We start from the raw sequence: 72,089 nt of genomic DNA on the forward strand, positions 1-72,089 counted from the left end.
AGACTCGTAGGCATTGGATCGGTGATGGATGATTATGCCGGATGGTATTCATCATGCAACAGTTATAACACGGAGAGATAAGTAACTAGCTCCAGTTCGTCAATGTAATGTAGGCATGTATTTCGTATGCAGTCATACGTGCTTAGGGAAAAGAACTTGCATGACATCTATTGTCCATCCCTCCCGTGGCAGCGGGGTCCTAATGGAAACTACGGGATATTAAGGTTCTCCTTTTAATAGAGAACCGGACCAACGCATTAACACTTGGTGAATACATGAACTCCTCATACTATGGTCATCTCCGGGAGTGGTTCCGGCTATTGTCACTCCCGGGTTGCCGGGTCATAACACATAGTAGGTGACTACAACTTGCAAGATAGGATCAAGAACACACATATATTGGCGACAACATAATAGGTTCAGATCTGAAATCATGGCACTCGGGCCCTAGTGACAAGCATTAAGCATGGCAAAGTAATAGCAACATCAATCTCAGAACATAGTGGATACTAGGGATCAATCCCCGTCAAAACTAACTCGATTACATGATAGATCTCATCCAACCCATCACCGTCCAGCAAGCCTAAGATGAGATTACTCACAAACGGTGAAGAGCATCATGGAATTGGCGATGAAGGAAGGTTGGCGATGACGATGGCGATGATCTCCCCTCTCTGAAGCCCAGAACGGACTCCAGATCTGCCCTCCAGAGGAAGAACAGGAGGTGGCGGAGCCTCCGTATGGTAAAACCCGATGAACTCTTCTCCTTGATTTTTTTCCGGACGAAAGGGACTAAATAGAGCTGGAATTGGAGGCGGTGGAGCTTCGTGGGCCCCACAAGCCTGTCAGGCGTGGCCAGGGGGGCCGCGCCTGGTCGGCTTGTGGGCTCCATGCTCCACTTCTTCGGTTGATTCTTGCGCTAGTATTTTTTATATATTCTACAAAAAATCCCCGTCAATTTCCAGGTCATTCCGAGAACTTTTATTTATGCGCAAAAACAACACCATGGCAATTTTGATGAAAACAGTGTTAGTCCGGGTTAGTTCCATTCAAATCATGCAAATTAGAGTCCAAAACAAGGGCAAAAGATTTGGAAAAGTAGATACGACGGAGACGTATGAACTCCCCCAAGCTTAAAACCTTGCTTGTCCTCAAGCAATTCAGTTGATAAACTGAAAGAGACAAAAGAAAAAATTTTACGAACTCTGTTTGATCTTGTTGTTGCAACTATGTCTAACTCATATCCAAAATTTTCAACAAGATCATAAGCAAACCACAAAAGCAAATGACATCTACATCTCACGGTAATCTCATATCAATGGCATAATCAACTAGCGAGCAATAATGATAAGTTTCAAACGTCAACACTTCAATCAAAACAATCATGAAGCAGTACGAACATATGGTATCTTGCTAGCTCTTCCTGAGACCGCAATACATAAATGCAGAGCACCTTCAAAGACCAAGGGCTGACTAAACATTGTAATTCATGGCAAAGAAGATCCAGTCACAGTCATACTCAACACAGTCAAAAGCAAAGCTTAAAAATGACGGAGGTGCTCTCTAATTGGTGCTTTTATAAGAAGAGGATGACTCAACAAAAACATAAATAGACAGGCCCTTCATAGAGGGAAGCATTGATTTGCAGAGGTGCCAGAGCTCAAGCTTTTAAAACAGAGATAATAATTTTGGGTGGCATGCTTTCATTGTCAACGCAATGACCAAGAGTTTTCATCATCTTCCATGCTACACATCCTATAGGCGGTTCCCAAACAGAAAAGTAAAGTTTTGACTCCCCCACCACCGATCAATCACACTCCACGACTAGCCGAATACTCGAGTGACGTCCATACCAACAACAATCCAGGGGGAGTTTTGTTTGCAATTATCATTTCGATTTGAGCATGGAACTGGGCATTCCAATTACCGGCCCCTTTCTCGTGAGTTATAGTGAATAAACACATATCGAGGATAACACACCTAGCATGGAAGATACTGATCGCCCCTCATCACCACATGAGCAGTTTGGGCATGCAAAACAGATTATTTCTTGAAGATTTAGAGAGTGGCACATGCAAATTTACTTGGAACGGCAGGTAGATACCGCATATAGGTGGGTATGGTGGACTCATATGGAACAACTTTGGGTTTATGGAAGTGGATGCACAAGCAGTATTCCCGCTTAGTACAAGTGAAGGCTAGCAAAAGACTCGGAAGCGACCAACTAGAGAGCGACAACAGTCATAAAAATGCATTGAGATTAACCAACATTGAGTGCAAGCATGACTAGGACATAAATCACCATGAACATGAATATCATAGAGTCTATGTTGATTTTGTTTCAACTACATGCGTGAACATGTGCCAAGTCAAGCCGCTTGAATCATTCAAAGCAGGATACCATCCTATCATACTACATCATAGTCATCTCAAGATTCGTGTTCGCATCCAAGACAAACCATTATAAGCTCCTAGCTAATTAAGCATGGCATCAGAAACTATGATCTCTAAGTTGTCATTGCAATCATGTTTCTCTCACAACAAAGCTGAATCAGGAACGATGAGCTAGTCATATTTACAAAAACAAAATAGATCGAGTTCATACCAGCTTTTCCAGGCTCGGTCACTTCATCTTATATCGTCATTATTGCCTTTCACTTGCACGACCGAATGATGTGAACAATAATAAGAGTGCTCGTGCATTGGACTAAGCTGGAATCTGCAGGCAAACACAAAGGGGAAGACAAAGTAATATGGCTCTTTGACAGATAAACAGATATGCATGTGAGAGCCACTAAACATTGTAACCATGGTCTTCTACCTTGACCCAAAGAAAAAGAAAACTATTTACACGGGAAAGCTCCCAACAAGCAAAAGAAGAAAAGGAAATCTTTTTTGGTTTTCTCAAACTAGACAAACACACGAGAAGAAAGCGAGAAAAAGAAATAAACTAGCATGGATGGTAAAGTGGCAAAGTGTGAACACCGACTAACAAAGTGAAAGCGTGAGCAAGAATATAATTCGGTGAGAAACATGTACTCCCCCAAGCTTAGGCTTTTGGCCTAAGTTAGTCTACTCCCAAGGAGGGAAATAACCAGCTCCGGGGTACTTCGGAGTGTACTGAGGGTGCCACTGCTGTGTGAGCTCCTCTGGCTCCCACTGATAAACTGGCGTCTCATACTCGACTGGTAGCTCGGGCACGGGCGCCTGTGGTTGGGCTATGCCCCAATATGCGTAGATGTCCGAGGGCATGATAATGTACCTGCCTATATTAAGATTGAACAAAGAAGGAGCAGCCAAGGTAATAGTCTCACGAGTACCCTGACTAAATACCAGGTTATAAATCATCCTCCTATTTATATCTTTATCAAGAAACTCATGGCGAACCATGTTATCATAATCTAGATATCTCTCAGGAACAAGAATCTCTTTTTCCTTGTCCAATCTAATAGGTATCTCAAAGTGTCTCGCAAGACGGGTAGCATAGATACCTCCATAAACAACGCCTTTAGAACGGTTCGTGTTCAACCGTTGAGCTACTATAGCGCCCAAGCTATAAGTTTTGTCATTATAACGGGCTTCACGCAAAACCGCAAGATCTGGGGAGCTAAGGGCCCCAACTTTCCCACGGCCAATCAAACATTTTCCCACGAATAATGAGAAGTACCGAAGCACCGGAAAATGTATGCAAGCAGCTCTAGCGCAAGACACTCCTCTCTCCTCTCCTACAGCAATAGTATCTATGAAAGCCTCCAAGTCCCGTGGACGAGGTTCATGAATATCCCCAACATAAGGTAATTTGCAAACATTGCAAAAATCCTGAAGTGACATGCGATGGGGGATATCATATAATTTGAACTCAACCATAGGAGGACTCTTCCTTGGATAGAAATTAAAGCTTTGCACGAAAATATTAGTGAGGAGGAGGTATTGCGGACACTTATCTTCAACGAAGGCGGTAAGGCATGCGTTCTCCACCAAGTAGTAAAAGTCCTCATAAAGTCCGGCGGCGCGTAAGAACACATCGCTTGGCCACTCGCACGCTCAAACTTTTGCAACTCGGGGGACCGGATACTTGGGTTTCTTCTTCTCATTCTCATCATCCTTGGGGTCACGGCTTGAAGAGCCTCTTAAGAACCTCCTCCTCTTTTCCTTTTTCTAACTCTGAAATTTTTAGTGACTCAAAGGAAAAGTGAACAAGGCTCAACGAAACTCATAGCAACTACTCCAACAAGTGCCTAGGGACCATATCACGCATCAAAACTACTTGGGACCACCTAAAATTAGCATGCAAAGCTCAAGAACAGGGTCACCAAGGCAGCAAAAATACGCGACGTATAGGGCACTAGAGCAAAAACTAATTGGACCAATGGAGGAGTCACATACCAAGGAGCAATTTCCCCAAAACAGTTTGGTGAATGGGGCTTTGCACAAGGAGATCTAAAATCGCAGCAAGAAGAGCAAGAACACGGGTTTGAGCTACGAAACAATTTTTTCTGGAGGTAGGAGAAGCAGATGGGAGCTAGAATCAGTGGAGGGGGTACACGTGGGCCCCACAAGCCTGGTAGGCACAGCCAGGGGGTGCCCACGCCTCCAGGGCTTGTGGCCCACTGGTGCATCCCCCTAACTAGCTCTCCGTCTTAGAATTTTTCAAAAATTCCAGAAAAAATCATAATTGATTTTCACGGCATTCGAAGAACTTTTATTTTCGGGGTACTTTTCTACGGGACGCAAAAAACAGAAAACAGGGAAAACTAAAGCTAAATCTATCATTTTTCTTCTAAGCAACCGAAGGTGAAAGCTTGGAACAGAGGTTTGTGACTCCTCGATTCATCCATCTCATGGTCATCGAAAGAAATCCGTCAATGAGGTTGATCAAGTCTCCTTGACAAACTTTTTCGAATCGCAAAAGGAAACGGAGAATTTTCGAATAGTCACTAGGTTACCTCAATGGGGATGTGCATATCCCCAACAAGCAAATCATACTCCATCTTAACAATAGGTATAGGGCATTCAAAGCTCCCAATAAGAATCGATGAAGTTTTTTCGATAGCATTGATGCAATGTACTCGATATTGTTTCTTTGGAAAGTGCACCGTATGCTCATTACCGTTGACATGGAAGGTTACATTGCCTTTGTTGCAATCAATAACAGCCCCTGCAGTGTTTAAAAGGGGTCTTCCAAGGATGACCGCCATGGCATCATCCTCGGGAATATCCAGAATAACAAAGTCTATTAAGATAGTGACGTTAGCAACCACAACAGGCACATCCTCGCAAATGCCGATAAGGAAAGTAGTTGATTTGTCGGCCATTTACAGAGAGATTTCAGTGGGTGTCAACTTACCCAGTTCAAGCTTACGATAAAGAGAGAGAGCCATAACACTAACACCAGATCCAAGGTCACATAAAGCAGTTCTAACGTAGTTACCTTTAATGGAGCAAGGTATAGTGGGCACTCCGGGATCACCTAGTTTCTTAGGAGTTCCACCCTTGAAGGTATAATTAGCGAGCATGGTGGAAATCTCAACCTCAGGTATCCTCATCTTATTAGTCACAATATCCTTCATGTACTTAGCATACGCAGACATTTTGAGCATATCTGTCAAACACATTTGCACAAAGACAGGTCTAATCATTTCAACGAACCTCTCAAAATCCTCGTCATCCTTTTTCTTGGATGGTTTGGGAGGAAAGGGCATGGGTTTCTGAACCCATGGTTCCCTTTCTTTACCATGCTTCCTAGCAGCGAAGTCGTTCTTATCGTATCTCTTATTCTTAGGCTGTGCGTTATCAAGATCAACAGGTTCAATCTCCACATCCTTATTGTTGCTAGGTTGAGCATCAACATGAACATCACTATCGATAGTATCATTAGGCTCATGTTCATCACCAGATTGTGTTTCGGCATCAGAAGCAGAGACATCGTTTGGACTCTCAGGTGTAACAGCAACAGGGTTGCTAGCATGCAAGTTCCTATCATCCTTCTTATTCTTCCTAGGATGACTAGGTGCATCAGTGCTAACTCCTTGAGAATCTTGTTCAATTCTCTTAGGATGACCCTCGGGATATAAAGGTTCCTGGGTCATTCTACCGCCTCTAGTGACGACTCTGACAGAATTATCATTCAACTCATTGAGCAAGTCATTTTGAGCCTTAAGTACTTGTTCTACTTGAGTAGTAACCATAGAGGCATGTTTACTCAAAAGCTTAAGATCATTGACGTTTCTCTCCACACAAGCACTTAAATGACTAAGCATACGAGCATTTTGTTCCAATTGTCTGCTAACATAATCATTGAAACTTTGTTGTTTGGCAACAAAGTTATCAAATTCATCCACGCATAAGCTAGCAAGTTTATCAAAAGGAATATCACTCTCATTAAATCTACGAAGAGAATTTACCTCTACTACTTGTATCGGGTTATCAAGACTATGGATCTCTTTGATAGGTGGTAGATTTTTGACATCTTCAGATTTAATGCCTTTCTCTTTCATAGATTTCTTAGCTTCTTGCATATCTTCGGGACTGAGGAATAGAATACCTCTTTTATTCGGAGTTGGCTTTGGAGGTGGTTCGGGAATAGTCCAAGCAATCTCATTGCACAAGATGTAATTCAATAGGATCTCAGCTTGTTCTACGGTTCGTTCCCTAGAAACACAACCAGCACAACTATCTAGGTGGTCTTTAGAAGCATCGGTTAGTCCATTATAGAAGATATCAAGTATTTCATTCTTCCCAAGAGGGTGATCAGGCAAAGCGTTCAGTAGCTGGACAAGCCTCCCCCAAGCTTGTGGGAGACTCTCTTCTTCAACTTGCGCAAAGTTGTATATTTCTTGCAAGGCAACTTGCTTTTTATGGGAAGGGAAATATTTCTCAGAGAAGTAGTAGATCATATCTTGGGGGCTACGCACACAACTAGGAGCAAGAGAAGTGAACCAAATCTTAGCATCATCCTTTAGCGAGAAAGGAAACAGCTTAAGAATATAGTAGTGGCGGATCTTTTCCTCACTCGTGAATAGGGTGGCTATATCGTGCAGTTTGGTAAGATGTGCTACAACCGTTTCAGACTCATAACCGTGAAAAGGATCAGATTCGACCAGAGTGATTAGCTCAGGGTCGACAGAGAATTCATAATCCTTATCGGTCACAAAGATAGGCGAAGTAGCAAACTTCGGGTCGTATTTCATCCTAGCGTTCAAAGATTTTTCTTTCCACTTGTGCAGTAAATTCTCAACATCATAGCTATCCTTACACGCAAGAAAGTCCTCAGCTACATCTCCCTCCATAACATAACCCTCAGGCATATCAGGCAATTCATATCTAGGAGAGCTAGTTCTAACATGCAAAATAGCAGGTTCTACTTCAATAATTTCAGCAGTTTCAGAAGTATCATCACATCTAGCAGCAACTCTAGCAATTTGTGCATCAAGGAATGCACCTAGTGGCAAAGCAGTATCAAGCATAGCATCATCACAAGCATCATGGATAGCAGAAGTAGCATCATCAAGCATAGGCGACACATCAAAATTTCTAGCACGAGGTGGTGTCGTAAACTTACTCATAACTGATGGTGAATCAAGTGCAGAGCTAGATGGCAGTTCCTTACCTGTCCTCGTAGTTGAGGGCAAGACTTTAGTTTTTGGATCTTTCGGATTCCTCATAGTGATCAGCATACGTAAATCCCAAGTGACTTAGAGAATATATCTATGCTTCCCCGGCAACGGCACTAGAAAAAGGTCTTGATAACCCACAAGTATAGGGGATCGCAACAGTTTTCGAGGGTAGAGTATTCAACCCAAATTTGTTGATTCGACACAAGGGGAAGCCAAAGAATATTCTCAAGTATTAGCAGTTGAGTTGTCAATTCAACCACACCTGAAAGACTTAGTATCTGCAGCAAAGTATCAGTAGCAGAGTAGTGTGATAGCAACAGTAGCAACGGTAACCAGTAGCAACAACAACAGCAGTAGAGGCAGAGTAACAGTAGAAGCAGTGACAGCAGTAGCGACAGAGTAACAGTAGCAGCAGTGACAGCATTAGCGGCAAAGTAACATAGCAAGGAACAACAGTAAAAGACTCGTAGGCATTGGATCGGTGATGGATGATTATGTCGGATGGTATTCATCATGCAACAGTTATAACACGGAGAGATAAGTAACTAGCTCCAGTTCATCAATGTAATGTAGGCATGTATTCCGTATGTAGTCATACGTGCTTAGGGAAAAGAACTTGCATGCGATCTATTATCCATCCCTCCCATGGCAGCGGGCTCCTAATGGAAACTACGGGATATTAAGGTTCTCCTTTTAATAGAGAATCGGACCAACGCATAAACCCTTGGTGAATACATGAACTCCTCATACTATGGTCATCTCCGAGAGTGGTTCCGGCTATTGTCACTCCGGGGTTGCCGGGTCATAACACATAGTAGGTGACTACAACTTGCAAGATAGGATCAAGAACACATATATTGGCGACAACATAATAGGTTCAGATCTGAAATCATGGCACTCGGGCCCTAGTGACAAGCATTAAGCATGGCAAAGCAATAGCAACATCAATCTCAGAACATAGTGGATACTAGGGATCAATCCCCGTCAAAACTAACTCGATTACATGATAGATCTCATCCAACCCATCACCGTCCAGCAAGCCTACGATGAGATTACTCACGAACGGTGAAGAGCATCATGGAATTGGCGATGAAGGAAGGTTGGTGATCACGATGGCGACGATCTCCCCTTTCCGGAGCCCAAAACGGACTCCAGATCTTCCCTCCAGAGGAAGAACAGGAGGTGGCGGCGCCTCCGTATCGTAAAACGCGATGAACTCTTCTCCTTGATTTTTTTCCGGACGAAAGGGACTAAATAGAGATGGAATTGGAGGCGGTGGAGCTTCGTGGGCCGCACAAGCCTGCCAGGCACGGCTAGGGGGAGTCGCGCCTAGTGGGCTTGTGGGCTCCACGCTCCACTTCTTCGGTTGATTCTTGCGCCAGTATTTTTTATATATTCCACAAAAAATCCCCGTAAATTTCCAGGTCATTCCGAGAACTTTTATTTCTGCACAAAAACAACACCATGGCAATTCTGCTGAAAACAGCGTTAGTTCGGGTTAGTTCCATTCAAATCATGCAAATTAGAGTCCAAAACAAGGGCAAAAGAGTTTGGAAAAGTAGATACGACGGAGACGTATCAATTGATTCTGTCGAAGTTCCACCTCAAGACGGCGGCATCGCGTTCCGAAAGGTCTGATATGATTTTTTTTCCAGGTCAAAACCCTTCATATTGGAGAAGATGGGCACCGGAGGCCTGCTAGGGGGCCCACAAGCCTGCACGGCGCGGCTAGGGGGCTAGGTCGCGCCCCCTGGCTTGTGGCCACCTGGTGGGTCCCCTATGGTACTTCTTTCGCCCATTATTTTTTATATATTCCAAAACAGTTCTTCGTAACTTTTCATGACTTTTGGAGGTGTGCAAAATAGGTCTCTTAGATTTGCTCCTTTTCCAGTCCAGAATTCCAGCTGCCGGCATTCTCCCTCTTCATGTAAATCTTATAAAATAAGAGAGAAAAAGCATAAGTATTGTACCATAATGTGTAATAACAGCCCACAATGCAATAAATATTGATATAAAAGCATGATGCAAAACGGACGTATCAATAACCCTCATAATGTGTAATAACAGCCCATAATGCAATAAATATTGATATAAAAGCATGATGCAAAATGGACGTATCAATAACCCTCTTCATGGCTGTGTTCACAGCTGGCTTCTTAGTAAGCCTAGCCTCTAGAGATTTAGTGTTGGAAGGTTTAACATACTCCTTCCTTAAAGTCTTCCTGACTGCACACTTCTCCTTTTGCTTCTGTGGAGCAGACTCTATAGGAACAAAATCAGAATCTTCTTGACCAGAATTGAGCTTCTTCGTGGACCTAGTGGCTGCCTTGGGCATGCCATGGGAGATGGGAGTGCGTGGATCTGAAGGGGTCCTCTCAGGAAGTGCGTGGACCAAAATTGTTGCTATCGCTGTTATTGTTACTACTATCATTTGTTGTGCTACTAAATCCGTGCTACAGAGAGATATCCCAGGTGTGTTTGAATTGAAAACTCAACTGTCAAGGCCAATAAATATTCTTTGGCTTCCCTTGTGTCGAATAAATAAATTAGGGTGAAATACTAACCGTGAATACTATCACAATCCCCTATACTTGTGGGTTATCAAGGTATAACAGTAGTTCCTAATGACAAAAATGAACTTAACCCACAAAGAATTGTAAATGTTTATAAGACGCAAATTGATTTCAGGAAACTAAATGAAGATACTGGAAAATACCATTTCCCTTTGCCTTTTATTGATCACATGTTAGAAAAACTATTTAAGCATACACACCTTTTCTTTCTTGATGGATATTCTCGTTTCTCTCAAATACCTAGCTATGTCAAAAGAAGGCCAAGAGAAAACTACTTTAACTTGTCTGTTTGGAACTTATGGTTATAGACACATGCCTTTTTGTTTATGTAATGCATCTGCTTCCTTTCAAATATGTATGACTCTGTATTCTCTCACTTTGGTGAAAAGATTGTTGAGGTGTTCATGGATGATTTTTTTTTGTTTACGGGACTTCTTCTGATGATTGCTTGAGCAACCTTGATCGAGTTTTGCAGAGATGTGAAGAAACTAATCTTGTATTAAACTCGGAGAAGTGCGATTTTATGGTGAATGATGGCATGGTACTTGGACATAAGATCTCCAAACGAGGTATTGAGGTAGACAAAGCTAAAATTGATGCAATTGAGATAATTCCATATCCTAGAGATCTGAAAGGTATAAGAAGTTTCGTTGGCCATGCTCGTTTCTATACACTCTTTATTAAAGATTTCTCGAAAATTTCTAGCCACTAACTAATCTTCTTCAAAAATAAGTTCCATTAGTTTTTTATGATGATTGTTTAGAAGCCTTTGAAATACTTAAGAAAGCCTTAATTACTGTATCTATTGTTCAACCACCTGATTGGAACTTGCCTTTAGAAATTATGTGTGATACTAATGATTATGTTTTTGGTGTTGTTCTAGGGCAAAGAGTAGACAAGAAACTAAATGTTATCCATTATGCTAGAAAAATTCTAGGTAGTGCTCAAAGAAATTATGCTACTAGTGAGAAATAATTTTTAGCAGTTGTTTATGTGTGTGATAAGTTTAGACCCTATATTGTTGATTCTAAAGTTACTATTCACACTTATCATGCTACTATCAAATACTTTATGGAAAATAAAGATACTAAGCCTAGATCGATTAGGTGGGTTCTTTTACTTCAAGAGTTTGTTTTGCATATTCTTTATAAAAAGGGAGCTAAAAATCCACTAGCTGATAATTTGTCTAGGATAGAAAATGTTCTTGATGACCCAGTGCCTATTGATGATAGTTTTCCTAATGAGCAATTAGTTGTTATAAATTCTTCCCATAGTACTCCTTGGTATGCAGATTATGCTAATTACATTGTTGCTAAACACATACCACCTAGTTTCACCTACCAACAAAATAAAAATTTCTTCCTTGAATTAAGACATTACTTTTGGGATGACCCACATCTTTATAAAGAAGGAGTAGGTGGTGTTATTAGACATTGTGTACCTGAGCATGAACTGGGACAAATCCTACATAAGTTTCATTCCGAGGCCTACAAAGGCACCACGCTAGAGATAGAACTGCACATAAGTTACTATAATCTAGTTTTAATTGGCCTACTCTTTTCAAAGATGCACGTAACTTTGTCCTTTCTTGTGATGAATGTCAAAGAATTGGTATTAGTAGTAGACATCAGGAAATGTCTATGAATTGTTCACTTGTTATTGAACCTTTTGATGTTTGGGGCTTTACTTATATGGGACCTTTTCCTTCCTCTAATGGGTACATTCATATTTTAGTTGTTATTGATTATGTTACTAAGTGGGTAGAATCTATTATAGCTAGTAGTGTTGATCATAACATTTCTATTAAAATGCTTAAGGATGTTATTTTCCGAAGGTTTGGAGTCCCCAGATATTTAATGATGGATGGTAGTTCACATTTTATTCATGGCGCTTTCCATACACTACTAGCTAAATATGATGTTAACCATAGAATTGCATCACCTTATCATCCTGAGCCTAGTGGTCAAGTTGAGTTAAGCAATAGAGAAATAAAATTAATCATGCAAAAGACAATTAATAGATTTAGAAAGAATTGGTCTAAGAACTTTATGGTCATTATGGTCTTATAGAACTGCTTATAAAAATCCTATGGGAATGTCCCCATATAAAATGGTCTATGGAAAAACATGCCATTTACCTCTTGAATTACAACATAAATCTTATTGTGCGATTAAAGAACTGAACTATGATTTAAAACTTGTCGGTGAAAATCAGTTATTTGATATTAGCTCCTTGGATGAATGGAGGACCCAAGCCTATAAATATGCCAAGTTTTTGAACAAAAAGTTAAAAGATGGCATGACAATAGAATCCAAAAATGTAAATTTAAAATAGGAGACCTAGTTCTTTTGTATAATTCTCGTTTCAGATTCTTTGTAGGTAAGCTTCTCCCCAAATGGGAAGGACCATATATCGTCGAAGAGGTTTATAGCTCTCGTGCTATATAAATAAACAAGGATGAAGGCACGAGTCCGAAAGTTGTTAATGTGCAAAGAATAAAACATTATATCTGAGGTATGCCCATTAATGTTGAAACTAATATTATTCAAGTGATGACATCGTAAGAACACACAAGAAAGACCTTCCGGAACGCTCCAGAACCCTAAAAAGGGGTATGAAAAATATTTGAGATATAATGGATGGGATAAGGTAAGTAAACCGACTCCAAATATTCCATAAAAATATATTTTTTGGTTTTGGAATACTAGAAAAAATACAAAAATAAAAACCATCCAAGGGGGTCCACGAGGGAGTCCCAAGCTAACAGGGCACGACGACCCCCTCGGCGCGCCGTGATGGCTTACAAGCACCTCGTGCGCCTCCCCGACTCCATTTTCTTCCTGGATTCGTATTCTGACCTAAAAATTCATTACCTATACTCCCATATGTTTTGAGCACCGCATCGCAAGTTTCTCCTCTCCCCTTGTTTCAGTTGTTTTTTACAGGTTTAGAAGAAACATGTCATCGTAAGGTTCAGACGGAGAGAGCTATGTCTTAGATCTCATCGCTAATCCCTGAGTTCATGGGGATATTGATCCTTATGGGTGGTCAATGGAGGAAGAGGTGGAGGCTAGTCTGAAAAGGATCGAGCCTTCGAGTGACGAAGTAGACGAGGAAGTACCTCTACCTCAACTTGGAGATATGCTTGTGGAGTTTAAAAAGTCGAGCCTACCAGACAAGGTTACACCTTCCAATACTCGATTTACCTCTTATCGTCATACGCGGGTGGATACTAACGTTGCCTCCAATAGTAAAACCCATTCTTTGATGAAAGGAGCAATGATCATGACCGACAAACTTCACAAACGAGAACCTGGACCTTAAGTGAGAGGTTATCAAGATTAATAAGGAGATTCGTATCCTAAGGAGCATCATTGCTAAGAACATTACATCATCACCACCATCACCCAACAAGGACACTTGAGTACATGGGTATGGGCACCGCCATAAACAACACCACGGCTATGAGAAGGTATTGAATAGTGGTACCTCCACGAAGTTAACGGTGCATTAACACTGTCATCGCTAGATCCAACCATATAGGTTATTTCATGAGTTTTTGCGCAAGGGAGAAAGTGTGAGCAGACTCCAGACAGTACCTTCAACAAGGGAGCTTAGGCAACCACTACCAACTACAACCAATGATGGCCAAACCTATTCTTTTCACCCTGGAACTCGATGTCTGGTACTCGAAGAGCACAACCAAAAATGAATCCCACCTAGTTATCGTCACCAACTTGGATCAAGAATTCCTTGTTACAATGTCAAAATTAGCCCCAGAATCGCTGATCAGGATGAAACTGACACATCAGACAATTTTTGAGACACCAAATCTACATGCGGTTATATGTATCACACCTCGACCATCAGGATTACGACAAATAACCATTGGATTTCATTCTCCATGTGGGCACGAAATGAAGGGTAGAGAGTCGCGCGGGGCTACATGGCCATTTCGCACGCGCCACCTCCAATGGCCTCCAATGGCCATCACCGTCAGTATCCGGGAAAGGACCACGACGAACGACACGTCGATGCCTTAGGCTAGTCATAGTGGGAATAACTAAGGTAGTATCACGTACTTGGGACTAGCAAACATGTTGATGTGGCAGACAATTAAAGAAGAGAGAGAGGGTTAGAGTAACATAGGTAGATACCATAACATGTTAAATGATATGGTACTATGTGTCATGCATGTTAATAAATGAGACCATCAATGATACTATGCACTATAAAAGTAGTATCATACAATAATATCATATACATGATACTGCTATATGATACTCCCCACTATGACCAGCCTTAGGAGAGGCAGACCATCATTGGATCATGCCTGACCCTCCTTCGTTGCACGTGGAGGCACGAGCCACTGTCGATGTATGACCTCGGTGATTAACATGTGGAAATGCATCACGCCGCATACTGGCCAGAACCCTGCCCCAAGCCACTGCGACCTGGAATGGTGTCAGATTCACCACTATCACCATGCCACCCTAAAACCATGGCTACACGGCAACCACCAATAGGCATGGAGATCGTCGCTCAGTTAGCGTGCACGCCGTCTAGGTCCACCATCACTCTCCAGCCATAGGGCTCCCCACAGTGAGAAGACGAACACGCCACCGTTGTCAGGCTGACTCTCTTAGCATGCCGGCTTTCTTCGGTGGCGACAAGATATACGGTAGAATATGGGACGGGGTGGTGGCGCCTAGGTAGGGGCAATGCGGGTGTTATGTTCTACCTTAATGTGACACAACCAGATGTTTTGGAGATAGTTTTGTTTTAAAAAATCAAAAAGTTAGAATGTGCCTTTGTCAAATACTCCCTCCGTCCCAAAAACACTTATTTTTGGGACCAGTTGTAAAATATTTGTGTAATGTAGTATCAGTTTCCTTATACATACTTTAACGGTCAAAGTCATGCTTTGAAGACCTCAAAACATCATTTTCCTCATAAACTAGAAAACGTGATAAACAACAAGACCGACAGAAGTGCACGAGAAGCCACGAGCCGGAAGCATCGCGCGTTGTTGAGTCTGGATTGCAGCCCCCAATGAAAACAAGTGCAAGATAGAAGGAAAACGTTTGCATCTTCGGGCCCAGGGTCAGGCCCGCAGTTGTACAAAATGTGCAGTCCGTATAGGGTCCATAATTTTGGAGGCCCTAAATTTTATATATAGACGTTGTAGTATTATTAAAAAAAATCCTGCATGTTGTATCTGGACTTGAGTTGAGGTCATCGAACGAAGGAGCGTTAGTGTTTGATCGATATTTTTCAAAAAAAAAACAATTTGATCTATAATATGAAAAAGCTATCGTCGGTCTAAAAAAGGGAATCGCTACAAAAGTCCATCGGAATCGTCTCGTCTCTCGATCTGAAGACCGCAACAACAATCGCGTCTACTTTGCTATGGGAAACAAGATCGTCTCGTCAACTTGCCTCATCAGATCGATCGGATTCAGACCGCTGCCACTCTTGCCTTCGTAGCTTCCTCTTTCAAATTTCAGAGTCGTCACCTTGTCGGATCGATCCGTGACATAATTTCCTAGTTAACTTTTGGCACGGACTCATTACCAGTTCAACCAGACAGGACCCACAATTAGATGAGTTTGACGGTTTGTCCAATATCCAAACATTGACGTATGATCTTCAATTGATATATGCTACTTTATAATTTTAAATTTATTTTATTTGTTTTTTTATCTTATGTTTTAATAATATATAGTTGAGTCATCAAAAGAAACATTAGTCTGTTTGTATAGTTATTCGTTAGATTATTTTTTAATGAGATAGGGATCCATTTTTTTTAGTTTTGCACGGGCCCTAGATTGGGTCAAGCATCCTTCTCTTCACGGGGAACAGTAGTAGTGCAAGGGAAGAACTCGGAAGGCACGCAAAAGGCACCAACTTTGTGCAGCTGGTTGCACCTACTAGATATGGGTGCCTCGGTCAAGCGATCATGCAAACGCAACGTTGTTCAACATACAATATTGGAGCACTGCAACCGCCTAGGGCTTTCGCTCCACTGTAGGGGGGAGAAAGAAGGAAGGCAAGGATCACGAACTGACGTTTACCGCCTAGCGATCTTGGGAGCTTTAGAGCAAGCTCAAGCTAAGATAAAGCCGGCCGCTTTGTAGGTTGGCGACGGTGACTGCTAATAATCTATGTTATTTTTCATCTGAAAACTAACAGCATTGTTCGTCCATCGCTGGATCTGCATCTGCTTTGCTTTTCCGAAAATTCCGCTTTTCGAAATGATCTCATGATCATATTTTGGACAGGCCGATTTGAAGGATCTTCCAATGTTGATGTAACAGATGAGAGTTCTCCCTTACAAAAGGAATTAATATATAGTAGGGGCGCGTGCGTTATACGACGGAATGATGTTTGATTAAGCCGCCCAACCTAACTTTGAATGTACCATTTGCGCGTACGTGCTAGGCTAGATGAGTATCTAGAATAACCTTCATTTAAAATAGACGTCGACGTTTTCTTCTATATGCAACGAGGTGTTTGCCTACGCCATTGACAAGTCAGCTCGTGTTGAATTTCTGCACAAATTATCATGGATATGTATATTGAGTGAAACCTAATCAATTGTGGTGATGAAGCTATATGATGCCATAATTACACCTAGCTAGTTAATGTGTCTCAGAATTCATCAAGGAACTCAACAAGAAATACCCAAGTACAGACCGGGGTCTAGTAGGGTCCCACTGCATTATATTGACTCGACACTTAGACAAGCAAGTCAGGCCCAGATATTTTCCATTTCCTTTTCGAGATGTAGTACAGGGCACGGAAGGTTTCTGGGTGATTTGGATTTCTCAGCCGTCGTTCTTCCCTCCATCGCAACCAATTTACCATGGCAACAACTTTTAGCGTCCCTAGCTAGGTTCGATCGTGTGCACTTTTACCTTTCACTTCTCGGCAGCAAACTCTCTTTTCCACCGGATTTGGAACGCGTCGTACGTGACCACGCATGCAAATCAAACCACCGTCGACGATCGATCATTTGCATGCTACTCCCTCCGTTTCTAAATATAAGTCTTTTAAACGATTTCACTAAGGGTCTATATACGAAGCAAAATGATTAAATCTACATTCTAAAGTATGTCTATATACATCCATATTTAATTCATTAGTAAAATCTCTACACTTATACTCCATCACGTATTATTGGAGTATTTAGGAACGGAGGGAGTACTCCAGAACATGGTCAAAACAGATGGATCGATACACGGTTGCCACCGTTAGCTGGCTTTAGAGCATCTTCAATAGTTGTTTAATTTTATGGCACTAAAATATGTGTAGAGCAAAACTTAGGGTAAAATAAGTGCTTTTTAGGGGCACGAAAAAAGCAGTGTCCCCAACAGCTGCCCTAAAATAGGAGGAAGCGTCGACGATGGAGGAGACGACGAGGATGAGGCGGTTTCGACAGTGTCAAAACAGCCATCGACGAAGGACAAGGCGAGAAGGTTTTGGCGACGGATGCGGCATATGATGGGATTCGAATTCAGTTGCGACAGTGTGATGGTCATGAATGTAGATCCTGCGGCGACATGGTGTCGTGGGGGTGCAGCGTTCACGGATATAGAGGCGTTGAAGGGGCGGTGATCACGCTGGACTGCGGGTGTAGGCTGCAGGCCGTTTAATTTTCCGGTAGCCGCCTAGTGTGTTGTATATTTTCAGCATTGACAATTGTATTTAGGCAGCCCGACAAAATTGATCAATTATTCTTGATAGGCCAGTTGTTATATGCTCTTAGTCACACTCCATCAACATGTGATTGGATGGTTAGAAAGACAATTGTATGTTCAACACCGGTGTTTGTATTTTTTTGAATTTATTTCAGTCCTTTTAGCGATGTGTGTTTAGTGGAAAAGACGTTTTCATCGATGACGACGAACGCATTTGTGATGAATTCAGCAATTGAAGACAATGTACCCGTTCAGTCACTCATAAATGTTTATATGGATAGAATATGGATACGTGTGTATGTTTATATGGATGAGTTTATGTGCATAATTTATACTGTATTAAAAAAGATAGACTAGTGGGCTCGGGGAATGGAAGGTTTTTGGATGATTTGGATTTCTTAGCCATCCTTCTTCCCAACCAATTTTACCACGGCAACAACTTTCAGTGTGCGCCCGATGAAATAACCCAACTCGTTCGTCAACTCCCCTGGCGGCGACGTCTAGGGTTTACCTTCCCTGACGGCGACGTCTAGGGTTTGAATTTGTTCCGGGTACGAGAGGAGTCCGGCTTCTACTCCAATTCGGGCGACGTGGATACAGATACATATACGCCTGGTCGGGGAGGTTTTTCTCATCTTGCATCGAGTTTGTCACCGATAGCTTATGGAGCCCTCAGGATCCAAGTCCTCGGCGAATAGTACGACAAGAGCCGGCGGCTCGAAAGGGATGGATGACCTGATCGGGAAGCTGAATCTGAATGAGCGGGAGGAGGATGATCTCAACTTTGATGAAGAATTCCCGGATGAGGGGGATGCGGCGGAGTTCATGGCCATTGCTAGGGTTCATACCAATAAACCCTTCTCGCGGGGAGCCTTCTACGAGAACATGCGGATGGCGTGGAGTTTAGCGCAGGGGGTTACTTTTAGTGCTTAGGGGAGAATCTCTTCTCCATAACGGTGGACTGTATGGGGGACTGGAAGAGGATCACGGAAGAAGGACCATGGTTGTTCCGCGACCATGCTGTCCTAATTGAAAGCTATGACGGGTTCACTAAGTTTGATGAGATAATCCTGGATCAACTGGAGGTCTGGATCCAGGTGCTGGATCTCCCTCCTATGTACAGGAAAGAGCCGGTCATCAGATCGCTGACGAAGAAAGTTGGCACGGTGGTGAAGGTCATGCTAAACCCTAGATGGGGTAGTGGAAGAATCGTGAGGCTCCGGGTTAAACTTAATGTGAATGAACCCTTGATGAGGTTTGTTTCTATTACCAAGAACCAGAAGAAAGTATATTACTCGATCCTGTATGAGAAGATGCCAGTTTTCTGTTATGTGTGTGGCCATATGGGACATACTTACTTGGAGCATGGCAATGGGAAGCATGACAAGACCTCTATGGTTTGGGGGGACTGGATTCTTGTGCCTAGACCAAGATCACAGGCCTAACTCCCACGCCAAGGTACTAAGGGGATGTACCAACCTAATCCCCAGGGCAGAAGCGATGGGGACTCAGCATCGGATGTTGATTTAAAAGATGATGCTAGTAGCCCTCTAAAGGCCAGTGGTGGAAGGGGACAGATCGCGGAAGAGACTCACTTATGATGATCCGATGGCCTCTAGCAGGGAGAGACTGGCGTTGGGCGGACCATCGATTGCTGGGAAAGATCAACTGGAGCTTCTTGACCATGACAGTAATGGGGAGGAGAGGGACGAGATGCCTCATCTCAAGATTCGAAAAGGTCCAGAACTGGTAGTAAAGCTACTATGGATGCTAGTCATCAGATATCGGCGAGCTCTGAGAAGGAGCTCGACCGGACGCAATGAAAATCTTGTGCTGGAACTGCCGTGGGTTGCGCAAACCAGCGGCAGTTCGTGCGCTCTTGGGGATCCAAGGGCGGACTAAATCGGATGTGGTTTATCTGTCTGAAGCACATCTGAACAAAGCTAAGGCAGAAAAGTTGATGAGACGACTAGTCTTTGACTCCATGGTTGTGTCTGAAAGTGACGGACGTAGTGGTGGATTGGTGATGCTGTGGCATAGGAGTTTGGGTGTCACCTCGATGGTTGTGCAGCCCAACTTCATTGATATAAGGATAAAAGAACATGAGGCAGAGGGTTGGCGAATTACTGGGTTTTACGGTGAACCTAGTGGAGAGAGGAAGCACCTGTCTTGGGATTATATGAGACAACTACATGCGATGATTGATTTACCATGGTTGTTGGCGGGGGACTTCAACGAAATCCTCCACGGCTATGAAAAGGAGGGGGGAGCGATCACACCGATCCGTTGCCTACGGGGTTTTAGCGATGCGCTGACTGATTGCGGGCTCGATGACCTGGGATTCTCTGGCGACAGATTCACCTGGCGAAGGGGGAACATCCGTGAGCGACTTGATCGGGCTGTAGGGAATGCCTCTTGGGCTGATTTGTTCCCGGACTTTGGAGTGTCCAATGAGGAGTTTGATAAGTCTGATCACCGCCCTATCCTTATAGATACTGAACACTCTTTGGGCCTGCTCCAGCAAAGATCGATAGGTCCTCAGAAATTCGAAGCCCGCTGGCTAGCTGAGGAGAGCGTCGAAACCATTGTTCAGGAAGCGTGGGAAAGAAGGAGGGGGGAAGGAATGGCGCCCCTAGCCACGACTTTTGCTGAGGTCCACGCCGACCTACATCGGTGGGGTAAGGAGGTTCTAAAGGGTCCGAGAAGGAGGCTCCGGGGATTACAGAAGGAGCTAAATGACGTCCTCTCAGGGCCATTATCTGATGAGGCTGCGGTAAAGCAACAGGAAATACATATTCAAATCGAGAAACTCCTCGAGCAGGAGGAATTGTACTGGCTTCAGCGCGGCAGAGCGGACTGGCTGTCGAAAGGGGACCAAAATACATAGTTCTTTCACCGCGCTGCGAATGGTAGGAAGCGGCGCAACCTAATCAAGAAGTTGAGGGGAAATAATGGTGTTTGGATAGAGAATCCACAGGACTTGCAAACCCATGTTACGGACTACTTCTCATCCTTGTTTACATCGGAGGTGCAGGAGATTGACAAAGCCCTATTCCAAAAAGTTGCACCTCGTGTAACCATGGAGATGAACGCTGAGTTGACTAAACCCTATACGAGAGAGGAGGTGAAGAAAGCTCTCTATAATATTGGAGATCTAAAAGCACCTAGGTCGAACGGTCTTCATGCGGTCTTCTACAAACGCTTTTGGCACATCATTGGAGAGGACCTGGTGGATGAAGTACTACAAGCTATTCAGAACAAGAAGATTCCAGCTGGGTGGAATAACACAACTATTGTATTGATCCCAAAGGTAGAGAACCCTAAGAGTATAACCCAATTTAGACCAATCAGCCTCTGCAACGTTCTATATAAAATCATCTCGAAGGTTCTTTCTCGGAGGCTAAAGTTTCTGCTGACTGACATAATATCCCCTAACCAGAGCGCCTTTGTCCCGGGAAGGTTGATCACCGACAACTTTCTGGTGGCCTTTGAATCATACCACGCTATCAAGAAGAAGATGTCTGGATATGGCACCTGTGCGGTCAAGCTAGATATGCACAAGACTTATGACCGCGTAGAATGGCAGTTCCTCGAACGCATGATGATCAGATTGGGGTTCTCACAGGATTGGGTGGATCTTGTTATGGAATGCGTATCTTCGGTGCACTACCAGGTGCGCATCAACAATGAACTATCGGAATACTTTATCCCGTCTCGGGGACTACGGCAAGGGGATCCTCTGTCCCCCTATTTGTTCTTGTTATGCGCAGAAGGACTCTCAGCTATATTATCGCATGAGGAGCTGGCAGGCAATATATCCAGGGTGAGGGTGTGTCGGTCGGCTCCACCGGTATCACACCTCCTCTTCGCGGACGATTCCCTCATCTTGATGAAAGCAGATCAGGCGAATGCTACGAGTCTCCATCAAGCTCTCCAGGACTACTGTGCAGCGTCGGGACAAATGGTAAGTGAGGCCAAGTCGGCGATCTTCTTTAGTCCATGCACTCCTGTTCAAGTCCGAGCTGATGTGTGCGTTACACTAAACATCATGGCCGAGGCGGTCTCAGAAAAGTATCTCGAACTCCCACCCATTGTGGGGGTGGATCGTTCCGATTGCTTCCAACACCTGGTGGAGAGGGTTTTAAGCAGAATTAGAGGTTGGAAAGAGAAGCTTCTATCGGTAGGAGGAAGGGAGATCCTACTCAAAGCTGTGATCCAAGCTATCCCTTCTTATGCCATGTCTGTCTTCAAACTACCGAAGGAAATATGCAACGACATTACCTCTACGATGTCCAAATACTGGTGGGGTGATGATGATCATAAGAAACACATGCACTGGTTCGCATGGTGGAAGATGTGTGTGCCCAACGAGCAAGGAGGGATGGGGTTTCGCGATATACACTGCTTCAACCTTGCCCTCCTGGCAAAACAGTCGTGGAGACTACTGAGTGAACCGGATTCTCTATGTGCCCAAGTACTTAGAACCAAATACTTCCCCGATGGTGACCTATTGAACTGCTCGCTTAAGAAGGGGAGCTCGTATACCTGGCAGAGTATATGGAGTGGTCTCCAAACTTTTAAAAAGGGCATCATTTGGAGAGTCGGTGATGGAACATCAATAAACCTTTGGAATGATCCTTGGATCCCTAGTAGCCCGAACAAGCGGCTCCACACGCCCAGGAATAATATTGTGCTTACTAGAGTATCCGAACTTATTGATGAGGAGAATAGAGTTTGGGATGAGGATCTTATTAGACAGCTTTTTTGGCCAATTGATGCCGAACGCATACTAAACATACCACTGGCACTTGGGATGATGACAGATTTTGTTTCTTGGCACCCGAACAGACGCGGTGTATTCTCTGTTAAATCGGCTTATCATGAAGAATGGGAATTCCAACATGGGCGAAAGTTGAGGAGGACAAGCAACCATCAAACCTCAGGTATTAACCCTATCTGGAAAACCCTTTGGAAGTTAAGGATCCCGGCGAAGGTCAAAATCCATGTTTGGAGAACCTTGTTGGGCCCAATACCTTGCTATGGGGTCCTGGCGAACCGTCATATCAGAACCAGCTCGCAATGTCCCTTATGCACATCAGATTGTGAAAGTATCAAACATGTGATGTTCCAGTGCCCGCGTGTGTTGGAAATCTGGCGAATCCTGGGGTTGTCTAGTCTTATCCAGGAAGTATGCACGATGGAAAGGGATGGGGGTGCGATACTACAAGACTTGTTGCTGTCCAAGAGTAATATCCACTCGCACATAGCTGATGTTGGTAGGGGGGAACTCATCGCTACTGCTGTTTGGTACGTGTGGTGGGAGAGAAGGCAATTTACTAATGGTGAGAAAGTATATGAACCACCCAGATCAGCACATGCGATATCATCCCTAGCTAAAAACTTCTCCCGGGCCGGGGGAAAAACGCTGAGTTTCCTCCGTCACGGTTGGAATCCACCTGGTGCTGGCCTCTACAAATTCAATGTTGATGCCTGCTTCAATACCGACGCCGGGACAGGAAGTTCAGGGGCACTTGTACGCGACGATAAAGGCACCTTCATGGCGGCTCTGTGCAGCGACATCCCCTTTGCTGAGGATGCAGGATCGGCGGAAGCTAGAGGTCTGAGAGATGGGCTTCTATTGGCGAATGAATTGGGGCTGGAACAGCTTATGGTTGAGTGTGATTGCATGGAGGTGGTGGACACTATGTGCGACGGAGGAAACTCACTTGGACCGGCTGCTGCAATATATGAAGAATGTGCTTTCCTGGCTAAGAATTTTAGTTTCATCCAATTTCAGTTATGCCCTAGGGATGCCAATATGGTAGCTGATACTCTTGCTAGAAATGTTGTAACCATTCGAACTATTAAGTGGTTTGAGGAACCCCGGGTTTCCTTGTCGATGTATTAGCAAACGATGTAACACTCCTTTCTTATGAAATATAAAGGCCATCCTGGCCTTCCCCGTTCAAAAAAAAAAAAACTTTCAGTGTGCGCCTGCTTTTACCTCTCGCTTCACCCTTTTGCACCGGAACTGAAACGCGCTGTAGTGGTACGTGACCACGCATGCAAATCAAACCACTGTCGATCCATCGATCGATCATTTGCATGGTCAAAAAAGGATGGATATGCATGGCTGCCCGCCGGTGGCTGGCTTTAGCCACACTCCAAAGCTAGAGCCCTCCAGCTCGCGCTCGCTCGGGCTCCGGCCCTGATGGCTCATCCACCGAATCACCAAACGAGAATTGCCGCCTAAGCTGCCTGCGTATCCCACCAATGGCCGTGCAGGTGCAGCCCCCAAACTAATGGCGCGGTGGTGGTTGGTGTGCCGGCTTGACACACACACCCTATATATACAAATAAACTCGAGCGCCAGTTCCACACATCCATCCAGCCCGTCCTGCATATCCTCACCTGGCCATCAGCTCTCTCCTCGAGAGCTCTGGACCATTCCCATATATAGAGCGGCTAGCTCCAAGCTAGCCTAGCTAGAGCCCTAGCTAGACACCGCCGGCCATGGCCATGACTATCTACTCCGGTCTTCACTGTTCTCTCCTCATGGCAACCCTGACGCTGCTCGTCGTCCAGGCGCAGGGCATCACCCGGCACTACGATTTCAACGTACGTCCACGTCCAGTACCTAGCTAGCCTATCCTAGCCAGTGCATGCACGCAAGCATGCATGTTGTGCTTGATTGTCTGCAGGTGGTGTGCGTTGTTGTTGAAACTTTGAAAGCCTTTGTTGATCGATCGTGTGCAGATTCAAATGGCGAACGTGACGAGGCTGTGCGGCACGAAGAGCATCGTGACGGTGAACGGGCAGTTCCCGGGGCCGGAGCTGATCGCGAGGGAGGGCGACCGCGTGCACGTCCGCGTCACCAACCACGTCGCGCACAACATGTCAATCCACTGGTACGACTGACCGACCGACCCACATTCCCTGCCTTTAAGCTTTAGCCTTTAGCTTTAGTTTGTTCCGCCGTCGCCGGAGAAGACAACCCCGACAATTTCCGCATGCACGAAGCTTTTTCAAACTTGAATCACTCGTCGTTGTTGTCGTTGTCGTGGTCGTCGCAGGCACGGCGTCCGGCAGATGCGGACTGGATGGGCGGACGGGCCGGCGTACATCACGCAGTGCCCGATCCAGACGGGGCAGACCTACGTGTACAAGTTCACGGTGACCGCGCAGCGCGGCACGCTGTGGTGGCACGCGCACATCTCCTGGTTCCGCTCCACCGTCTACGGCGCCATCGTCATCCTCCCCAAGCTCGGCGTCCCCTACCCGTTCCCGGCGCCGCACAAGGAGCTCCCCGTCATCTTCGGTCAGTAGTAACCGCTACTCTGCTGCATGCGACTGAAGATTTGCTGCATGCATGAGCTTGCGACTTTGATCGTAAAGGTTGGCTTTGGTCTTGGACGATGGTGCAGGTGAATGGTGGTTGTCGGACACCGAGGCCATAGTCAGCACGGCCCTCAAGGTGGGCGGAGCCCCCAACATCTCCGACGCGTTCACGATCAACGGCCTTCCTGGGCCGCTCTACGACTGCTCCGCCAAAGGTACGTACGCACTGCGTGGTGTGCAAAACGGAGCTGTTTTCCGAAGTCCTAGCTAGGCCGACAGAAAAAGAGCCAAACAACAAAAGAACTACGTAGTAGACAAAAGTGTTTGCCGTTTGCAAGCACTTTGTGCCTCACTGCATTTTTTTTTTCAGCCCTGTACTGACGTAATCACTAGAGTCTATAGGCAAGTACGCCAGGAGGTTTGCCAATCAAAATCACCGAAAAGTGCATCCAACAAGATTCGGCGTTTCTTCCTTGAAACGGAAAGGGAATGGTGCATAAGTTGCTTAGGTCATTGCAATGTTACTATCACCATAACCCCCCGGTGATCGATGCCTGACCTAACATTTGGTGCGCCTTAGCGATTGAATGCTGTTGGGGCTGGCCCCGTGCTACGTAATAAACAAATCATTAGTTACGCCACACACACACACCCCGGACTGTGCAAGCCATCGTCCTACTGGTACTTTGGCGAGGTGTGTGTATATATGCATGCACGGCCGAGTAGTAGATAGATTATGTACGTGGTAGTACGTAAAATACAGTACATATGGTAATTAACTAACTGGTCGCCGTGCATGCATGTACGAACGAACGCATGCAGACACGTTCAAGCTGAAGGTGGAGCCCGGGAAGACGTACCTGCTGCGCCTCATCAACGCCGCGCTCAACGACGAGCTCTTCTTCTCCGTGGCCAACCACACGCTCACTGTCGTCGAGGTCGACGCCGTGTACGTGAAGCCGTTCACCGTCAAGACCCTGGTCATCTCCCCGGGCCAGACCACCAATGTCCTGCTCGCCACCAAGCCGGTCTACCCCGGCGCCAACTTCTACATGTTGGCCCGGCCCTACTCCACCATCAGGCCCGGCACCTTCGACAACTCCACCGTCGCCGGCATCCTCGAGTACCGCAACCCCGGCTCGCCCTCTTCGTCAAGCTTCGACAAGGCCTTGCCCATCTTCAAGCCGATGCTGCCCTACTACAACGACACCAACTTCGTCACCAACTTCACGACCAAGCTCCGCAGCCTCGCCACAAAACAGTACCCGGCGGCCGTGCCGCAGTCGGTGGACAGGCGCTTCTTCTTCACCATCGGGCTGGGCACGCTCCCGTGCCCCAAGAACATGACGTGCCAGGGGCCCAACGGCACGCAGTTCGCGGCGGCCGTGAACAACGTCTCCCTCGTGCTCCCGTCCACGGCGCTGCTGCAGTCGCACTTCACCGGCCTCACCAGCGGCGTCTACGCGGCCAACTTCCCGGTCATGCCCCTGTCGCCCTTCAACTACACGGGGACGCCGCCGAACAACACCAACGTGGCCACCGGGACCAAGCTCCTCGCGGTGTCCTTCAACACGTCGGTGGAGCTGGTGATGCAGGACACGAGCATCCTCGGCATCGAGAGCCACCCACTTCACCTCCACGGATTCAACTTCTTCGTGGTCGGGCAAGGCTTCGGCAACTACGACGCCGTGAACGACCCGGCCAAGTTCAACCTCGTCGACCCCGTCGAGCGCAACACCGTCGGCGTGCCGGCCGGCGGGTGGGTGGCCATTCGATTCCTCGCTGACAACCCAGGTAAACACAATTAATTATTCCACGCAATCATCCATACTTGAAACACAATGCACTAATAATTAAGGACCAATTAATTAACTTGTGAGATACTCATGCATGAACGCCACTGTTGTTGTTGTTGTGTGTATGCGTATGCAGGTGTATGGTTCATGCATTGCCATTTGGAGGTGCACACGACATGGGGTCTGAGAATGGCGTGGCTGGTGCAGGACGGCAGCAAGCCGAGCCAGAAGCTGCTGCCCCCGCCGTCTGACATGCCCAAATGCTGAATGGATCACTTCACCACAGCTGATGCTTAATTTGCCCCCATCATTTTGATTTACTCGCCAATTTGCGATTGTTTTCTCCCGCGGGAGATTTTAGTGTGTTTAGCCCGTTCATAGCTGACTTTCTTACAATTCTTTTTTATTTTCACCACTTTCTGATGGACATGTTTTGATACTTCTTGAATAAACAACGATGTGAAGAATTGCACGAGAAAAATATCGAAATATTTATTTTTGTGAGCATGCATTTATTCTAGCCCATGGGCCTTGTGGTTAATACAGCCCAACTGACAACCGTTCCCAAAGAAAAGCGTATGGTGGATGTTTGAATGGTCCAAGTAGGGGGCAAACCCATGAAACCAGGAAAGGTGGGTCTGGCTGAAACATTACAGCCTTCATTCCAAAATCTCTCCCTAATCTATACCTAATAATAATAATAATAATAATAATAATAATAATAATAATAATAATAATAATAATAATAAAGAGGCTATTGCTTCCGTTGGAAAACCCACCGCGACATTTTTATAAAAAAGCTCCTGTAATTTTTGTTATTCAACCCGCGCTCCATCATTTTTTTGCAACGTAAAAGGAAAAAACGATTCGTTGCAAAAATTATACCCGTACGCATCGCCTCCTCCCTCGACCCTGGGCCACCCTGGCCTGTGCCCTGGCCGCCGCCACACCACTCGCCGCCGCGGCCGACCTCAACCGCCACCACTGCCGATCTCAACCCACCCGCCTCCGCGGCCGTACCTCTCCCTGCTCACCGCCCTCGTTGCGGCGCTCGAGCGCATCGCATCGACCCTGGTCCACCCTCGCGTGTGCCCAGGCCACTGCCACACCACTCGCCGCCGCGGCCGACCTCAACCACCACTGTTGTCGATCTTAACCCACCCGCCTCCGCGGTCGTACCTCTGCCCGCTTGCTGCCCCCGTTTCGGCGCTCGAGCACAGCTTCTGGATCAAATCAACGCGACAGCTACAGTGACTGGGATGATGCGTCTGCTCGATGCAGAACGGCGGCAGCGCGGCGGAGCGAAGTACTTGCAGATGGAGGCGGGCCTCCATGGCTCACATGGGGAACACCGAGGTTATGGCGCGGCAACGGCGACTCTTTATGGCCAGATAGAGGCGCCTAACCATTGCTCCCCTCATCGTATCCCCTGCTCCGGCAGGAACTCATCATCTGGTGAGACCCCCTCCCCATGTGTCCAACCGTGTGCCAAACACCGGCAAGAAAATTTGTTTTGTGGAGATTTGTTTGCTGATGAATGAATGTATTGAATGTAACATTGTATTGTTGTAGAGACAGAGAATGGAACACCATCTTCAGTTTGTCATCTGATCCCACATTCTCTACCCCATGAGTGAAATAAGATAACAATCCATTGATCAATTCACGTAGCCTCTTTGTTTTGCTTTGCTTGTCCCGCTCAATTTCTCATCATGGTGGAATTAACAATGGATGGGTTGATTTCTCAACAAAATAGGATATGACTGACTACATTAGTTAGTTAGCTTATTATTTTAATAAATCAAAATGATTATAAAAATATTAAAAGCGTGTGGTATTTTTCTCCCGTTGCAACGCACGAGCCCTTTTGCTAGTAATAATAAAGCAAATACGGTTTCTGGTCGTCCGTCTTATAAAGCAACTGCTCGGAGTTTTATAAAAAATGCTCGCATATACAATAAAATGTTTGCAATTTTAGAAAAAGTTTTGTACAATAAGAAAAGTCCATGATCTCAAATACAATTTCATGTATTAAAAATTATTAAAGGGATTTAACAAAATGCTTTCTAATTCAAAATATGTTAATGCATTTAAAAAATGTCATAAAATTTTAAAAAATGCTAATGCCTGTTTTGATAGTTTTTTATTTATTTAAAATTTTCCGTTCCATTTTTGTTTATTTACAATTTAAATAATTTAGAATTACAAAAAAATGCATATTAAAAAATAGGAATTTTGAATTAAAATGCTGACGAATTTTTATTTTGAATTAAAAATAGGATTCAAAAAGCGCCAGATTTTTATATTTTTTTTGCAAATTCCAAAACAATGTCCATGAATTTAATAAATATATTACAGATTTATAAAAATGTTTGTTTATTCAGAAGAACTTCATGCATTTCAAAAAATGTTTTTGAATTTAAAATAAAATCCTCCAACATAAAAAATGATGTTCGTCTTTTATTGAATTGGTCGCCAATTCAAAAGAAAATATTCAAACCCGTTATATAAAAAATATTCACTGTTTTTAGCAAATGTTTGTAAATTGTAAAAAATGTTCTCCATTTTAAAACTGTTTCCATATTTGTAAAATTGGTCACGAAAGATCTAATATATGTAGCTAAACATTAATGTTTGTAAGTGTTTGTGACAATGTACCTGTGTGAATTTTGAAGAATTTACTGTTGGATGGATCGGATTATAATTGTATGTTTTCTAACAAAATTCTTGAAATTCAGAATAAATCTTTGAGTTACCAAGATTTTTAACAACCATGATATATATTTTTTGAAAAGTCCATGATTTCAAATACAATTCCATGTATTAAAAATTATTAAAGGGATTTAACAAAATGCTTTCAAATTCGAAATATGTTAATGCATTTAAAAAATGTCATAAAATTTTAAAAATAGCTAATGCCTGTTTTGATAGTTTCTTTTTTATTTAAAATTTTCCGTTCCATTTTTATTTATTTATAATTTAAATAATTTAGAATTACAAAAACTTTTGCATATTAAAAAAATAAGAATTTTGAATTAAAATGCTGACGAAATTTTATTTTGAATTAAAAATAGGATTCAAAAAAAGCGCCGGGTTTTTATATATTTTTTTGCAAATTCCAAAACAATGTCCATGAATTTAATAAATATATTACTGATTTATAAATATGTTTGTTTATTTAGAAGAACTTCATGCGTTTCAAAAAATGTTTGTGAATTTAAAATAAAATCCTCCAACATAAAAAATTATGTTCGTCTTTTATTGAATTGGTCGCCAATTCAAAAGAAAATATTTAAACCCGTTCGAAATATCAAAAATATTCATTGTTTTTAGCAAATGTTTGTAAATTGGAAAAAATATTCTCAATTTTAAAATTGTTTCCATATTCATAAAATTGGTCACGAAAGATCTAAATTTATTTATTTATATATTTTTTGAAAATGTAAAGATTGCTTCAACTTTAAATAAATTTAAAATAAGAAACATTTTCTAAATCAAGCGATGATACGTGAACGTAATGTGGTCACCATGATTGAAGTTTATTTTTTTTTTCTTCCGTGACAACGCACGGGCCATTTTGCTAGTAATAATAATAATAAATACACTGAAGCTCTTCTGAAAAAGAAAAAATGAACTCTGTCCTCCAACCGGCGGATCGCATGTAGGCATCCGCCGCCTCGTCCGTGCAACACGTGTTATATACGGACTCATTTGCTTATGATGTATGTAACTTACCGCTTGTTGCAGTTCACGCACCGCAACAGCTCCTATGTTGCATGATCTGAATCTGGATCCATTACAACAGTACATGTAGCCTCTCGGCGGCGACGCGATGGCGGTGGCAGGCGGCGCCGCCGGCCCTCCCCTGCCTCCATCCTCCCCCACCCCCGCGCCACCAGCCGCTCGACCCGACGTCGGCGGCCTTTCGCACGCTGCTGCCAGCCGCGCCGCCGCCCCCGATGCCGGGGCCCTCACCTCCCCCCACCCTCTCGCGCCGCCAGCCGCTCGGCCCCGACGCCGGCCGGCCATCCGGTCGCCGCCAGCCGCATCATGAACATTGCAAAAATTTCTACAACCTGACCTTTGTTGCAAAAATTCCTGAAACATGACCTTTGTTGTAAAAAATTCTTCCGCAAAAGTACATATGTTGCAGAAAGATGAAGAAAAAAAATCTGCAACAAGCAAATTGTTTCGGAAACTCGACCGTTGTTTCAGAAAATTTACGGACCCAAAATTTATTTCTTGTAACAAAAGGAAAGTTTCTGCAACTCAACCGTCGTTTCAGAAATTATGGGGTACCCGGCTGGAGCGGATCGGACGGCTGCGCGTAGACCGGACGGCTCAGGTGGGAGATGTTTACTAAAACATCCGCTGATCGATCCGTAGCAGCAAAAAAAAAAACTACACAAGTTGCGCTCGTCTCTCTCAGATTCGGCTCGTCGATAACATGATATAATAAACAGTTTTGAGATCCCTCAGGTCTCTGCTTCACATGATCACTGGCGGAGAGGACGACAAAGTCATACGCTGTCGCCGCATATGACGCCCAGCTCGTCCTTTACACCGTGACACCGGATTACTCTAACGCAAAGTTCACAAACACACACCGCCACCGCGATCTCGCTGCAGGATCGAATAAAATCTGCCGGATCTAGCGGGAGCAGTATATAAAACTCAGGCCGAGATACACGGGCATCTTCCGCCTGATTCGCCCGCCCGTGCCTCGGTCGATCGCAGCCAGGCCACGAACCGCTCCGCCTCCAGGTCAGGTTCGGCGAACCATGCCGTCTTGGCGATGCCCTGGTGTGAAGGGCAGGGCATATGCTGCACCCCGGTCACCGGTAATTTGACGCATCTTATCTCCGGTGATGACATGGTCGCGACGTGCCTCTTGTCCGTACTTGTTATCGCGGAGCTCCGGCAACTTTCAGCGGTCACCGTCGCGGTGTTGTGTTGGACTGCAATTGTAATCCACCACGAGTTTACCACGGACTTCTCCAGACTTATCGCACCTCGGCTTTGGCCTTTGTTAGAGCACCTCGGCTTTCTTCCCCGCAGCATCTGCCAAGTAGGAGTATCTACTACCACTATCGCTGGAGCTGTTGCAGTCCAGCTTTGAAGTGTTTCTTCCTTGTGGTGCAGTGCCGGCATGTCTGGATTCTTTGGGCCCGTGCTTTCTTCCATCACCTCCCCGGTTCCTGAGGAATCGACCATGGTACATACGGCAAAAAGAAGGTTGTCAGCCTATCTTTGGCAGATGCGCCGAGCTTTTCGGGAGAAAGTGACGCCCATGGCGGGCGATCGGTTTCAGCCAGTTGGAGCAGCAGTTTTACACGTTGCCGAACATGTGTTCTTCTAGATGCCCAGGCCTCGTTACACGTCCGGAGCTGTGGCATACACGTCTCCTGGTCCATCATGTATATTATTTATTTATTTTTTTGAAACGGATCCATCATGTATTTATGTGGCCGTAGTTGCGTGGATAAAAGCAAGCAAACGAACCAACATGAATGCATGTACTGCTTCTCTTTTGTTGCTGTTCAATACGAGGTGTATTTCTGAATGTGGAAATTGGACAGGAAACTGACAAAACACACGACAAAATGGGAAATGATACAATGCTGGTTGTTCATATTACAAAAGTAGTCTAAAACGTGTGAGAACTTCTACAAGACATTTTACAGATCACCACAAATAGTGATCTAAAACGTCTTACTACAAAAGTTTACGGAGGGAGTACTAAAGAGAAAAGGCATCAACTTGAAAAGATACAATAGTGGTTGTTTCATATTACACGTCATTTCATCAGGGTCCAACTGTATCCTAGGAACCAACACTAGCATTTTCACGCCAGAATAAGCCAAAGGGCAAAACATCATAGCCAATGACTATGCCACTTCAGAGACTGGGATTGATTTTGTATTCCATTTTAGTTTTGTCTCAAACATTATTCGTTAGCTACAGCCACAGAGTCATGCATGAGTAACCAGTTACATTGTATCACCATCTGGCAAATGAAACTGGTTACCAAGATAAGCACCAAAGGCGAAACAGTAGACTCTTTATGAGCATTCGACAGTGCAGCATGTAAAACAAGATAAGCACGAAAGGCGAAGCAGTAAATTGTTATACGAGTATATGACCAGCAATGCAAACTTTAAGTGGCATTCTTTACATAATACTGGAATTCAAGACAACATGTATTTACAATTTTTAATTAAGCAAATGAAAAAGGCACATACTTGAAACATTACTGAATGGTACTCTGGATTCTGGAAGGAAGAATATAATACAAGACTGACCATGCAAGAAGCACCTATATCTAACATAACTAAGCCTGCTCCACCAAAAATGCACTAACTATTCCTGTGAAAACTAACCGTGTATGGGCACATACAACGGGCAGGTGCTACAGAAGAGTAATCAGGTTCATCATCTGCATCAACAAACAAATGAACCATGTCACTGGTGAATAAATGGTTTTGTTTCTTTGGTGCCGGTTCAAATAGCATTTTACCTACTAACGGGTTGTTGGCCAGGAACAATCAGCTCTAGAGTCCAAAAATATGAACAGGTCACCATTTACAGAAGCTAGGAAGATTGGGGATTCGCCTTCCATGTTGAGAGGGCATACAGGATACGCCCCTTCCATCCTTGTAGTAACCACTTGTTGTCCTCGTCGATGATGAAATTCTTGTGGTAGCACTTCACTTTCTCCCGCGCACGCTTCATGATCTCCTGGTCCAGCGGGAGCTGCTTGAACCCAGCTCTCTGATTCCGCACCTGCCACTGCTTGTAGGTCTCTGGCCTCTCCATCCTCTCCATTCCCTCACAAGATATCACATTAATCGCCTCCCGGCTAAACAGAGCCGACTCAATGAGCAGCCTCTCCTCGTTATCCCTGGGAATGTTGGCCTCCAGCATGTCGAAGGCAGCAGAGAAGTGGAACAATGCCTCCCGGAAGCGCGAGACGAAGAATGGTGCATTATAGGATCCATTGGTGACCCCATGAATGAACACATGTGGGTTCATCTTCCTTATTGTGTTCAATACCATGTTCCTTGGACTCTCAGCTACCACGCTCTCATCCATCAAAGTCTTGAACCTGAACATGCTGTTGACAATCAGAATCTCGTCCTTCTCAATGTGGAGATCCTCAACCCGAACAGCCTCAAATTGAGATGCGATGCCATGGTATTTGAAAGGAACTTTGAAGGTCTGAGCATAATCACTTAGATATCTTCCAATCTCATCGATGCGCTCTGCTGGGCGAAAACCAGGCTGAGGTGTGTCTATTGCTGTGATCCGAAGTTCTGGGGGGCCTCCAGGCCTTTTACCTAGCCGTTGAATGAGACATGGCCACTGAAAGCCATAGTATACGCCGAAGTCAACAATGTGAACTTTCTTGGCTTTCTCCACAGCATTCATAATGGTTTGGTTGGCAAAGTAATGAGAGATCTTCTTGAATGGGCAAGCCGCTAAGTACAGTTGGTAGGCTTTCAGCACATCAGTGCATGCAAACCGTGATATGGTATGTAACTTGTAAATCCGACTTCCATTACCAGCAAGCCTCGCCTCAAGGCCATTGGCAAAGCAGTGTGCCAAACGCTGGTCACCATCGCCGGTGGCAGATGCATGCTGCCTGATCTGCCTCAGGAGATCGGTTGCACTCCGCCGGTCATCAATGGACACGGACTGAGCACAATGAATGAGGAGAGTCTCCAAGTCGACCACCTCCTTCTTGGGTTGTTTGACTTGTTTCTTGCCACGGCCCTTGCCATGGCCAGACCCTTTGCCATGGGCAGCACCTGAATGATTTGCAACATCGTGCTGCAGGGCCTCACGCAGCTCCTTGACACCTCTAGAGCATGTCTCCCCGTCACATAGCAAGACCTTGTCCATCATCTCCCGCACAAGGTGATCTGCGTCGACGACAGGCGCTGAATGCTTGCAGCATCTCACTTCATCTGCATCCAAGTCGTCACCATAGAAATGCTTCTTTCCTCGATGAATTGCCACTTGAGCATCAGCCTTCTCTCTCTTGACCTCCACAACCTTGTTATCTTGTTTCACCCAAACTGACGGTAAACTGTCAAGGTCAATCACAAGCTTGCTCTCTTGAGGCAGAAATCTGCTCGCCTCTTCAAATCCTCGGCTGAACTGCGCCGCTTGTTGGCTCTGCAGAACAAAATCGCTCAAGGCAGCATGAGGCACAGCATCCGCCGTGCTGAGCCACGGCTCGAAGCCCTCTGGAAATGCAACACTGCTGCCATTTGAAGACGCGAAGGACGAGGATTGTGAGAGCAGCGCGTCAGGAAGAGGGTTGAATTCCATGGGGTCGCACGGCGGCCACGCGCCGCCTGCTTCCACCACGCAGCTCTCAGGGCTCAGATCCTGATAGAAGTGCGGCGGGTGCGGGAACTCCGGCGTGGGGAACTCGAGAGCGGGCGGCGCCTGCATGGCACAGAGGCCACCGGAAGGCGCGGCGCAGTTGCAGGAAGCGAGGCTGTTGAAGGAGTTGGTGGTGACGCTGCTGCCGTCCGGGCTCTCGACCGTGCTCCCGCCCGAGCAGGGCGGCTGGTCGGCGAGGATCTCGAGGAAGGGCTTCTCGGCGGCGAGCAGCGCCGGGTGGGCTGGGTAGTGGTCGAACTTCTCGTCGATGTCCTCGGCCATGAGCATGCGGTTGATGTAGCCCAGCACGATGTCGGAGAACACCTCCGAGTCGTCCGGCGCGGCTGGTGAGGGGGCCGAGGCGTCTCCGGGTGGCGGCGGCGGCGACGCGGTGTCGGCCGAGGCAGGCAGCAGGGGAGCCGGCGCGGCATTCAGGTAGGCGGCCGCGTCGGCGCCGTCGGACGGCAGGAGAAGCAGCGACTCGAGGTCCTCCGCGGTGATCTGGGGGTGGATTGGCAGCTTGGATCCGGCGGGCAGCGGCCCGCACCAGTCGTAGAGCGCGGCGTCCATGACCATCTACGCGGGCTCGGCGCTGCACCTACACCGCCGCCGCCGCCGCAGGGCATGCAAGGGTGTGGCGGTTAAGGCGGGCGGGCAGACACTCCAATCTCCCACCTGGCAGATGCGCAGAAATAGAAGGAGATGAGCGCGGAATCTACGCGGCGGCTTTGTCGACTCGGCACTGACGATGGGCAGAGGTGTCGTGGGCCGACGCCGGCGATGGGTAGAGGTGTCGGGTACCTGCGTCGCGAGCCGAGGGAGGAGGAGAGGTGGCGGCGAGCGGAGCTCTGGGAGCGCGAGGAGGAGGGGTGATAAATGGGGGAAAAGGAAAATGGGTGTTCTTTTGAGAGGCGCGCGAGTCTCAGCCAGCCCTGTGAATCGGCGGCGGAAGTGTCGACACCCACGAGACCACACAGCCGTGGTGCGCCCCGTCCACGTCCGGCCGCGGGGTGAGCTCACGCGCAGCTGGAGCTACGTACGTGGTGGGCGCGGTGCACGGAGGGAAGTTTCGGGGAAGCATCGTGGGACGTCGGGTGTGGCGACCGGGCCGCACGGGCAGCAGAGACGGGGACGGGCGGGGTGGGGTGGAGACCTGTGCTCGTGGACCAGCGGCAATGCTGGCTGAGCTGTGCTGATTGCTTCGGGCAATCGGGGCTTGACGCCTGACTGGACCGCTCTTTGACCTCCTTGCCAGCTCCGCAACTCTTCCAATCCACACACATGAATTTTCTGCTTAGCCATTTAAACAAACATGAATTTGTAGTACTTCCTCCGTCACAGTTTAGAAGACATGCACGTACATCTAGATCATCAATTTGACATATATAAATTATATTATTTAACATAAAAACTATATCATTAGAAAATACAACATCTAAAATTTCTAATAATATATTTTTTGTTATATATGTCTCCCATTAAGTTGATCAAATTAACGATCTAAATATATGTATCGGATTTGTAAACCGAGACGGAGGGAGTAGAGAGTAACCCCGTACTCTATACAGTTGTGCGTTCTCCGCATGAAAGATGTGGAAGTGTTGTCAATGGGATGCTGCACCAAAACCATATGCTTGACCTTTCTGTGAAGATCACTCAGTGGTGAAGAGAACCAGACAAATGCATATTACTAGAAAATTAAGCACCCGTCTAGTCTAGCATTGGCGTTTGACGTACATGTCACCTTCTCTTGCAGTAAATTAATCCGTGGGTGTGGTGATAGCAAATTGTAGACCGATGGTGTTGCCCATGTGTGTGTTGGCATCGGTTGGTAGGACAGAGTTGTGTGGGGGCGTATTGCATGACTTGATCCCTCTCTCTGACGTGTGAATCTTTATACTACTCCTTAAGATAATATAGTTATCTCCCTTCGACGGTAAAAATTGTAGACTGAACGCATGTTGGGTTCACATGGTGGGTACGTCTTAATTTTCAACCCTCCTCGTGATAGAATGCCCCGTTTGTAACTTTGGATTGATCAACACGGCAACAAACCTCACGAGGGAGGAAGATCATCGCATGTCGTCTAATGATCGTCTCCTGCTGTTGGGAGGTTTGGAACAACCAAAACACATACGTGAAATATATCGAGAACATGTAGTAGCTTTGTGTATCTTTGAATTAAGAGGGAAAAGCGTCAAAGGACAAATTACCCCCTCCCCCCTCCCTCCCTCCAAAAAAAGAGCTATACTATGATACCTCTCATCGGTCCACGTCAACCAATTTCCGCAAAGTTCACCAATGGCTCATTGAAGAGGCCACATTCTTGAAAACTCGTGCACCCCTTTTCAATCAAATACTCCCTCCGTTGCAAAAGAAATGCTTTAACTTTGTAGTAACTTTAGAGCATCTCTAGCCGACCCCGTATAAAGCTGATCCGTAAAACGCGTTTAGAGTTCGCGAAAAAACTCGTTTAGAGATTTTCGGGCCGGATCGGGTCGGGCCGTCCGGGCCAGGTTGCCCATGGCAAGGTATAACTCTACATAAAGAAAAAAGGATTGTACTCTTAGTCATCTCCAACACTCACCCATCAATTCCCTTCGGTATCCCTCCGTGGACATCGATGTCGGAAACCACCATCCAACGCTGCCCGCATACAATTGGCATGTCTATTTTTTTAGAGGACATGCGCTCAAATAGTCGTATACTTAGAATTCAGGCGTTCAAATAGCCGCATACATAGAGTGCGTGCATTCAAAAATAGTCGCATGCAACAGTAGTTTCAAATTTAAATAAGTTCAAATATTACATTTCAACATTGTTGTCTCCTTTAGCTGTCCACAAATACTCAATCAGGTATTCCTTCGAGTGCTTGTGAGTTGGTCGATGCTGAATTTGTTGATGCATTTGAATCAACTCTTCAAATGTGGTCGGATACTGATTTGAAAGTTTGATAGGATCACCCATGTTCTCAAATTCTAGAGTTGCGGCAGCATCCTCACCCTCATCCTCGACGATCATAGTGTGCATGATCGCACAAGATATCATCACCATCCACGAGGTCTTCGGATCTCATTGTTTAACATGTCCACAATCAACTGCAAAATGTGTTGGGGAACGTCGCATGGGAAACAAAAAATTTCCTACGCGCACGAAGACCTATCATGGTGATGTCCATCTATGAGAGGGGATGAGTGATCTACGTACCCTTGTAGATCGTACAGCAGAAGCGTTAGTGAACGCGGTTGATGTAGTGGAGCGTCCTCACGTCCCTCGATCCGCCCCGCGAACAATCCCGCGATCAGTCCCACGATCTAGTACCGAACGGACGGCACCTCCGCGTTCAGCACACGTACAGCTCGACGATGATCTCGGCCTTCTTGATCCAGCAAGAGAGACGGAGAGGTAGAAGAGTTCTCCAGCAGCGTGACGGCGCTCCAGAGGTTGGTGATGACCTTGTCTCAGCAAGGCTCCGCCCGAGCTCCGCAGAAACACGATCTAGAGGAAAAACCGTGGAGGTATGTGGTAGGGCTGCCGTGGAAAAGTCGTCTCAAATCAGCCCTAAAACCTCCGTATATATAGGTGGGAGGGAGGGGACCTTGCCTTGGGGCTCAAGGAGCCCCAAGGGGGTCGGCCGAGTCCAAGGGGGAAGGCTCCCCCCCCAAACCGAGTTGGACTTGGTTTGGTGGGTGGGAGTCCTTCCTTCCCTTCCCACCTCCTCTTTTTTTTCTTTTCTCTTTGATTTTTCTTCCAATGCGCATAGGGCCCTTTTGGGCTATCCCACCAGCCCACTAAGGGCTGGTGCGCCACCCTCAAGGCCTATGGGCTTCCCCGGGGTGGGTTGCCCCCCCCGGTGAACTCCCGGAACCCATTCGTCATTCCCGGTACATTCCCGGTAACTCCGAAAACCTTCCGGTAATCAAATGAGGTCATCCTATATATCAATCTTCGTTTCCAGACCATTCCGGAAACCCTCGTGACGTCCGTGATCTCATCCGGGACTCCGAACAACATTCGGTAACCAACCATATAACTCAAATACGCATAAAACAACGTCGAACCTTAAGTGTGCAGACCCTGCGGGTTCGAGAACTATGTAGACATGACCCGAGAGACTCCTCGGTCAATATCCAATAGCGGGACCTGGATGCCCATATTGGATCCTACATATTCTACGAAGATCTTATCGTTTGAACCTCAGTGCCAAGGATTCATATAATCCCGTATGTCATTCCCTTTGTCCTTCGGTATGTTACTTGCCCGAGATTCGATCGTCAGTATCCGCATACCTATTTCAATCTCGTTCACCGGCAAGTCTCTTTACTCGTTCCGTAATACAAGATCCCGCAACTTTCACTAAGTCACATTGCTTGCAAGGCTTGTGTGTGATGTTGTATTACCGAGTGGGCCCCGAGATACCGGTCCGTCACACGGAGTGACAAATCCCAGTCTTGATCCATACTAACTCAACTAACACCTTCGGAGATACCTGTAGAGCATATTTATAGTCACCCAGTTACGTTGCGACGTTTGATACACACAAAGCATTCCTCCGGTGTCAGTGAGTTATATGATCTCATGGTCATAGGAATAAATACTTGACACGCAGAAAACAGTAGCAACAAAATGACACGATCAACATGCTACGTCTATTAGTTTGGGTCTAGTCCATCACGTGATTCTCCTAATGACGTGATCCAGTTATCAAGCAACAACACCTTGTTCATAATCAGAAGACACTGACTATCTTTGATCAACTGGCTAGCCAACTAGAGGCTTGCTAGGGACGGTGTTTTGTCTATGTATCCACACATGTAAATGAGTCTTCATTCAATACAATTATAGCATGGATAATAAACGATTATCTTGATACAGGAATTATAATAATAACTATATTTATTATTGCCTCTAGGGCATAATTCCAATAGTCACCCACTTGCACTAGAGTCAATAATCTAGCCCTCACATCATCATGCGAATTACATTGTAATAAATCTAACACCCATACAGTTCTGGTGTTGATCATGCTTTGGCCGTGGAAGAGGTTTAGTCATCGGGTCTACTACATTCAGATCCGTGTGCACTTTGCATATATTTACGTCCTCTTCCTCGACGTAGTCGCGGATGAGGTTGAAGCGTCGTTTGATATGTCTGGACTTCTTGTGAAACCGTGGTTCCTTTGCTAAGGCAATGGCACCCGTGTTGTCACAGAACAAGGTTATTGGATTCAGTGCGCTTGGCACCACTCCAAGATCCGTCATGAACTGCTTCATCCAGACACCCTCTTTAGCTGCCTCCGAGGCAGCCATGTACTCCGCTTCACATGTAGTATCTGCTACGACGCTTTGCTTGGAACTGCACCAGCTTACCGCACCCCCATTAAGAATAAATACGTATCCGGTTTGCGACTTAGAGTCGTCCGGATCTGTGTCAAAGCTTGCATCGATGTAACCTTTTACGGCGAGCTCTTCGTCACCTCCATACACGAGAAACATCTCCTTAGTCCTTTTCAGGTACTTTAGGATATTCTTGACCGCTGTCCAGTGATCCACTCCTGGATTACTCTGGAACCTACCTTCCATACTTATGTCCAGGCTAACATCCGGTCTAGTGCACAACATTGCATACATGATAGAACCTATGGCTGAAGCATAGGGGACGGAGCGCATATGCTCTCTATCTTCATCAGTTGCTGGGCACTGAGTCTTACTCAATCTCGTACCTTGTAAAACTGGCAAGAAGCCTTTCTTGGACTGTTCCATTTTGAACCTCTTCAAAACTTTATCAAGGTATGTGCTTTGTGAAAGTCCTATCAGGCGTTTTGATCTATCCCTATAGATCTTAATGCCTAGAATGTAAGCAGCTTCTCCTAGGTCCTTCATAGAGAAACTCTTATTCAAGTAATCCTTTATGCTCTCCAAAAACTCTACGTTGTTTCCAATCAGCAATATGTCATCCACATATAATATTAGAAACGCCACAGAGCCCCCACTCACTTTCTTGTAAATACAAGATTCTCCAACCACTTGTATAAACCCAAATGCTTTGATCACCTCATCAAAGCGTTTGTTCCAACTCCGAGATGCTTGCACCAGTCCATAAATGGATCGCTGGAGCTTGCACACCTTGTTAGCATTCTTAGGATCGACAAAACCTTCGGGTTGTATCATATACAACTCTTCCTTAAGGAAACCGTTAAGGAACGCCGTTTTGACATCCATCTGCCAGATTTCATAGTCGAAAAATGCAGCTATTGCTAACATGATTCTGACGGACTTAAGCATCGCTACGGGTGAGAATGTCTCATCGTAGTCAACTCCTTGAACTTGTGAAAAACCCTTTGCCACAAGTCGAGCTTTATAAACGGCCACATTGCCGTCAGCGTCCGTCTTCCTCTTAAAGATCCATTTGTTCTGAATAGCCTTGCGGCCCTCAGGTAGTACCTCCAAAGTCCACACTTTGTTCTCATACATGGATCCTATCTCGGACTTCATGGCTTCTAGCTATTTGTTGGAATCTGGGTCCACCATTGCTTCTTCATAATTTGCAGGTTTATTGTTGTCTAACAACATGATTGATAAGACGGGATTACCGTACCACTCTGGAGCAGCACGTGGTCTCGTCGACCTGCGTGGTTCGATAGAAACTTGAACTGGAGTTTCATGATCATCATCATTAACTTCCTCCTCAACCGGCGTCGCAACGACAGAGGTTTCCCCTTGCCCTGCGCCACCATCCAGAGGGATGAGAAGTTCGACAACCTCGTCAAGTTCTATCTTCCTCCCACTCGATTCTCTCGAGAGAAACTCCTTCTCGAGAAAAGCTCCGTTTTTAGCAACAAACACTTTGCCCTCGGATTTGAGATAGAAGGTGTACCCAACTGTCTCTTTTGGGTAACCTATGGAGACGCACTTTTCCGCTTTGGGTTCCAGCTTTTCAGGCTGAAGCTTTTTGACATAAGCATCACATCCCCAAACTTCAAGAAACGACAACTTTGGCCTTTTGCCATACCACAGTTCGTATGGTGTCGTCTCAACGGATTTTGATGGTGCCCTATTTAAAGTGAATGCAGCTGTTTCTAATGCATAACCCCAAAACAATAACGGCAATTCAGTAAGAGACATCATAGATCGCACCATCTCTAATAGAGTATGATTACGACGTTCGGACACACAATTACGCTGTGGTGTTCCAGGCGGTGTTAACTGTGAAACAATTCCACATTGTCTTAAGTGAGTACCAAACTCAAAACTCAGATATTCACCCCCACGATCAGACCGTAGGAATTTGATCTTCTTGTTACGATGATTCTCCACTTCACTCTGAAATTGCTTGAACTTTTCAAATGTTTCAGACTTGTGCTTCATCAAGTAGACATAACCATATCTACTCAAATCGTCAGTGAAGGTGAGAAAATAACGATATCCGCCGCGTGCCTCCACGCTCATCGGACCACACACATCGGTATGTATGATTTCCAACAAGTCACTTGCACGCTCCATTGTTCCGGAGAACGGAGTCTTAGTCATCTTGCCCATGAGGCATGGTTCGCACGTGTCAAGTGAATCAAAGTCAAGTGACTCCAAAAGTCCATCAGCATGGAGTTTCTTCATGCGCTTTACACCAATATGACCTAAGCGGCAGTGCCACAAAAATATGGCGCTATCATTGTTAACTCTAACTCTTTTGGTCTCAATGTTATGTATATGCGTGTCGCTATCAAGATTCAATATGAACAATCCTCTCACATTAGGTGCATGACCATAAAAGATGTTACTCATAGAAATAGAACAACCATTATTCTCTGACTTAAAAGAGTAACCGTCTCGCAATAAACAAGATCCAGATATAATGTTCATGTTCAACGCAGGCAATAAATAACAATGATTTAAGTTCATCACTAATCCTGATGGTAACTGAAGTGAAACTGTGCCGACGGCGATTGCATCAACCTTGGAACCATTTCCTACGCGCATTGTCACTTCATCTTTCGCCAGCCTTCGTCTATTCCGCAGTTCCTGTTTCGAGTTGCAAATATGAGCAACAGAACCGGTATCGAATACCCAGGCACTACTACGAGAGCCGGTTAAGTACACGTCAATAACATGTATATCAAATATACCTGATTTTTCTTTGGCCGCCTTCTTATCTGCCAGATACTTGGGGCAATTGCGCTTCCAGTGACCCATACCCTTGCAATAGTAACACTCCGTTTCAGGCTTAGGTCTAGCTTTGGGTTTCTTCGTCGGATTGGCAACAGGCTTGCCGTTCTTATTCGAATTACCCTTCTTGCCTTTGCCGTTTCTCTTGAAACTAGTGGTCTTATTCACCATCAACGCTTGATGCTCTTTACGGAGTTCAGACTCTGCGACTTTCAGCATCGCAAACAACTCGCCGGGAGACTTGTTCATCCCTTGCATGTTGTAGTTCAACACAAAGCCTTTATAGCTTGGCGGCAGTGATTGAAGGATTCTGTCAGTGATAGCCTCTTGCGGGAGTTCAATCCCCAGCTCAGCTAGACGGTTTGAGTACCCAGACATTTTGAGCACATGTTCACTGACAGACGAGTTTTCCTCCATCTTGCAAGCATAGAATTTATCGGAGGTCTCATACCTCTCGATCCGGGCGTTCTTCTGAAAGATAAACTTCAACTCCTGGAACATCTCAAATGCTCCATGACGCTCAAAGCGACGTTGAAGTCCCGGTTCTAAGCCATACAAGACTGCACATTGAACTACTGAGTAGTCCTCCTTACGTGCTAACCAAGCGTTCTTAACATCCTGATGAGCCGTAGCGGGTGGTTCATCTCCTAGCGCAGCATTAAGGACATAATCCTTCTTCCGAGCTTGTAAGATTAGCTTAAGATTACGAGCCCAGTCTACAAAGTTGCTTCCATCATCTTTCAACTTAGCTTTCTCTAGGAACGTATTAAAATTCAGGGTGACTGTCGCGTGAGCCATGATCTACAACACAAATATATTCAAAGTGGACTTAGACTATGTTCAAGATAATTAGAGTTTAACTTTAATCAAAATTATACGCTAAACTCCCACTCAAAAAGTACATCTCTCTTAGTCATTTGAGTGGTTCATGATGCACTTACACTAGCTCAAGTCCGATCATCACGTGAGTTGAGTATAGTTTCAGTGGTAAGCATCCCTATGCTAATCATATCATCTATATGATTCATGATCGACCTTTCAGTCTCATGTGTTCCGAGGCCATGTCTGCACATGCTAGGCTCGTCAAGCTTAACCCGAGTGTTCCGCGTGCGCAACTGTTTTGCACCCGTTGTATGTGAACGTTGAGTCTATCACACCCGATCATCACGTGGTGTCTCGAAACGACGAACTGTAACAACGGTGCACAGTCGGGGAGAACACAATTTCGTCTTGAAATTTTAGTGAGAGATCACCTCATAATTCTACCGTCGTTCTAAGCAAAATAAGGTGCATAAAAGGATTAACATCACATGCAATTCATAAGTGACATGATATGGCCATCATCACGTGCTTCTTGATCTCCATCACCAAAGCACCGGCACGATCTTCTTGTCACCGGCGCCACACCATGATCTCCATCAACGTGTTGCCATCGGGGTTGTCGTGCTACTCATGCTATTACTACTAAAGCTACATCCTAGCAAAATAGTAAACGCATCTGCAAGCACAAACGTTAGTATAAAGACAACCCTATGGCTCCTGCCGGTTGCGGTACCATCGACGTGCAAGTCGATATTTTCTATTACAACATGATCATCTCATACATCCAATATATCACATCACATCGTTGGCCATATCACATCACAAGCATACCCTGCAAAAACAAGTTAGACGTCCTCTAATTTTGTTGTTGCATGTTTTACGTGGTGACCATGGGTATCTAGTAGGATCGCATCTTAATTACGCAAACACCACAACGGAGATATATGAGTTGCTATTTAACCTCATCCAAGGACCTCCTCGGTCAAATTCGATTCAACTAAAGTTGGAGAAACCGACACTTGCCAGTCATCTTTGAGCAACGGGGTTACTCGTAGCGATGAAACCAGTCTCTCGTAAGCGTACGAGTAATGTCGGTCCAAGCCGCTTCAATCCAACAATACCGCGGAATCAAGAAAAGACTAAGGAGGGCAGCAAAACGCACATCACCGCCCACAAAAACTTTTGTGTTCTACTCGAGAAAACATCTACGCATGAACCTAGCTCATGATGCCACTGTTGGGGAACGTCGCATGGGAAACAAAAATTTTCCTACGCGCACGAAGACCTATCATGGTGATGTCCATCTACGAGAGGGGATGAGTGATCTATGTACCCTTGTAGATCGTACAGCAGAAGCGTTAGTGAACGCGGTTGATGTAGTGGAACGTCCTCACGTCCCTCGATCCGCCCCGCGAACAATCCCGCGATCAGTCCCACGATCTAGTACCGAACGGACGGCACCTCCGCGTTCAGCACACGTACAGCTCGACGATGATCTCGGCCTTCTTGATCCAGCAAGAGAGACGGAGAGGTAGAAGAGTTCTCCGGCAGCGTGACGGTGCTCCGGAGGTTGGTGATGACCTTGTCTCAGCAGGGCTCCGCCCGAGCTCCGCAGAAACGCGATCTAGAGGAAAAACCGTGGAGGTATGTGGTCGGGTTGCCGTGGAAAAGTCGTCTCAAATCAGCCCTAAAACCTCCGTATATACAGGTGGGAGGGAGGGGACCTTGCCTTGGGGCTCAAGGAGCCCCAAGGGGGTCGGCCGAGTCCAAGGGGGAAGGCTCCCCCCCCCCAAACCGAGTTGGACTTGGTTTGGTGGGTGGGACTCCTTCCTTCCCTTCCCACCTCCTCTTTTTTTTTCTCTTTGATTTTCTTTCCTAGGCGCATAGGGCCCCTTTGGGCTGTCCCACCAGCCCACTAAGGGCTGGTGCACCATCCTCAAGGCCTATGGGCTTCCCCGGGGTGGGTTGCCCCCCCGGTGAACTCCCGGAACCCATTCGTCATTCCCGGTACATTCCCGGTAACTCCGAAAACCTTCCGGTAATCAAATGAGGTCATCCTATATATCAATCTTCGTTTCCAGACCATTCCGGAAACCCTCGTGACGTCCGTGATCTCATCCGGGACTCCGAACAACATTCGGTAACCAACCATATAACTCAAATACGCATAAAACAACGTCGAACCTTAAGTGTGCAGACCCTGCGGGTTCGAGAACTATGTATACATGACCCGAGAGACTCCTCGGTCAATATCCAATAGAGGGACCTGGATGCCCATATTGGATCCTACATATTCTACGAAGATCTTATCGTTTGAACCTCAGTGCCAAGGATTCATATAATCCCGTATGTCATTCCCTTTGTCCTTCGGTATGTTACTTGCCCGAGATTCGATCGTCAGTATCCGCATACCTATTTCAATCTCGTTCACCGGCAAGTCTCTTTACTCGTTTCGTAATACAAGATCCCGCAACTTTCACTAAGTCACATTGCTTGCAAGGCTTGTGTGTGATGTTGTATTACCGAGTGGGCCCCGAGATACCGGTCCGTCACACGGAGTGACAAATCCCAGTCTTGATCCATACTAACTCAACTAACACCTTCGGAGATACCTGTAGAGCATCTTTATAGTCACCCAGTTACGTTGCGACGTTTGATACACACAAAGCATTTCTCCGGTGTCAGTGAGTTATATGATCTCATGGTCATAGGAATAAATACTTGACACGCAGAAAACAGTAGCAACAAAATGACACGATCAACATGCTACGTCTATTAGTTTGGGTCTAGTCCATCACGTGATTCTCCTAATGACGTGATCCAGTTATCAAGCAACAACACCTTGTTCATAATCAGAAGACACTGACTATCTTTGATCAACTGGCTAGCCAACTAGAGGCTTGCTAGGGACGGGTTTTGTCTATGTATCCACACATGTAAATGAGTCTTCATTAAATACAATTATAGCATGGATAATAAACGATTATCTTGATACAGGAATTATAATAATAACTATATTTATTATTGCCTCTAGGGCATAATTCCAACAAAATGGACCTGCAAACCTTGAAATGCCCTATCGACATCCTTTCTAGCTGTTTTTGTTGCCTTTGGGGAAAATGGGACTTTTTTAGCTAGTTGGGTTAGAGATGGTGATGAAAAAGGTAGCCCATGGAGAATAGATACTGTCAATCAGATTGTAGCCTATGTTATACTCATGTCCATTGACAATGTAGTAGCAAGGAGGAGCTTTTCCTCCAGCCAGCCTCGCAAACAACGGTGGTCTTTGCAACACATTGATGTCATTATGAGACCCGGGCAAACCAAAAAAAGTATGTTGGATCCGAAGATAATCTGATGCAACTGCTTCAAGAATGATGGTGTGCTTCTTAACATGACCGTGATATTGCCTTTGTAAAGCCTTCGGGCAATTCTTCCACTTTCAATGCATGCAATTAAGCGATCCAAGCAAATCTGGCCACCCTCTTGATTCTGAGATTGCCAAGATCCTCCCGGTGTGTGCCACAATTGGTTCTCTCAGGTACTGAGGTCCAAACACCTTGACCACTATAGTTGTAAACCTGACCATGGCAACTCCGCATGTGCTCTTAGACATTTGTAGGTACTCGCCCCACGGATCAGTGGTTGTGCCATATGCAAGTATCCGGAGTGTGTCCATGCACTTCTGGTAACCAGAGAATCCAATTGTTTCCATGGCGTCCTTATTCAAGACAAAGTAGTCATTATAGGATCAGACACCATGGTACGTAGTCATTATAGGATCGGACACCATGGTACAAACGATTAAAGACAATCGTGTGCATCCGAAAATGCCAGTGAAAATGGTCAGTGAAGAGTGCATTCGTGGCAAAGTAGTCGGCCATCAGTGTCAAATGGCCGAGCGCCCTCTTGCGATTGAGCACTCGATGACTCTTGATCGATCCCTTGAAATTGAGAACATGCTCCGCGTCTTCAACGATCGCCTGCAACATCGTCGTCTCATCCGTGTAGTCCTCCTCGTCGGATGAGCCATCAAACGGCTCAATATAGTGTTGTATATGTACTTCAAACCAGAATCCATTGCTTGAAATAAGAAGGGACAACTTTTTTAGCTCCGACAATTCATCAAACAATTGCTGAGCATGACGAGTATAGCAGTAGCGGATGGTACCTCGTGGGATGGTAAAACCAAGGGGCTGAACGACGACATAGGAAAAGTGAGGTGGAGCCCAGTTGAAACGCTTGAGGTGACGAAAACGTGAGTTTCGATAGAGGTGTTACGTGGCGGCCGGGTGGTGGAATGGCGACAAAGCCAAAAGAGAAAAAAGGAAGAAGAAAATGAGAAGGATGGAGGCGCGGGTTCGAAAAGGATTATAGATGGACCACAGATGTCGAAGGCCTATGTGCCAGTTGTGTGAACTCCCACAAAGACTGTCACATTTGTCTTGAGTTTGCCGGAAACAATATGTCCGAACAACTCAATCGATAGATACATGTCTGCATTAGATGATTTTTATGGTCCAAACCGCATGATTAAGACAGATGCGTATGGTTTAAGAACCCGCGTTGGAGATGCCATTATCCAACCAGGACGATTAGACATGAACTTTGAAGCAAAGCTGGATAGAAATGCAGACGACATAAAAAAGCGCGATATCAAGCGGAAACGGGACAGCGACCCTGTCTCCATGTACTCCTACGCCTAGTACCGCAAGGCGCAGGCACGTACGGCTGGGATCGCACGTTTATATGCGGCGCCGCCGTTGGCTTCCTCCTCAAGGTTGGAAAAGAATGTCTTGTTCGTTTTCCTTTTTATCTTTTCCTTTTTTATACAGTAAAAGAGAGAGAAAACATGTCTTTTTTTCATCGCCGTCTTTCTCTTCTTCGGTTTTCAAACAAAACACGTACACCTCGCTATCTAAAAAAATAAAAATCTAAAATCAACACACGTATGCCAGGCTACCATTGTTTTCTGTGGAGCTGCTAATTCGTCCCGGCCTTGGTACCGGTGGATGAACCGGGTGCACGAAATGGCTAAGCTAGCTTGGCCGCCAAGTTCCGGGTGGGCACGTCCGCACGTGGCGGTCCATAGCCAGCCACGCGCGCTGCCACATACTGGCCCGAGCCAGCACGAGGGCGAACCGTAGCCGATCGACACGGCAGCAGCACGGCACGGTGCGCGCGGGGAAGCACGGCGCTATCCACGTCCTCGCGCCCGTACGCACCGTTGCGATGCGGATGCATGCAGCAGGGGACACCGCACGTACGTCCAGGAATGCTCGCCCCCGAAGTGCAAAATCCACTGGAGTACAGAATAATTGAGACCAGTGCGAAGACATTTCGACAGTGTCGAAAAGAGGACTGGCACGCGTACATCATCGTGTCACAACATCTATAGCCCGACCCTTTAAATTCGGTCCGTACGCGAACACGTCCGGACACGTCTTAAATAATGTATTATTATACATCCGGATACCTTAAATCTCACATTTTAAATTCATACAACCCATCTAATTACTACGTCGAGCGTATTACACATCTTACCGTCCTTGTCGTGAAAGTACGTGTCAAAGATGCAGTATCGATTGAGTCGGGTCTGCTCGTCGTCGGAGTTGTCCTCGCTGCCGTTCACCTCCTTCCCATCCTTCGGTGGCACTCCGACCATTTCATGGACCGCCCGATTCTCTTTGCGGGCAAGGACACGCGTGTTCCGATGTTGTCGTTTCTTCAAAATGCGGGTGTTGATAGCTTCCTCCTATGCGGCCGCCCGCTCCGCCGCATCAGCCGCCTCCGTCATTTCCTCCGCGAGATAGGCCTCGACGATCCTTATTCTCTCCTTCCCACGACGGGCAGCCCGTTTCCGTTGGGATCCTGCCCCAGAGGAACCGAACGTCATTTGAGTGGAAGATATGGAGTCGCAGCGAACAGATCGTGTCGTCGGTCGGGCTTTGTCCTCATGGGAGCGACGCAGTGCAATGCAAACCGCCATTGCCTCATCCACTCCGCACGGGACGACCCCCGAGTCGATGGATCCGAATTGGTCGCAGTTGGATCCTCTGAAGGCCATGCCGGAGAAGGTCGGAGATCGCCGAAGATGAGATGGGTGGCGGATGGGAGTGTATTGGAGTGGAATGAAGTGGATAAGGTTTGATCCGACCAACAGATGAGGCCGAATATATATGGGGTCGATGCGGACCAGTACGGGCCACAAGGGTGTGTCCGGGCGAGCCCCTGGTTCCCCTTGTCCGTCCAATATTTGGATTGAATATAAGGGGTACTGATGAGACCGATTTGTTTGAGGTCCATTTAAAAGGTCTGGTTGGATCGCTTTTTTATGACCATGCAATGACCGGCGGTCTAGGGGTTTAAGGGTCCTGGTGTAGGTGCTCTCACAACTCGGATTGTATTTCGTATAAAATAGAAGTGGTTCTTTTCGGGATTTGTCTTTCAGACAATGTCTGCACTTTCATAGTGCACGTACTACAACTACCACATGGAGATTTCGCTCTGACGATTTTTTTTTTGCTCTGGTTAGTTTTCTTACACATGCATGAGGATGCAAGTAGAGTGACTAGCCCTGGACAATTTCTTCCAGAAGGCCTCGACAAGCTTTCAAATGAAAACAAAAAGGTACACAGGATATCCAAAAGGATGATAAAATCGACTGGTTGGAATCTCTTATGGACCAGACAGCAGGATAGGTTTCAGCGAGTAGTAGCAAAAAGATTACAATCGTGCAACGCAGATATATTTTTCACGCTTATCATCGCAAGCACCACCGTCGTAATCGCCGCCAGCAGAAGCACCAGACGCAGCACCATCGAGGTAGAACGGAGTGTGTGCGGTCTCTGAACCACGGGTCCGGCTGTAGATGCACTCATGATTCAAGGGTTGTGCGCGAGATCAAAGTCATAGTTTAAGAACGTTTTTTTCATCTTTGAACGAAGGTTTACAAATATAGAGGCTCATAGCCTTACTAAGCATGTTTATGATCTGAATTTGGGCGTCATTTTTGACTCCTCAACATATTCATTGTATCCCTATAAACATTATCGATTAATAAAGTGTGTCTAGACTAAAAAAACATGAACAAATAATTCATTGGTTTTCTACATATTTTAAAAAGAGATAGTAAAGGGAAATATAATTTATGCCATGGCATTCGTTTCGACGGCGGACGTATATTTCATGGGTAATCTAGCAAATTGCCTGAGTAACTATCGTCCAGTATTTCTCTTTCCTATCTATGAAACTGCTGTATTTCCATTCATTGTAATAAAAAAGGTGTTTGCCCGGCTCAAAAAGAAAAGAAAAAAGTATCGAGAAATATGTTTTACTGAACCAATATTTTAAGATTGCTCTCGAGCAATTAGTACATTTTATAAACAGCATGTCAGTACAAATAAAGAAATCTCTGGCATTTATGCTTACACTCGGTCTCTAATTAATACCGGTATCATTTAGCTGTGAGATTTGTAACAAACATAGCCATAATTCGCAAAAAAGAAACATAGCCATAAAAGTAAGTGTGGGGATCTTTTCAAAAGATTTTACAAAATAACATTTTTATGTAAAATACTACACAACTTTTACTAGTAATATTTATAGCACCAAATTAGTATCATCATGTCATACTTTTTGTACTGTGTATGTATATTTGATGTTGTAGATATAAGTATATTTTTAGAGTTTTATTCTATGTAATATAGAGAAGTTTGACTTGCGACAAAATTGGAACTTCAGTTAACTTCATATGTAGGGAGTTTGGATGCAAAGCTTCTTCTATAAGCAACAATCTGATATGCACTTGTATTTAGTTATTGAATACTGCATACATATGTGAATTATGAAAAAAAAATCTAGTCAAAAAAATGGAAGCATTGCGTGGTAAGAAGTTTCTACAAAGATTTTGTGGTTTTACTACCGCAATAACAAGGCATCTTCGAGTCAAAGGATTTTTTGTAGGATTTTGAATTATTAGAATTTCTATAGCCACTCCTTCTATAACTAAGTACAAGACATTTTTTGCATTTAGTTACAGATGTTGTATTTTTGAAAGATTTATAGGATTTTTTGATACATACAATTTGATTCTTAAGATTGAATGCTATAAGTTTTCTTCTGCAAGGATTAATTTGTATTCTCTCCGTTCATAAATGTAAGATGTCTTGTATATTTAATTATGGACTACATCCAAACTGAAATGAGTGAACATGCACACTAATATATGTTTATTTAGAAAAAAAAAGTTTGAACATCTTATATTTGTGAATGGAGGGAGTAGTACATTTTGGAGGAATTTTAGCATTCACTCAAGCCTTCTCACTACTAGGAATAATCTTATAGGTCGGGACTTATAGTAGCGCGCCTTGTAGAAACGTGAATATATTAAATTATAGTAGCGCAATCGTAAAACACGCGTTGCTGCTACAACATTAATAGTAGCGCGATCCGTAAACACGCGTTGCTGCTATCGTGGTCCCCATAGAACCCACCAGATTACTACGTATAGTAACAACGCGTTTTACGAACAACGCTACTCCTAGAGTTGTAGTAGCACTGCCGGTCGTTGCCGCGCGCTACTACTAAGCTGACCTTATCCTCACCCGCTCCATCCGTAGCCACACTCTCATCAGTCACTCTTACTCTCTCTGATGCTGTCCTCTCCTTGCCATTGTGTGTCGTCTTCGCCCGTCGCCGTCCCCATCACCTTCGCTAACGGTAGCTCTCCCTCCTCCCTCCCTTCCTCATCTCTCCCTCCTCCCTTTGTTCTTCCACTTCTAGATAAGATGAATGGATGCATTTAGATGAACAGATGGATGAATGGATACATTTAGATGCATGGATGGTTAGATGGATGGATTGATGCATTTAGATGGATATTAGTACTTCATCATGATAATATTGCTATGAAAAAAACACTTTGAGAAAATTTAGCATTTGAAGTATAGTTTTGCAAGGAACACCTACGAGTGACTATGTTTTTCCGGAATATTGATTCATTTCTGTTCCAGCAAATTTCAGGTGTTCGACATATGTACCGCTTTTAGCAAAGGTCATGCCCGAGATTTGCGGCAGCGTAGGCCATTTTCTTAGTTCATTACTCGATATATGTAATGTTAAACCAATGATGGTTCGGGTTGTCTTTTAGTTTGTTGAGGCTACTTATGTGACTTTTAGTGAGGGAGAAGACCGAATTCTGATTATTGTCGTGGGGGTCGCTTCTCCTTCATTTCCATGTGCTAGACATTTTTGTAATGCACTCACGAACGAACGGAGGAGCGACCATCACCGACGGTCGTAATATCAATATGAAGGAGTGCCCATCGTATACACCATCTGAGATGAGAGTTTTTCATGGGAGACTCGACAACCTGAAAGACAACCCATGCCGAATAGTGATCAATTTTTAATCTTTAATTATGAATATAGCAAATGGATGACGATGATAGGATCCCCGAGTGCAATGACTGTACGGACGAAAGAGGTGTGTGCGACAGGTGAGGGATCGATAGAAGATGTGTCTAGAGGGGGGGGGTGAATAGACTACTTGTCAAGATAAAATTTCGAGCCTAACCTAATTTCTATGAGGGCAAAAATCTAGCAGTTCTAATAAGTCTAAAGCACCCTACACATGCTAGTCAGCATATATGGCAGCGGAAAAGTAAAGACTTTGCACATATAAAGGAGTAGAGTTTAAGAGATCAAACACAAGAGGTTGACACGACGATTTTTGGCATGGTTCCGATAGGTGACGCTATCGTACGTCCATGTTAGTGGAGACTTCTACCCACGGAGGGTAACGACTGCGAGAGTCCACGGAGGGCTCCACCTACGGAGGGTCCACAAAGAAGTGGCCTTGTCTATCACACCACGGCTTCCGTCCACGGAGAACTAGCCTTACTCACGGTAGATCTTCACGAACTAGGCGATTTCCTTGCCCTTACAAACATCTTGGTTCAACTCCAAACACGAAGTAGGAGGGTCCCAAGCGACACCTAACCAATCTAGGAGGCACCACCCTCCAAAAGGTAATAGATGGGGTATATCGGTGAACTCCTTGCTCTTGTGCTTCTAAAGACAGTCTCATCAACACAAATCTCTCTCTCACAGAATATGCATGGGTAGGAGAGGTTGATTTGGTGGAAAGCCGTTTGGGGAGGCTAGAGATCAAGATTCAAATGATTGGATTGGAATATCTTGGTCTCAACACATGAGTAGGCGGTTCTTTCTCAGAAAATGGATCTGGAAATGAAGTGTGTGTTCTGAGTGCTTCTCCCACGAATGAGAGGTGGGTGAAGGGGTATATAGGAAGCAGCCAAAATCTAACCGTTACACACAAAAGTGCAAACCCGGTGACATCAAAGTGGACAACTCGGTGGTATCGACTAGTACTAAAAGTGTGAACTTTGAATCTCGGTGAGACCGATATATAGAACTCGGTGGCACCGGAAAGGTGACTAACGGTCAGATGGCCAAACTCGGTGGCACCGATACTCAAACTCGGAAATTCTGATTTTGTGTATCTTCGCAACAAAATGTTGGTCACACTGAACTCGGTAGCACCGATGCAGTTTCGGTTGCACCGATTTGGTGGGAATGTCTAGGGTTATATCTTAAGTTCAAACTCGGTGGGTCCGATGTGGCAATGTTGGTGACATCGAATTTGTGTATGTGGAACTTGACAGAGTGGATATGTGGGACAAATGACTAAGTGTTTTGGTGGCTAACTTTGAGCATTTGAGCAATCAGTTCATTTTACTACCTCACCCCATTTTAATAGTATTGGCTTTCCCATGGACTCAAAAGTGATTTCTCACAAATATAAAATGAAGAGTCTTCTAGCTTGAAGCTTGAGCCAATATTATTCCTTTCTTGCATCTAGGGGCATCTCCATATAAACCTTAAGCCAAAGCTCTTCATGGACTAAACCAGAAATATCTAGGTAAAAGTGTTAGTCCAAAAGCCAATGTATGTTGTCATGAATTATCCAAATCACCAAGGGAGCATATGTGCTTTCAACAGGCCACACGTGGACAGTGATAGCAGCACCCTTAAGGAGGAGTACGAATATTTTATGATATATAACTTCAACGACACGTATTTCTTCCGAATTAAGCATGGTTTAATTTCTTTTTAACGTGTAACTTCATTTTTTTACAATTTCACTAGTGCATCTCATGCTATGCAACACACAACAAATGCATCTTCGAGTCAAAGGATATTTATAACAAGTGCAAACCACAAGAAAAACTCCAAATTGAAGCATGAAGAGAAATAAAGAAAGATCCCAAGCCACAAGTTGGAGACAATTGGATCTCTTTGCTTCATCATGGAGACCTGTTTTTTTTTTTGTTTTATGACATTTTACCTAGGAGAGAGGACTAGGACTCTTCTTTTTTAAGTATGACATTGTATAGTAGTGGTTAACTTGGTATGATTAACATGATGATGAGTTGTTAGATGATTAAGAGAGTGATGAGTTATTATGTGAGTATGGATAATGATCTCTTATATGACATATATTAGAATAAAATGGACGGTTGCAACACCATTTTTTCCTACTACTTGATTGCATCCATCAAATTTAATCTAAATATTGAGTCTTCCATATTTTTTATTGATATTGTTTATTAATACATATAAACGTGTATAAATACAATATAAATATAGAAAAATAAATACTCGTGATTAGTAGTAATGTGGGCAGAGACCAGCGCTGTTGCTATTTAGCAGTAACGCGGGCCAGAGCCGCGCTACTGCCAAATGTTAGTTGTAGTTCCGTAGTAGTAACGCGGACATCCATACTACTACTACATATATTATCCACGCTACTATTATGGTTTTTCCTAGTAGTGTTTGAGAAGATACTAACTAAAATTTTAGCATTCAGAAAAAATACTTTCTTCGAAATTACTTGTCGCATAAATGAATGTATCTAGACGTGTTTTTTATTTCAGATAAATGACAAGTAAGTTGGGACGAGAGGAATAATTACCATTCACATGTTTTATTTTTGGTGTGACGCAGAAACAAACTAAAATATTTCTGGATTTCATTGGGCATGGCATCATAATTCTATATTTTTATAGTGGTGTGTTTTAACAATCATTTGAATCAAAGAGAAATTTCAGTTGATCCAACGGAATACTCTACTCCAGCACGCACACTAAGGGCATGTCCAAGGCGGATCCGCAAACCTCCCGCAGTGGTTCAGATCGTGCGGTCCGGAGCGCGGAAGCCATCCAACGCGGTTCTGTACCGATCCATGAAGCCTTCCACATGCAATTTGTACCGCAAACGAGAGACAAACGTGGGGAGGTTTGCGGGAGTACGAACTGCTACTTTGCATGATTCGGACTGCCCTGGCCCATCGAAAAACCCTCCGCCCTCCCGTGAGAGCTCCCCGCCCAGAGCTAGGTGCCCGCATTCATGCCGTTGTAGATCGTCCGTCCCCCATTAAGGAGCGGATGCTACCTCTCACTAGCGTCGGCATTAGAACGGTTCACCAACCGAGGATGCTGCCCGCGACACGTCTCTGGTGTCCGCGCCTGTTCAATGCCGGAGACATGTGAGTGGATGGGATGTGACGGCTATCTACCATGCCCGTTCAATGCATCGTTCGTCCGTATGCCGCCATCAAGCAAGCTCTCCGACCGAGAAACCCACTTGAGTGTCCCGCATTGAGGCGTGGCCTCACCAGAATCCGCTATTGAAGGCGGCCACCCTCGGCCATCTCCATAGCACAACACATCCACTCCACATCCTTCCACACCCTCCTTCCTTGCACCACATCCGCCCTGACTGTAGGCGGGGACGCTCTGTGGGACAACCTTTCCTCGAAGATGAAACAGGAGATGGCCGCCCTTGCTACCGCATGGCAGAGTTGCTGTGATGGGCGGATCGAGGCCGTCTTGCCGGTCAGCTTGCCCAAGGTTTTCGACAAAGACGAGGAAGACACTATGATGGAGACAGGCTTCGATGACACCGTCCTGGCTCCCGCGCCTCCTGTGTAGTCCAACTACACCATGGGACAGGCGCAAACACATTAAATGCCACCATGGCGGAGGGGCAGCCTACGCCAGCACGTATGTCGGCGTTAGAGCGGGCACTGGAACAATATCGGCTCGCGTTGGGTCAGATGGACAGCTACCACGCGAGCGAGGAGGCCCTGTCAGTCATGGTCGTGACAAACCCGAAGTTCGTTGCGTGCCATCTACAATGTCATCCGCGCTCAAGCCACTGCGGAGGCGACGTGCAGGCGACCGCGGAGTAGAACAACACCAGTTGCGCCTTCGCGCGAAGCAGGTGACATTAAACAAACGTTTTCATGCGCCACGTGAAACGAAGCATCGCAGCAGCACAAGATGCTCCATAGATAAGTCCCGCGATCCAGTGACCTACTGACCTTTCCATGACTGTCCAACGGGACTTGTTAATTAGGTGCGCCAAACAGCGTCCAGGTTCATTGTATCCGTGCGGGGCAAGCCTCGGACCGCCCCATCTGCAGCGTTTGCTGTTCGTAAGTGGCGCCTGGACGGAAGAGTTTGACTTGGCTTTAGCGGCTTCGAGTCGCGGAGTTGCCCGGCATGTAGTGTACGTAGTACGTAGCTCGATTCCCTAATCTGGTCGATAGTAAACAACGGGAAAATGCTTCTCCGTTGCATGATTGGTCTGAAACGGTCTTGGCTCTGACCGTGGGTGAATATGTCAGCGCACATGTCACCTTGATGACATGAGACAAGAGAGCAGAGACGGCAATTGCACTCTCCGTTTCGTTTCTTCCATTTCTTGTGGTCAGGTAACTTTTCTTGATCGTACTATTAACAGAAAACAATATCAGATAGCTGCTCATGCTCTGTAAAGGAAAGCCTTAAAATGGCGCTTGGAAACTGGTAAAATTAGGGGACATCATATCGTAATTCAGATTTCAGCAAGCGTCTTGTTATGGGGTGGCTCGTTCCTGCTTCACTCTTCCCTCCAATGATCAATGATCAATGATCAACGATCGCACATGTTTAGCTTCCAGAAGGTCTACCTTTCTCGACCGTAGAAGATGACATGCAAGATGGTCCAGTGGATCTTGCATTAATTGCTCATCGCGACGCATCCCGGATTGATTCGGGATCTGCCGTCCCTACACGAGAAGGACATGTGCTTCCACGAGTGAGTGACGAACTGAAAGAAGCCTCGTCCCCAAGCCCAAATGATTTAAAGATATTTCAACCTTGGCATGTTTGCGACACTCATGGAGCTGGGCCACGAAATTTCCTCAACGAACTTCCAAATAAGTTTCGAAAGAGAGTGTCGGAACACGACGTGAAATGGTGGTGAGAATCTCATATTACTAGGATTGAGGTGGCCATGCATGCAGGCGAGGAACAATCACTGTTTACGTTCATCTCGTATGATGTGATGCTGAGAGGGTGCTTGGATCTAAGAGACTAAAACTAGTTTGACTAAAACTAGTCTCTTTAAGAGGCTAAAGTTCCAAGCACCCGTGATTAAAGAGAGGCTAAAATCTTTTAGTCAGGGGTACCCCTACTAAAATGTGCATTAATCCTCTCTCTCCTTATTTAACTCCTCATGCAAGTTCTGGATTGGAGGATAATAAATGCTCATTAACTTGATTTTAGTTTCTTTAGTACTTGGATCCAAGCATGGGTGAGGCTAGCAAGTTTTAGTCTCACTAGCAAAATGGCCCGTGCGTTGCCACGGAAGAAAAAACATAATCTGCAATGATGATGACCACATTATGTTCACATATCATCGCTTGATTTAGAAATTTTGTGCACAAATGCAAGAAAATATTTCTTCTTTTAAATTTATTCACAAGTTGAAGCAATCTTTACATTTAAAAAAAATATATATCATGGTTGTCAAAAATCTTGATAACTCAAAGATTTATTCTGAATTTCAAGATTTTTTTTAAAACATACAATAATAATCCGATCCATCCAACAGTTAATTCTTCAAAATTCACACAGGTATATTGTCACATAGACTTAGAAACATTAATGTTTAAATACATACATTAGATCTTTCGTGAACAATTTTATAAATATGGGAACAATTTTAAAATCAAGAACATTTTTTACAATTTACAAACATTTACTAAAAAACGTGAATATTTTTTATATTTCGAACGGGTTTAAATATTTTCTTTTGAATTGGCGACCAATTCAAGAAAAGACGAACATAACTTTTAATGTTGGAGGATTTTATTTTAAATTCACAAACATTATTTGAAACGCATGAAGTTTTTCTGAATAAACAAACATTTTTATAAATCGGTAATATATTTATTAAATTCATGGACATTGTTTTGGAATTTGCAAAAAAAAATAAATCCGGCGCTTTTTTTGAGTCCTATTTTTAATTCAAAATAAACATTCGTCAGCATTTTAATTCAAAATTCCTATTTTTTAGTATGCAAAAGTTTTTGTAATTCTAAATTATTTAAATTATAAATAAACAAAAATGGAACAACAAATTTTAAACAAAAAAAAAGAAACTATCAAAACAGGCATTAGCTATTTTTAAAATTTTAGGACATTTTTTAAATGCATTAACATATTTTGAATTAGAAAGCATTTTGTTAAATGCCTTTAATAATTTTTAATACATGGGATTGTATTTGAGATCATGGACTTTTCTTATTGTACAAATATTTTTCTAAAATTGCAAACATTTTATTGTATATACGAGCATTTTTTACAAAACTCCGAGCAGTTTTTGAAGTCACAAACATTTTAATTTTTGAAATATGTTGATTTATAATTTTCATTTTATTAAAATTTTAAAGATTATTTGAAGTTCTAAATAATTTAAAATAAAAAAATAAAACGGAACTGAAAATAAAAAATAAACGAAACTAAAAGCATGCGCCTGTGCATGGGCCGGCCCTTACGGTGTGTTGGATATTCTCCCAGCGTGCAGAGCGTAATATATGACGTTTTTACATGGGCAGGCCCAGTTCAAGATTTTTCGCTTTGTAAAACGATTTCTATTACTTACCGGTGGCATGATGGGTAATTTATGCAAACTTTAGGGGTAATTTTCAAGACGGACGACCAGAAACCGTATTTGCTTTATTATTAGGGAGAGATTACTTTTAGTCATGGGACTAAAACGTATCCAAGAACCGCCTGAGTAGGAGACCCGAAGTACATTAGGCCTCTTGCCTCTTGCCTCTTGGATTTCTCTTGCCTCTTGGATTTCCAGAATTTGTTTTCAGGACACGTGTATGAAATCGTTTCTTGCCGTAATCATGTTAAGGTAAACAAACTCTGCAGGATAATGTTTTCAGTTTCCCCTACGAGGTTATGATTGTGAGGCTCAAACAATAGAGCATTTAGAGCCAGACCCCCCTACCTCTCTCAAACGCCTCGACGGACTATTTGATCATTGATCGATCACAAAAAATTGACCCATCTGATCCCTTCTAACGGACCTCAAACGTCCGGACTGACCGGCATCCCTCATATCGAGTTTAAATATGAGGCGGATATGAGGGGACACGGATGCGCCCGGGCACGTGCGTCTAGCCCGCAGTGTCCTGCATTGACCCCACATATATTCGTCTTCATCCGTTCATCGAATGAAACCCTATCCACTTCACTCCACTTCTCACCTTCGGTGATTTCCGACCTTCTCCCACGACGATAGCGCCCGGTCGATGGCAAGACCTGTCTGTCGCGACTCCATAGCTTCCGCTTAACTGGTGCTTGGTTCCTCTGGGGCGGGATCATCGAGGTCCCGACGGACGGATCCATCGACCGGTCTGACGGACTTCGAGTCCCACCGAGAACAGGATGCCCACCGTGAGAAGGAGAGGATAAGGGTCACCGAGGCCTATCTTGCGGAGGAAATGGCGGAGGCGGGTGATGTGGCGGTGCGGGTGGCCGCAGCGGAGGAAGCCATCCGCGCCCACATTTTGAATAAATGGCAGCGGAGGAACACGCGCGCCCTCGCCCGCGAGTAGAATCGGGCGGTCTGTGAAATGGCCGGACTGCCATGGAAGGAGGTGGACGGGGTAAGCGATGGCGAGGACAGTTCGATGACGAGTAGACCTGGCTCGATCCGTACCGCGTCTTCGACCGGTAATTCGGCGAGAAGGACGACAAGGGCCCCGAGAAAGGCAAGGGCAACCGTGGCTAATGTCCACCGTAATCAAACATGCCAAATTTTGATAGTCTCATGGCATGTTAGTAGTGATGGAGTAGTTGGACGATGTGTACAAATGCATCGATGTAGTTGCATGGCTTGTATGGATATGAGGTGTCCGGTTGTAGAATGCATTATTTGAGACGTGGTCAATCATTGTCCACACACACGCATGGGCACGTCCGCGGGCGTTTGAGGGCCCGGATTTATAAGTCCCGGTTGGAGACACTCTTAGTAGCCCGTGTTGAAGAATGTCGCATGGAAAAAAAATCCTACGCTCACCAAGATCAATCTATGGAGGTGAACAACTACAAGAGGGGGAGTGCATCTACATACCCTTGTAGATCGCTTCGCAAAAGCATTGAGAACGTTTTCGCGATCCAATCACAATCCGTCCCATGATCTAATCACGAACATCTCGATCAATTGCTGAAAGGAAGACACCTCCGCGTTCAGCACACGTACAACTCGATGATGCCTTCACCTCCTTGATCCAGTGAGCGATGGTGAAGTAGCAGCTGAGTTCTCCGGTAGCATGATGGCATGGCGGCGGCGATGGTGGTGCGATCTCGGCACGGCTTCGCCAAGTACTACCACAATCGTGACGGTGGAGAAATACTATGAGAGAGAGAGAGGAGGGTTGGGCCATATGTTTGAGGTGCGTGTACCCTCCCTCTCCTCTTGTATATATAGGGGAAGGGAAGGAGGAGGCCGACACCCAAGGGTTTCCCTAGAGTGGGGCTGCGGCCACCAATAGGTGGCTTGGCCCCCAAGGAAGGAGGGGCGGCGGCCACCTCTAGGACAACCTTACTCCTTGGCCTAATGGGCCTTAGGTGGGAGGGACGACCATCCCACCACGGGATGGTGCACAACCTCTCATAGCCCATGGGGCCCTCGGGGACAGGTGGACCCTCCTGGTGGACCCCGGAACTCTTTCGGAACCTCCATCACAAAACCAGTAAACTTCCACAACTTCTTCGAAACTCGAATACCAACTTCCCATATATCAAACTTTACTTCCATAACATTTCGAAGCTCCTCGTCATGTCCAGGATCTCATTCGGGACTCCGAACAACCTTCGGTCACCAACACAATAACTCAACTACACATATATTGTCATCGAACGTTAAGTGTGCATACCCTGTGGATTCGAGAACTATGCAAACATGACCGAGACACCTCTGCAGTCAATAACCAATAGCGGGACCTGGATGCCCATATTGGTTCCTACATATTCTACGAAGATCTTTATCGGTCGAAGCACAATGTCTAGGATTCGGCTAATCCCGTATGCAATTCCCTTTGTCCATCGATATGTCACTTCCCCGAGTTTCGGTCATCGGTATCTTCATACCTAGTTCAATCTCGTTACCTGCAAGTCTTTTTACTCGTTCCGTAATACAAGATCCCGTGACTAACTCCTTAGTCACATTCTTTGCAATCTTATTGTGATGCTGTATTAACGAGTGGGCCCCGAGATACCACTCCGTCACACGGAGTGACAAATCCCGATCTTGATCCATGCCAACTCAACAGACACCCTCGGAGATACGTGTAGAGTATCTTTACAATTACCCAGTTACGTTGTGGCGTTTGATACACACAAGGTATTCCTCCGGTGTCAGTGAGTTGCATGATCTCATGGTCATAGGAGCAGATATATTGCCATGCAGAAAGCAATAACAGTGAACTCGATATGATCGAACGCTATGCTTAAGGTTTGTCTCTTGTCCATCACATCATTCTCCTAATGATGTGATCCGGTTATCAAATGACAACTCATGTCTATGGCTAGGAAATCTTAGCCATCTTTGATCAACGAACTAGTCGAGTAGAGGCTCACTAGGGACACTTAGTTGTCTATGTATCGACACATGTATTTGAGTTTCTGATCAATACAATTATAGCATGGATAATTAACGATTATCATGAACAAAGAAATATAATAATAACCACTTTATTATTGCCTATAGGGCATATTTCCAACAGTCTCCCACTTGCACTAGAGTCAACAATCTATTATTACAAGGTAATGAATCTAATACCCATAGAGTTCTCATGTTGTTCATGTTTTGTTCGTGGAAGAGGTTTAGTCAAAGGATCCGCAACATTCAGACCCGTATGTACTTTGCAAATGTTTATGTCCTCCTCCTTGATATAATCACGGATGGAATTGAAACGACGCTTTATGTGTCTGGTCCTTTTGTGAAACCTTGGTTTGTTGGCCAGAGGAATGGCACGAGAGTTGTCACAAAACAGGGTCATTGGATCGAGTGCACTGGGCACAACTCCAAGATCCGTCATGAACTACTTCATCCAGACACATTCCTTCGGTGCTTCCGAAGCAGCTATGTACTCCGCTTCACATGTAGAATCATCTATCATGCTTTGCTTGGAACTGCACTAGCTTACACTCCACCAATTAGAATAAATACGTATCTGGATTGAGACTTATAGTCATCCGGCTCAGTGTCAAAGCGAGCATCAACGTAACCCTTTACGACGAGCTCTTGATCACCTCCATAAATGAGAAACATTTCCTTAGTTCTTTTCAAGTACTTAAGGATATTCTTGACCGCTGTCTAGTGTTCCACTTGTGGATCACTTTGAAACCTTCTGGTCATACTTATGGAAAGGCTCACATATGGTCTTGCGCAGAACATCGCATACATTATAGAGCCTATGGCTGAAGCATAGGGGATGACACTCATATTTTCTCTATCCTGTGTAGTCGTTGGGCATTGAGTCTTATTCAACTTCACACCTTGTAGGACAAGCAAGAACCCCTTCTTGGGCTAATCCATTTTGAACTTCTTCAAAACTTTGTCAAGGTATGTGCTTTGTGAAAGTCCTATTAAGCGTCTCGATATATCTCTAAAGATCTTTATGCCTAATATGTAAGCAGCTTCTCCGAGGTCTTTCATTGAAAAACTCTTGTTCAAATATATCTTCACGCTTTCCAAAAATCCTACATTGTTTCCAATCAGCAATATGCCATCCACTTATAATATTAGAAACGCTATAGAGCTCCCACTCACATTCTTGTAAATACAAGCTTCTCCATAAACTTGTATAAACTCAAACGCTTTGATCACCTCATCAAAGCGAAGATTCCAACTCCGAGATGCCTGCATCAGTCCATAAATGGTTCCCTGGAGCGTGCATACTTTGTCAGCATTCGCTGTATCGAAAAACCTTTCGGTTGCTTCATATACAACTCTTCCTTAAGGAAACTGTTAAGGAACGCTGTTTTGACATCCATTTGCGAGATTTCATGATCGAAAAATGCAGCTATTGCTAACATGATGCTGACGGACTTAAGCATCACTACGGGTGAGAAAGTGTCATCGTAGTAAACTCCTTGAACTTGTGAAAACCCCTTTGCCACAAGTCAAGCTTTATAGACGCTAACATTACCGTCTGCGTCCGTCTTCCTCATAAAGATACATTTTTCTGAATAGCCTTTCGACCTTCACGTAATACTTCCAAAGTCCACACTTTGTTTTCATACATGGATCCCATCTTTGATTTCATGGCATCTAACCATTTGTTGGAATCAGGGCCTACCATCGCTTCTCCATAACTCTAAGATAGGATTACCGTACCACTCAAGAGTAGTACGTGTCCTTGTCGACGTACGAGGTTCGATAGTAACTTGATTCGAAGCTTCTCGATCACCATCATCAGCTTCCTCTTCAACTGATGTAGGCACCACAGTAACATCTTCCTGCATCGTGCTACCCTCTCGTTGAAGTGGTGGTTCAATAACCTCATCAAGTTCTATCTTCCTCCCACTCAATTCTTTCGAGAGAAAGGCCCCGTTTTTGCGACAAACATTTTGCCCTCGGATCTAAAATAGAAGGTATACCCAATTGTTTCCTTTGGGTATCCTATGAAGACACATTTGTCCGCTTTGGGTCCGATCTTATCAGGCTGAAACCTTTTGACATAATTGTCGCAACCCCAAACTTTAAGAAATGATAGCTTAGGTTTTTTGCCAAACCACAATTCATACAGTGTCATCTCAACAGATTTAGATGGAGCCTTATTTAAAGTGAATGCAGCTCTCTCTAATGCATAGCCCCAAAATGTTAGTGGAAAATTGGTAAGAAACATCATAGAACACACCATATCCAATAAAGTGCACTTACGACATTCATACATACCATTTTGTTGTGGTGTTCTAGGCAGCGTGTGTTGTGAAAAAATTCCACACATTCTTAAGTGCATGCCAAACTCATAACTCAGATATTCTACTCCTCGATCAAATCACAAAAATTTAATCTTCTTGTTACGATGATTCTCAAAACACTCTGAAATTGCTTGAACTTTTCAAATATTTTAGACATGTGCTTCATCAAGCAAATATACCCACATCTACTCAAATCATGAGTGAAGCTGAGAAAGTAACTATATCCACTGCGCGCCTCAACGCTCATTGGACCGCACACATTAGTATGTATATCTCCAACAAGTCACTTGCCCATTCCATTGTTTCGAAAAACGTGATTTTAGTCATCTTGGCCATGAGGCATGGTTCACATGTGTCAAGTGATTCAAAATCGAGTGACTCCAAAAGTCCATCGGCATGGAGATTCTTCATGCATTTTGCACCAATATGACTTAAGCGACAGTGCCACAAGAAAGTGGTACTATCATTATTAACTTTACACTTCTCGCATCAATGTTATAAATATGTGTATCATCACTATCGAGATTCAACAAGAATAAATCATTAACATTGGGTGCATGACCATACAAGATATTACTCATATAAATAGAACGACCATTATTTTCCGATTTAAATGAGTAACCGTCTCGCATTAAACAAGATCCAGATATAATGTTTATGCTCAACGCAGGCACCAAATAGCAATTATTTAGGTTCATCACTAATCCCGAAGATAATCGAAGAACGAGCGTGCCGACAACAATCACATCAACCTTGGAACCATTTTCCACGCGCATCGTCACTTTGTCCTTTGCCAGCTGATACGTCTCCAACGTATCTATACTTTTTGATGGTTCCATGCTATTATCTTGTCAACTTTGGATGTTTTGTATGCATGATTATGCTATTTATATCTTTTTTGGAACTAACCTATTAACTCAGTGCCAAGTGTCAGATCCTGTTTTTTCCGTGTTTTTGACCCTTTTCAGAGGAGAATATTAAACGGAGTCCAAACGGAATAAAACCTCTGAAAAGATTTTTTCCGGAACAGAAGATACGCAGGGAGCGTGAGAACCAAGGCAGAGGCCACCAGGGGAGGCCACAAGCCCCCTAGGCGCGGCCAGGGGGGCCTGCGCCTAGTAGGCTTGTGGGCCCCCTGTGGCTCGTCTGCCCCTACTTCTTCCGCCTATAAATCCCCGAAAAATCCAAAACCACGGGAGAGATCCACGAAAATACTTTTCCGCCACCGCAAGCTTCTGTCTCCGCAAGATCCCATCTGGGGCAAATTCTGGTGCCCTGCCGGAGGGGGGATTCGGATACGAAGGGCTTCTTCATCAACACCATTGCCTCTCCGATGATGCGTGAGTAGTTCACCACAGACCTTCGGGTCCATAGCTAGTAGCTAGATGGCTTCTTCTCTCTCTTGGATCTTCAATACAAAGTTCTCCATGATCTTCATGGAGATCTATCCGATGTAATCTTCTTTTGCGGTGTGTTTGTCGAGATCCGATGAATTGTGGATTTATGATCAGATTATCTATGAATCTTATTTGAGTTTCTTCTGATCTCTTATATGCATGATTTCGTATCCTTGTAATTCTCTTCGAGTTGTGGGTTTTGTTTGGCCAACTTGATCTATGATTATTGCAATGGGAGAAGTGCTTGGTTTTGGGTTCATACCGTGCGGTGACCTCACCAAGTGACAGAAGGGGTAGCGAGGCACCCGTCGTGTTGTTGCCATCAAGGGTAAAAACATGGGGTTTATATCTATTGCATGAATTTATCCCTCTACATCATGTCATCTTGCTTAAGGCGTTACTCTGTTCGTCATGAACTCAATACACTAGATGCATGCTGGATATCGGTCGATGTGTGGAGTAATCAAGGTTGTCAAAATCGTGATTCTGTTGTACGATTCTACGACTTTACAATCCAAACTAACGTGTGTGATTCTACGATTTTGATTCATTGAATCTACGTTTTTACGATCCTGATAGTGAAGATTCTACGATTTGCGATCCTGCCATCGGAGCTCCGATCCGATTTAGAATCGCGATTCTGACAACCTTGGGAGTAATAGTAGTAGATGCAGAAAGTACCGGTCTACTTGTATCGGACGTGATGCCTATATTTATGATCATTGCCTTAGATATCGTCATGACTTTGCGCGGTTCTATCAATTGCTTGACAGTAATTCGTTCACCCACCGTAATATTTTCTATTTTGAGAGAAGCCTCTAGTGAACACTATGGCCCCCGGGTCTACTTCACATCATATTTTCAGCCCTACACTTTTACTTTGTTGCACTTTCCGCCTTCAGATCTCACCTTGCAATCAATCGTGAAGGGATTGACAACCCCATTGTAGCGTTGGGTGCAAGTTTGTTGTTTTTGCGCAGGTACATCGGTGCTTCATCTTGATACTCCTACTGGATTGATACCTTGGTTCTCAAAACTGAGGGAAATACTTACTGCTACTGTGCTGCATCACCCTTTCCTCTTCAAGGGAAAAATCTAACGCAAGCTCAAGAGGTAGCAAGAAGAATTTCTGGCCCCGTTGCCGGGGAGCATCAAGTGAAGCTTATCCAAGTAAGTGTCGCAAATTCATCTCTTGCATTTACTTTTTTGCCTCTCGTTTTCCTCCCCCCCACTTCTGAAAAACAAAAATTTACAAAAATATTTGCCTTTTTTTCCGTTCGCCCTTTTCTTTTGCTTGCTTTCTGTTCGCTTGTGTGCTTGCTGAAGTCACCATGACTGAAAACACCAAACTTTGTGACTTCTCAAATACAAATAATAATGATTTTATTAGTACTCCGATTGCTCCCGCCACTAATGCGGAATCATATGAAATCAATGCTGCTTTGCTGAATCTTGTTATGAAAGAGCAATTCTCCGGCCTTCCTAGTGAAGGTGTCGCATCCCATCTTAATACCTTCATTGAGCTTTGCGATATGGAAAAGAAGAAAGATGTGGATAATGATGTGATTAAATTGAAGCTATTTCCGTTCTCATTGCGAGATCGAGCAAAAACTTGGTTTTCATCTTGGCCCAAAAATAGTATTGATTCTTGGAACAAGTGCAAAGATGCTTATATATCCAAGTATTTTCCGCCGGCTAAGATTATCTCTCTTCGTAATGATATCATGAATATTAAGCAACTTGATCATGAACATGTTGCACAATCTTGGGAGAGAATGAAATTGATGATTAGAAATTGTTCCCCTCATGGCTTCAGCCTTTGGATGATTATACAAATCTTCTACGCTGGTTTGAATTTTGCTTCTAGAAATATCTTGGACTCCGCCTCGAGTGGAACCTTCATGGAAATCACATTAGGAGAAGCCACAAAACTCCTAGATAATATCATGACGAACTACTCTCAATGGCACACTGAAAGGTCACCTACTAGTAAAAAAGTACATGCTATAGAAGAAATTAACTCGTTGATTGCTAAGATGGATGAGTTAATGAAATTGTTTGCTAGCAAAGGTGCTTGATACATCTCAAAAGTATCTATAATTTTTGATGGTTCCATGCTGTTATCTTGTCTTCTTTGGATGTTTTATGTACCTTTTATATCTTTTTTGGGACTAATTTATTAATTCAGTGCCAAGTGCGAGTTCGTGTTTTTTCTGTGTTTTTGACTCTTTTCAGATCTGATTTTGGAACGGAGTCCAAACGGAATAAAAACCCCGAAATGATTTTTCCCGAACGGAAAAAGATCAGGGGGCCTCTGGGCCAAGCCAGGTGGGCTCCAGGGAGCCCACAAGCTCCCACTCCGCCACCAGGGGGGAGGCGGCGGTCTCAGGGCTTGTGGCCTCCCTGGCCGCCCCCTGACCTAGATCCTTGGCCTATATATTCCCAAATATTCAGCAAGAAATCAGGGGAGCCTCGAAAATACTTTTCCGCCGCCGCAAGCTTCCGTTTCCGTGAGATCTCATCTGGAGACCCTTCCCGGCGCCCTGCCGGAGGGGACTTTTGAGTTGGAGGGCTTCTTCATCATCATCATCGCCCCTCCAATGACTCGTGAGTAGTTCACTTCAGACCTACGGGTCCGTAGTTAGTAGCTAGATGGCTTCTTCTCTCTCTTGGATCTTCAATACAAAGTTCTCCATGATCTTCATGGAGATCTATCCAATGTAATCTTCTTTGGCGGTGTGTTTGTCAAGATCCGATGAATTGTGGATTTGTGATCAGATTATCTATGATATATATTTGAGTCTTTGTTGATTTCTTATATGGATGATTTGATATCCTTGTAAGTCTCTCCGAGTCTTGGGTTTTGTTTGGCCAACTAGATCTATGATTCTTGCAATGGGAGAAGTGCTTGGTTTTGGGTTCTACCATGTGGTGACCTTTCCCAGTGACAGTAGGGGCAGAAAGTCACACATCAAGTAGTTGCCATCAAGGGTAAAAAGATGGGTTTTTTTTATCATTGGTTTGAGATTATCCCTCTACATCATGTCATCTTGCTTAAGGCGTTACTCTGTTCATATGGACTTAATACACTAGATGCATGCTGGATAGCGGTCAATGTGTGGAGTAATAGTAGTAGATGCAGAAAGTATCGGTCTACTTGTTTTGGACGTGATGCCTATATATATAATCATTGCATAGATATCTTCACGACTTTGCGTGGTTCTATCAATTGCTCGACAGTAATTTGTTCACCCACCGTCTACTTGCTTTCATGAGAGAAGCCACTAGTAAACACTACGGCCCCTGGGTCTATTCACATCCATCGTTTACACCTCCGCTTTTACTTTGCTTTGTTACTTTGTTTCTTTCAGTTCTCACTTGGCAAACAATCTATAAGGGATTGACAACCCCTTCATAGCGTTGGGAGCAAGCTTTTGTGTTTGTGCAGGATCTTGAGATACTCCTCCACTGGATTGATACCTTGGTTCTCAAACTGAGGGAAATACTTACCACTGCTGCGCTACATCACCCTTTCCGCTTCGAGGGAACACCAATGCAAGGCTCCAAGGCCACGGGGGAAATTCTTTGCATACTTGCCTAGGAAGTCCCTTAAGGCGTAGCCACAGCAGAACGATTAAGCCAAGTATTCTCCCGTCGACGTGCCTATTACTGGCGCCATTGGAAGGTCTTTTGTTGCAGTAGCAGAAGTATTTCTGGCGCCGTTGCCGGGGAGGTGAAATCAAGATCTATCCAAGTAGGGCTCACAAACTCTTCTCTTGCATTTACTTTTGTTGCCAGTTGCCTCTCGCTTTCCTCCCCCCACTTCACATTTGCCGTTTCCATTTGCCTTTCTCCTTCGCCGTTTTCTTTTGCCTTTGCCGTTTCCCTTTGCCGGTTTTCTCGCTTGCTTGTGTGCTTGTTTGTTTGTTGAAGTCATCATGGCTGAAAACACCAAACTTTGCGACTTCTTGAGCACTAATAGTAATGATTTTATTAGTACTCCGATTGCTCCCGCCACTAGTGCGGAATCGTATGAAATCAACGCAGCTTTGCTGAATCTTGTTATGAAAGAGCAATTCTCTCGCCTTCCTAGTGAAGATGCCGCATCCCATCTCAATACCTTTATTGAGCTTTGTGATATGCAAAAGAAAAGAGATGTGGATAATGACGTGATTAAGTTGAAACCTTTTCCTTTCTCGTTGCAAGATCGCGCAAAAACTTGGTTTTCTTCTTTGCCTAAAAATAGTATCAATTCTTGGGATAAGTGCAAAGATGCTTACATATCAAAGTATTTTCCGCCGGCTAAGATCATCTCCTTACGTAACGATATCATGAATTTCAAGCAACTTGATCATGAACACGTTACACAATCTTGGGAGAGGATGAAGCTTATGATTAGAAATTGTCCCGCTCATGGCTTGAGTTTGTGGATGATTATACAAATCTTTTACGCTGGCTTGAATTTTGCTTCTCGCAATATCTTGGACTCCGCCTCAGGTGGAACATTCATGGAAATCACGTTAGGAGACGCTACAAAACTCCTAGACAATATCATGACCAACTACTCTCAGTGGCACACTGAAAGGTCGCCTGCTAGCAAAAAGGTGCACGCTATAGAAGAGATTAACTCGCTTAGTGCTAAGATGGACGAGTTGATGAATTTGGTTGCTAGTAGAAACGCTTCCATAGATCCTAATTACATGCCACTATCTTCTTTGATTAAGAGTAGCAACGCTAGTTTGGACGTGAATTTTGTTGGTAGGAACAATTTTGGCAACAACAATGCTTTTAGAGGAAACTATGTTCCTAGGCCTTTTCCTAGTAACTCCTCTAACAATTATAGCAATTACTACGACAACACTTATGGAAATTATAAAAAATTACTCAAAATATCAAAGAGTTCATCAACTCTCAAAAGATTTTCAATGCGTCCAC

General features: G+C 44.7%; 2 protein-coding genes across 3 annotated transcripts; one reads left to right on the forward strand and one right to left on the reverse strand.

The window, feature by feature from the left end:
* The first annotated feature begins 24,266 nt into the window (after positions 1-24,266).
* On the forward strand, positions 24,267-27,522 carry LOC123444920 (laccase-4-like). Its single transcript, XM_045121806.1, has 6 exons — positions 24,267-24,507; positions 24,646-24,797; positions 24,963-25,207; positions 25,314-25,442; positions 26,050-27,021; positions 27,160-27,522. Exons 1-6 carry the CDS (start codon positions 24,403-24,405, stop codon positions 27,288-27,290), a joined length of 1,734 nt encoding a protein of 577 aa, XP_044977741.1. The 5' UTR covers positions 24,267-24,402; the 3' UTR covers positions 27,291-27,522.
* A 5,751-nt stretch (positions 27,523-33,273) lies between these two features.
* On the reverse strand, positions 33,274-36,372 carry LOC123444921 (scarecrow-like protein 9). Of its 2 annotated transcripts, none has more exons than XM_045121807.1 (2): positions 36,216-36,327; positions 33,274-36,089 (listed from the first exon to the last, which is right to left on the reverse strand). In XM_045121807.1, the coding sequence occupies exon 2, from the start codon at positions 35,988-35,990 to the stop codon at positions 33,615-33,617; it is 2,376 nt and encodes a 791-aa protein (XP_044977742.1). In that variant the 5' UTR covers positions 35,991-36,089; positions 36,216-36,327; the 3' UTR covers positions 33,274-33,614. The 2 variants fall into 2 exon arrangements, 1 of the variants encoding a protein (XP_044977742.1); XR_006631045.1 differs by having other exon boundaries at positions 33,274-33,459; positions 33,541-36,372.
* Positions 36,373-72,089: the final 35,717 nt, after the last annotated feature.

Source organism: Hordeum vulgare, chromosome 3H (assembly GCF_904849725.1).
Source record: "Hordeum vulgare subsp. vulgare chromosome 3H, MorexV3_pseudomolecules_assembly, whole genome shotgun sequence".
Classification (NCBI taxonomy): domain Eukaryota; kingdom Viridiplantae; phylum Streptophyta; class Magnoliopsida; order Poales; family Poaceae; genus Hordeum; species Hordeum vulgare.

Bases quoted from the DNA above. Each gene is read 5' to 3' on its own strand.
- LOC123444920 (XM_045121806.1), top strand. From the start codon at position 24,403: ATGGCCATGACTATCTACTCCGGTCTTCACTGTTCTCTCCTCATGGCA. The intron at 24,508-24,645 runs GTACGTCCACGT...GATCGTGTGCAG, and splicing joins CCCGGCACTACGATTTCAAC to ATTCAAATGGCGAACGTGAC. The intron at 25,208-25,313 runs GTCAGTAGTAAC...ACGATGGTGCAG, and splicing joins GGAGCTCCCCGTCATCTTCG to GTGAATGGTGGTTGTCGGAC.
- LOC123444921 (XM_045121807.1), bottom strand. From the start codon at position 35,990: ATGGTCATGGACGCCGCGCTCTACGACTGGTGCGGGCCGCTGCCCGCC.